This window comes from Rhinolophus ferrumequinum, chromosome 18 (genome assembly GCF_004115265.2).
Source record: "Rhinolophus ferrumequinum isolate MPI-CBG mRhiFer1 chromosome 18, mRhiFer1_v1.p, whole genome shotgun sequence".
Lineage (NCBI taxonomy): Eukaryota > Metazoa > Chordata > Mammalia > Chiroptera > Rhinolophidae > Rhinolophus > Rhinolophus ferrumequinum.
Window position 1 is genome coordinate 6,507,402 of NC_046301.1, and position 72,089 is coordinate 6,579,490.

At 38.0% G+C, this 72,089-nt stretch overlaps 1 protein-coding gene across 1 annotated transcript; it reads right to left on the reverse strand.

The window, feature by feature from the left end:
• Positions 1-8,831: 8,831 nt before the first annotated feature.
• Positions 8,832-45,540, reverse strand: ANKRD50 (ankyrin repeat domain containing 50). The gene is made up of 5 exons (XM_033134830.1): positions 45,289-45,540; positions 42,923-43,861; positions 24,451-24,680; positions 13,440-16,990; positions 8,832-11,905 (listed from the first exon to the last, which is right to left on the reverse strand). The coding sequence occupies exons 2-4, from the start codon at positions 43,498-43,500 to the stop codon at positions 13,443-13,445; spliced, it is 4,356 nt and encodes a 1,451-aa protein (XP_032990721.1). The 5' UTR covers positions 43,501-43,861; positions 45,289-45,540; the 3' UTR covers positions 8,832-11,905; positions 13,440-13,442.
• Positions 45,541-72,089: the final 26,549 nt, after the last annotated feature.

The following is a 72,089-nucleotide window of genomic DNA, read 5'->3' on the forward strand; positions in this document are numbered from 1 at the left end:
GAAGCATTTACTTTTGGGTTTACGGCATTCGTAAACCGAAATGTTTGTCAACGGAGACGTTGGAAAACTGAGGTACTACTGTAGGTATCAGATGGATGACTGGGGACAGTGCCTACACTCGCCCATCTTTCCCCATTAAGGTTCTAGGGTGTCGCTGTTGGCGCAGGTCACACACTTACAACACTTGCATCCCTGCCCTGTGGGAAGTGCCGGGACTGAAACTGACAGTTTGGCTTCTTCCAGGAAGTGCCTGTGAGCTTGGACAGAGAAGACACCTACATCATACGTAGTGAGACTCCATGGGGAACATATTTCAAAGCAGGATGGCCAGTCTTCTCCCCTTTTAGGAAACTCTGAAAGGCCCAGGTGTGACTCTGGGAATCACTAGCAAGCACTTGGTGTGACCGTTTCATCGGCAAGTCCATGGCGACATGCTCATCTCTTGGTTGAATCCCAGCCTGAGCTCTGCCTCTTCTCCACATCTTCCTGCGTCTTCCCGTGAACACATGTACAACTCCTTAAGCCCTAGCAAACGATGGAGGCACACACTGACAAAATGCCACCCTGTCATTGCTGTTGTAAGTCTGCCTGACCCATACCAGCAACAAATGACAGTCAGGGCTGGAGAACTCCTCCCGTGCCCGCTCCAGCACCTTGTTCTCTGGACATACAGAACCCAACTCTCAGCTCTATGTCCCCAATCTTATCTTATCGTCTAGTTTCTTTGAACTTGAGTTCTAATGTTTTGAACATTGACTTTCTTTTCATCTTTGATTTGAATCAGACATTCATCTATCAATGTCTTTTTGCCCCTCTCCTCTCATCTTCTGGACTTCCTGGCAGACAGTTCTCCACGGATCTCTCATGTCTCTGCCTGTGTTGTGACATCCTTTGTTCTGGACTCTCTTGTCAGAGTTTTGTGCAGCAAATAACCTTGGAAATATAGTTTCTCCTTTCAGTGCACAGGACAGATTTCTTTGCTGTCCAAAATAATAAATACAGTGGCTCTCTTCAGGGCAAAGGTTGAACACGTTGGCTCGTAGCCCCGTTATAAAACTGAGGGCTTCCCAGGTTCAAGGTTCCTTAGCTGTGATATCCACCTGCTGTGCATGTAGCACCCTTCTGGGACTGCCTCTGCGTCATCGCTGTAGAGTCTGGGGACACGGAGAACTAATGCAAACATGAAGCTCATGATGCCTGCGGTGCTTCGAGTAATAAAGTCCTTTGTCTCTGACCCAAGTCATGCGTCGTCTGCTGGCATCTGTGAAACTGGCAGGCTGACTTGTGAGCTTGTAAGTGGGGTAAAATCAGAGCCCTCACAATTCTTACTATGCCTCCGTTGACATAAGCAGTAAAGCTGACGTGTTCTAGCTGAGGTTTCCTAGCATTTACTTCCCTCTCCAAATTACATCCTGAGTCCCCCATGAGGATTCTGTATTCCCTGTTGGATACTATCTCAGGAACATAATTCAGTGTTCTGTCTTCTCCTACTTTAAAGATGGGGGCATGATTGAAGCTAACCTCACTGGAACGTAAATAGAATGACACAAAGACAATGAAAACAGTTGGCATTCATTCTTCCCAGCTCCCTTAAATAAATATTTCCTGCTATTTTTGCACATCCTTTTTCTAGAATCTATAGATGAGTTGAACTCTGCCTGTGTCCAGGCCACATTTCCTCTCATTTCCTATGGATTTTGTGAGATTCTAATATCCTGAAAACACACTTCCTGTAGCTTGCGTTGATTTCTTTATCAACCAAAGAATTCTAACATAATCAACCAGTCTAGGTATGTCACCTCACAAATCATAATTTTTCCTTTGAGTTGTGTGGATTCCATGTTTGGACAACATGGTTGTTCTTCTCTACAGTTTTGGGGATTATAAACAAGACACTATAAGACACATAAATAAAAACCATAAAACATCGTAAATTTCTAGATTTTGTAGATCTTCTCTCTGGTCACAAACCTATTCCAAAGCATTCATTCATTAATTTAACTAATATTTATTCCTCCTTTATACCAAGAACTGCTGGGACTATGTATGGCGGTGAACAAAAGAGAAAATGCTTCTTCTCTCTTATTTTGTTTTATTCTCACATTCGTATTTAACTCATAGCAGATTTCTACTCTTTAGTTAAAAGGAGTTCTTAAGCTACAAATCTTTCATGGGCAGAAACCTTGCTTTTCTTTTCAGTTTCTATGATGGTGACTAGTTGATATTAAGTATTCAGTAAATATTGACTGACTTAAGAAACGAATCTTACTTTCAGTGGGAAGTTGTTGCTACTGAACATCTGTCTGCATTATTGGTCACAAGCAATTGTCCACGGCAGAGATTAAAAGCATTAGAACCCAAGGGGGTGAGGAGATAAGCCAAGTTCTCTGTGTATTTAAGTGAGGCCAATCTAATCATTGTCATTAGTATCAATGTGACAGAATACATTCTCAATGTCCAGTGGACACTAAAAATCGTTCCTTGTTAAATAACAATTTAAGTAGAAGGTACATATTCCAATTAAATAGGAAAAGTAATAAATGTGAAAAATACAAATAAAAAATAAATGTAGGAATAGAATTTAATTTACAGTTTAATGAAAGTATTTTTTGCACAAATCAAATGAGATATAATCCATAACTTTAAAATAAGGCGAAATCATAGTCCTCATTGATTGATTTCTGTCATCTCATCTTGCTTTCTCTTTTAGAGTCCCTATTTTTGTTTTAAGATCACATTTTCTTTTATTTTTCATCCTGGTACAGTTTTCTTCTTTTACATCATCAATTTTGTTCTATCTGTTTTTGCCATGGATCCAACTGTTTCCGTTTCAGCTTCTATTAAAGTGTACATCCCATGAGTTATTACCAGGTCTCAGACCAAATGCTTACTGTTATTGCACCTGAAGGACTCATGGTGGAATCTCAGAGAAAGGGTAGGTGAGACGGGGAGTGATGTGTCTGTGACATGGAATGGGACTGACAGCTCACACTTACTCTTTTTGCTTCCCTAAAAACTGCTGGCTTTCCATGCTTGCTGGACAATTGAAGGACCAATGGGTATGTTTTCTTGACGTTAGTGACAGCTACTAAGTTCTTAAAACAATCAACTGAATTCAACTTAATTGTCTCTAATACAAAGAAGTTAGGTCAGATTATCAGCTAAAAGCAATCAAGCAGTCAACTACATATGTTCAAACTAATAAGCGATGAATAATTGGCCTGTTTTTCTGTTATATTCAGTACAAACTGAGTGAATAGAACAGATGGGAAATCAGTGATGAGAAAATACATACTATTTAGTATTGAGTTTAATCCCTCTCTGAGCTTTGGTAAGCCAAGAGTATGTTTTAACAAGTGGCCTAAAATAGCAGAATTTAAATGTTTCTCACCACGCAGCTGTTTCTGAATGAAAAGAAAGTGCAATAAAAAGAGCAGTCATTGAATGCTTACTATGCACAAGACTATGCAAAAGATACAAACATGAGTGAGACTCCGTTCCTGTCTAACAGATTACAGTGGGAGAAGAGGAGACAATGTGTCTGCTTAGTGCAGAGGAAAACCTAAAACTCAGTATGAAATACCACAGTAATGAAAAAGAAGTGCTCTTTGGCTTGGAGATGGGAACATAGATCCACGTGAGAAGAGAAACATAGCTGTGAAGGAGCATAGAATGTTCTAGCAATAGCGAATATGCCGATGGGAATTGGGAGCAGAGGTTTTGGTGCATATCCAGTAGGGCGGAAGGGCGAGAGGAAATGGAAGAAGTAGCAGCTGGAAAGATAAGTGAAAGGCTGTCTGTGAAGGGCTTTTTGAGCCATGCAGTGGCTGTGCCATTCTGTAAGAGATGAGACATATAACAGGGTTAGAGGTAGGAGTATACCATAATCAGAGTGATGTTCTGAAAAGATAGCTGGTGGCTACAGGTTAAGACTGCACAGGGCCGTCTAAAGGCCAGCCGAAGAGTCTGTGCTGTGATCAGAGCCATGCTTGAAGAGAACTGATCTGCCATCAATGTGTAGGCACAGAGGAGAGAGTGCTGGTGAAGAAGTGTTCCTAGGAGAATACCACACACTTAGCAGAATGGCTAAAATAAAAAAAGTGACAATATCAAATGCTAGCAAGCATGTGAAGAAATCAGAGTACTCATATTGCTGATGAAAATGTAAAATGATATTAATACACATACAATTACTCTGGAAAAGTTTGGCTGTTTCTTATAACACTAAACACATAATTACCATGTGACCTAACAATTGCACTTCTGGGCATTTATCCTGGAGAACTGACACTTTACGTTCATACAGAAACCTACACACAGATATTGATAGCAATTTTATTCATAATAGCTCAAAACTGGAAAGAGTCAGCATTCCATCAATGGGTGAACAATTAAACTGTCGTACATACATACCAAGGAATACTATTCAGCATGAAAAGAAACACAACACAACTTGGATAAATCTCAAGGGAATTCTGCTGAGTGAAAAAAAAAAAAAAAGCCAATCCAAAAAGAATACATTCTCTATGATTTCATTTATATAACAATTTTGAAATTACAAATAGAAATGGAGATTTGATTATTTGCAGGAGCTGGGAATGGAGGGGCTGGGTAGGAAGTGGCCAAGTGTGGTAATAAAAGGGCAACACAAAGGTCCTTGTAGTTATGGAACTGTTTTGTATTCGACTCTTGTGGTGGATCCGGGAACCTACTATACATGCAATTAAATTGAATGAAACTAAATACATGTGTGTGCGTGCTCACAAACATGAGTACAAGTAAAACTAGAGAAATCTAAGATCGGTGGATTGTGTCAACATTAGTATCCTGCCTGTGATACTATTCTGTTGTTTCACAAGATTTTGCCCAAGGAGGAAAATGGAGAAAGGTATATAGGATCTCTCAGTATCATTTCTTACAACTGTATTTGAGTCTACAGTCATCTCAATAAACATTTCAGTTCAAAGGACTGACAATACCAAGTGTGGGCAAAAATGTGGAGAAAGTGGAAATCCCATCTATTGTTAGTGAGAATGCAAAATGGTACAGCAAACTTTTAAAGTGTTTCATCTTTTTCTTATAAATGTAAATATACATTTATCTCACAACCCAGCAATCCCACCCCTGGACAGATGAAATCATATCCTGACACAAATATCTAAACACAAATGCTCATAAAAGCATTGCTCATAATAGCCAACAACTGGAAACAGTTCAAATGTCTATCAGCTTGTGAATGGATAGACATATTGTGGTACATACAACATGAGAATACTGAATACTACTCGCATTAAAAGCTGTGCTACTCACACGGGCTACAGTGCACCATGGGTGAATCTCAAAACCATTATGCTAGGTGAAATTAGGCAGGCACAATATTGCCTAGATGATTTTTTTTATATGACATTTTTAAACAGGCAAAACTATTAAGAAATCAGACCAGTAATTTGCCAGAGGCTGGGGTGTGAGGAGGGAATTGATTTTAAAGGGGCATACACAAAGACACTTTTTGAGGAAACGGAAATGTTCTATATCTCAATTGTGGTGGTGTTTATGTTTTATAAACTTGTCAAAACTTATCAAACTATCATTTACAAATGTGATTTTTATTGTTTGTAAGTTATACCTCATTTAAAAAAATAAATTTAGGAAGACTTCTGAATAAATGGTCAATATACTGAGATCAAGTATTTCTCTATATAGCAACACATAGAAAGTGAAATAAAAGTACCATTTACAACAGCATTGATAAGAAACAAATTACCTAGGAATATATCTGATAGATATACATACTTCTACACAGAAAACTAAGAAATACTACTGAAAATAAAGATCTCAATAATGAAAGATATAATAGGTTCATTGATTAGATGACAATGTATAAACAAATCAATTCTTCCAATTCCAAATTGATCTGTAGATTCAGTGTAATCTCAATCAAAATCTTGGCAAGTTTTTTTTTTTTAATGAAATTGAGAAGCCCATTTTAAAAGTTCTATGGAAATACAGAATGCTAAGAAGAGCCAAGACAATCTTGAAGAAAAAAATGGGAGGATTCACACTACCAAATATTAGAACTTAATATAAAGCCACAATAATTAAATGGGTCTGATATTGGCTCAAGGATGGAAAAAAATGAGGTCTTTTTATCACCTGGTTTATGACAAAGGTGATACTAAAACATACTAGGAAATAGACAATGTTGGATTAAATTGATAATTAAGGTAAAACAATAAAGCTATTAGAGGAAAACACAGACGACTACCATCATGACCTGGGATAGGCAAATATTTATACAACAGGACACGAGAAAGCATAACTACTGAAAAAGAATAGATTTCATTAAATAAGAACCACTATGAAAACATGCCCTTGAGAGTGAAAGGTAAAAGCACAGAATCTCAGAAGGTCTTCGCTCTGTATATATTATAAAAAGCACTCAGATCCAAAACAAAAGAATTTCTACAAACCAAGAAACCCAAGGAGATAAAAGGGCAAATTTCTTTACAAGACAGGGTATACAAATAGACAAAAACCCTATGTAAAAGTGCCTAATTTCATTAGTCATCTCAAAAATGCAAATTCAAACCTCAATACAATACTAATACACAGCAAAAAAAGAAAAAAATTAAACAGTACAAAGTGACGAAATATTGGCAAAGATGTAGAACAATAAGACTCTTGCACTGACTGGTGTGAATAAAACTAACATAACCACTTGGAAAAAATTTTAAAATTATCTATTAAAACTAATCATACTCATAACCAGTAATTTCATTCATATTATTAAAGTGTGTACATACAGGCACCAGAAACATGTATAAAATGTTATTGCCTGCAGTACTCTTAAGAGCCAAAAGCTGGAAACAATCCTGATGCACACTAGGAGTAAAATGGATTTTCAAAATATGCTATGTTCACACGATGGAGTATTATACATTTTAAAAAGAACAGAAATATATAGCAAGGAAAAAGGACAAATCACTGTTATGCAACATAATGTTAAGGGAAACTAGCATAAAAGGGATATATTGTTTGATTCCATTTCTATGAAGTTAAAAAAAAATAGTCAATACTAATCTGTGGTGATAAAGTCAGAATAAGGGTTTTCTATGTCGGGGGCACTGCCCGGGGAGAGGCCAGGGAGGTTTCTGCGAGTGTGGTTAAGGTCTGTATCTTCATTGGGATGATGGTCAAACAGGTATGTTCAATTTGGGAAAAACTACAGGACAGCAGCTTAGGACTTGTGTATTTTCCTGTCTCTGTGTTATAGTTCACCTTAAGTTTATTTAAAAAATGGGAGTCAGACACATTGAAAATGTAGCCTGTTCTTTTGGGACATACCATTACATTGCTTTTCACACAGGTAGACCAAGAATAAGTAAAAGCTATAAATACATAGGGAGCTGCTTCTAAATGATAGAAACGTATTCTTTTAAGAATATGGTTCTCAGGGGCGGCCAGATGGCTCTGTTGGTTAGAGTACGAGCTCTGAAGAGGGTTGCTGGTTCAATTCCCAGGTGGGCCAGTGAGCTGTGCCCTCCACAACTAGATTGAAGGCAACGAGTTTCTGGAGGGGCGCAGGGTGGCTCAGTTGTTTAGAGTGTGAGCTCTCAACAAAGTTGCTGATTCAATTACCGCATGGGATTGAAACCGGCCAACTGGACTTGCAGCTGAGCTGCGCCCTCCACCACTAGATTGAAGGACAATGACTTGGAGCTGATGGGCCCTGGAGAACACACTGTTCCCCAATATTCCCAATAAAAAAAATAATATGGTTCTCAGAATTTAGCTGAATTTTGCCAGTGTGGTAATGATAGTGTGTATTTAAGAGTATAAATCTAACCATGCAGTACATTTCAAATGACTTCATTTTAATATTGGATAATTTTAATTTTCCTCTAATAGCAAGATAGGCAAGCAGAGGCTTTGCCTATCTTGAAACTAAGATTAGTGCATATATTTGCGTGATGACTGAAAATTTCCCAGGAATTCAGGCATCTAAGTGTTCAGTGTGTATCTCACGACTTAGTTGGAATCCTCCCAACTGCGAGGGCAAAGGAGTGAGGACATTAGTTATCGCCAAGTTCTGAGTGTATTTCCTTAGTCCACCACCTGGAAAGCTCCATTTAAGTTTATTTGGTCAACTGGTCTATTTTAAAATTCTTCTATGTACACGACCTATTTGTGTTTAAACATTATTAAAATTTTTTTTCGAATGTGTTACTCCAACAAACTTATAAAGAATATAATTACTGTAGAACCATGTAATTATTATAAAATTACCTAACAGAAAATACCTTGCTGGCCTTTTTAGAAACCACTGTTTGGAGTAATAGAAAATACATCACACACACATGCACACAAACACAACATTGTGTTCTGTTGGGGGAAGCAGGTCCTGAAGAAGTGACTCAAGTTTACTGAGTGAAGAATGCATAGAAATTTATTTAGAAAATGACCACGTTTGCAATAAAACCCCAAAATATCAAATGTACGATGGCTATAAAACTCTGACCATCAGGGAGCATACATGCACACAATTTATTGGATTACTGCAATTTCAGAGTCATGAAAGTATGACTTGGTGAGATATAGTATGTTAGCAGTAAGGAGAAACAACAAACATTAAGTCCTTATGGAAGCTTTAGGAAGATTTATAGGCTAGATCTTTTTGTTTTTCTATCTTCCTTTGAAAAATATTCATATCCTATTTTTTCATGAATGTGCATGTTTCCAAATCCATTTGCTCAGTATTTAAAATAATAATGTAAAACAATTTACAGTTGTTTTACCGTAAGCATGTCATGCATCCTCTATTGACTCGAGAATAAAGTTAAAACAAGATATCCTCTGTAAAGCAAATATATTTATTATGCACTTTCATATACATAGGGATTTTTGCTTAATATAATACAAGGAATAAAATAAAACTTTTACAATGTGAAGTTCAATGTACATTTTAGGCTATTTACATATACCCCAAACAAATGGAAGAATAAAAAGAAAGCATTTGTGTGTAACTACATTTGCTGCGACGTGTAAATGGAGGACAGTGAGCAGAACAAATAGTTGCATAGCTAGACAATATTGAGAAAAAGTATTTACTCCTGTGTTTGAAGGAGTGAACGCTTTTTGGTGGGGATTCCAGTAGGGGTGGAGGTGAGGGTGAGGGACAAAAGATACCACCCATACTTTGCAGTACGCACCGAGTTCTGGTCAGTTTTACCTTCCAAAACCTTTCCTACAAGCATTCAGGTTTTTATTTTTCATTGCTGCATTTTTTTGTCACTTCCCTTAGTATCAACTTGTGACTTTTAGAAAGGGATGGTGGACACAGATGGAATATTATCAAAATGTCATAAGCACATGGCATCATAGGTGTGTAGTGGCATCAGGTGATTTACAAAATTTAAACATTTTAATTTTTAAAATAGCTATTTAGGAGTTTTATATTTGGGGGCATATTTTTACTATTCTTAATGGGGCAAAAGCCCTTTTCAGTCATTATACTAAATCCCCCACAGAAAGAAATTGGCAAAGCCGGTCACCTCAACACCCTACCGTCCTTAGCCTAACTAAAAGGCATTTTTGTCCTATGCCAAAACATAACATACAAACATCAAGAGGAACACTTACTTTTGAAAATCATATTTATCTCTTCCTACCAACTGTTTCAAGCGTATACAATATGGATATGCAAACATTTAGCTCTTTGAAAAACATAAATCCCTTCTGTAATGCGTCACATCTTTGCCCTTTGGCCACAAGGTGCATTTTTGTAAAAACAAAACAAAACAAAAAAAACAATAAAATTAAATAAATACAATTCCAATAATTCAAGGTTAATAGAAAAACTGGCAGCTTCCAGGGTTCTTTCTTAAAAAAAAAAAAAAATACACCTAATAAGAAATTAGAGCTTTATCTTCTACAGTAATGTAAATGTACTGTACTTGAGATATGTGTAAGATTGGTTCTAATAATAGTATGTGTTCATATTTATTAATAGAATCATTAACACTTTTAAGGCTACTTTGCAAGAGTCCTATTAAGTGTATTTATTAAATGTCCCATAGGGACAAAAATTCAATACTTGAAACATTCACATTCGAGTTATCAATATTGCCATGTCACCTATCGAATGAACTTATCTTCTATTCCTGATGATGATCTATTGATGACATAAACAAAATGAGTTCTGCTGACTTTAAGAAAAACAAAAGCCTTACACAAAGATTCAAGTGGAACACTTATCACAACCAATGACACGTTTCCATGTCTGTGAAGAATGCATCACATGTGTCCTTCATATATGAAGATGACGCTACTGACCTTGGTTACTAAGACGTTCCCTAACGGTTCTTTTCCAGTAGTAGCAATGATCTTGTGCTGAATCTCCAAATTCTCTTTCCTCATTCCTCCTCCTCAACAGTCCATGGAAAGAAGAGAATTTCTGTGGTTTTTAAGATTCTTGGGGCTTACTCAAAGATTAAACCCACAACCTTGGCTTCTAAGTGTACTTTAACCTTTGCAGACATACGCACACCTACCTAAGCTGGCTCCCCTGGCTAGAGTCCATCCACGAGGCCAAGTCTTGGGCCATGTGCTCATTTGAGCCAGTCGACTCTCTTGTCCTTGGTCACAGACTTCACCCTTAACCATGGCGTCCAGTCACCCTGCAAGTCATTGTCCAAAGAAGAATACAGGAAAGAGTACGTGGCCAGAAAAATTATTGTTATCAAATACCAATAAAAGATCCACATGTGCTGTGCCTGACAGTGGTGTCATCTGTCAAGGACAGCACATATTACATTCGAGAATATTCATCCAACTGGCCACTGAAATTGAACCAACTGATTTTGAGTGGGGGCTATTTTCCTCAGGCCGTGATTTACAAAATGGAAAGCACTGGCAGAAAGAAGCCAGCATTAAAACTTAACGCTAGTAAATTGTATTTTGTTTAACTGGATGGAGAGATAAGGGTAGTCAGTGAATTGTTCAGGGATCAAAAATCTACCTTCAGACAGACAGGTGTAGCTCCCTCTACATACACATGCCACTGAGGACATGGCTTTGTCCCTGAGAATTGTCACACCTCAGGAATGATAGTCTGTCTGTCTCCATGGAGGTGGAATGACAAGTGAGTGGAAGGTGAAATTGCACCCCAGTGAATTAAACAGAACTCTGTTCTATCACAGTCTTTTTTTTTTTTTTTTGACACTTTTAGCCAGAGATTGGAAGGATTCTACTGGGAAACCCCAATTTAAACTACTTAGAGCAGCTCCCTAAAATACTAGAAATTATTTTTTTTTAATCTGTCACGAAACCATTTTTTCACCTCAATGTGGCATTAAATAGAAACTCATTTTTAACCAATGCTGAAGGTGTAATGAATATAAATAGTTACATGATTTATTTTATTGAGAGACATTTTTAAAGATACAAGAAACAAGCCATACACTACAGCAATGTAAATGTGACTGAAACAGTAGACTTAAGTTTCATTTGCCACAAAAAGAAAAAAATAAATACAAGGAACACTGCCTTTTCATATATATTTGATCATGGCACATGCACATTTATCAAATCTTAACTTAAAATACTTTACTAAAATTTTTTTCAGCTTTTATCAGGGAACTGCAGTATACATCTGCATTTTTTTAAAAAAGTGCTTATTCTTGTGTAGTGAATACAAAGCACACAAAATGAAAAAAATTTAAGCACACAGGGTTACACTGAGAAGGCAGCCTTACTATTCAGGCACATTACAGTAATTAAGGTAACTGTACTGCAGATATCACATTCTTCTTTTTTTTTTTCAGCAATCAACAGGCATTTAATGTTTTCATCCAGTAGGTGAAGAACCACTCCAATCACAATGTCTTCTGTTTCACAGAATAGGAAACTAATGCAAAAGTTAAAAAATATATATTAATTTCTACATTATACTTACATAACTACATGTAGTTTTAAGACCCTCTATAAGAATATAGTTGCTAGTATGTAAAACTCAAAGTAGGCTTATCTATGAGAGATTCATTATTTAACTTATAAATCACTTTTAAAGATTCCACAAAATGTTTATCTTAATTCATGTCTTTTGCTGTTTAATATACATATTTACACTTTGCCTTTACAAAAGATATTATGAGAGTTAGAAGGTTACACCATCAGAACTAAATATTATTAAAATAAATCACATTGGAGAATGAATTAACTACTTGACACAAATCATTTTTGAATGAGATTTGACCAATTATTCTTAGATTTACATTGAAAGATGTTTATTATTAGAAAGTATAGGAAATTTATTTACAACTATGTTTCACCTATAATACCCCTAAAATATATCTCCAAAGACAAAGGAAGCAAATGAAAGATTTCAATTAAATACAAAGAAAGAGTAAAGTTTTGTTAGAGGAGATAAATGATTAAATGATAAAGGAGATAAATGATTAAATGATAAAGGAGATAAATGATAAAGGATAAATATACTTGCAATAAAAGTTAGGAAGGATTCCCAATGAAATCTTTGATTCATCTCCAATATGAGAAATGTGCTCCTAAAAAAGTACTCAAAATATAAAATCATGTGTCTATTTCCCCATTAACTTCCCCTAATAATTAATGAAGCATCTATTGAGGAGGAAAGAAGAAAAATGTCTGTGTTTACGTATCAATATGACTTTGAGCCTTAACCGTTTAATCCTTAAGTCTAAATACAGTGAACCCTAAAAATCCTCTTGCCAATATGTCAGTTTATCATCTTTCCACACCTCTTCTTGGCGTGTGCAGACTTTACTTGGGAAAGTCTTAAGAGATCTGTGATAATAAAAATTATCTTTTCCTGACTTCTTCCAGAGTGAAAAGGAAATTAACATTTACTGAATGCTAAGCACTACCTACACTATTGTATTCTAACTAAGAAGTGACTGTTACAGAAATAGCCCCTCCCTCTGTTACCACCCAAGAACTTGTAAGAGCGAAAATGACTGCATAGGAAGGAATTAATATGAGATCCAAAAATAGTATATCCGTTTCTTCATTCAGTCGCTTATTCAACACATTTTTGCTGAGAAACTACTATTGGTACAAGCAGTATCCCAAATACACAGAATAGAGCAGTGAATGAAACAGATAAAAATCCCTACCCTCACAAAGCGTACATTAAGGTGGGGAGGAGACAAAAATAAACACAGTAATAAAATATAAAGTATGTTAAATAGTAAGTACTTTGAATAACAAAAAGCAGGAAAGGAGAAAGGGAGTGCTGGAGGCGGGAGAATTCAAATTCAAAACAGCAGCAGTAGAAGGTCTTGCTAAGATGGCACTGGCAGTGATTAGGTGAGGGAACTGACTATGTGAATATTAGAGAAGAGTATCCTACCGGAGGGAACTAGACTTTTGGCGTTTTATTCTGTAAGTTGAGGAAGCGTTACCTTTTACAATGGTGTTTCCTTTTTATAGTTGAAGCTCGGGTCAGCACCCTCCATCTGAAGCTTCAGGGCTTGTTTAAGGCTTAATTCCGTCTCTGAGGAAGGGTATCCTTCCAACACTTCCTGATGCCCTCTATCTTGTATTGTTCGTGGGACTGAAACCCTACCCAGAAAAACCTGGTTGCTCTGAAGATGGTAGTTTGGATTTGTCATTATTCCATTTCTCTTCTTCTGTTCTCCACTTTGTTGGTGAATCAGGAACTGTTGCTGAGACCGACCAATTTCTTGCTGAGTTGAAGGTATCATAATTTTGCACTGAGATTCTGCTGGCGTTTGTTTAGGTGGCGCACTAGTCCCAGATTTGGCTGCAGGCCCTCTTGTATCAAACTGAGTCATTTCATATTCTAAAACCTTTGGCTGTGAGGAATTATTTTGTTTAGCTTTTTTCCCAGCTGACCCAGATTTGCTGGAATTTTCTGACTTCCCCCCTTTATTTGTTTTAGTTGACTTCAAACTGGGCTTTACTTGACTCCACTCAAATTCACTGCTCGGTGAATTATGGCTCTGTCCCAAGGACTGTGTTGTGGAAGACGGGGAAACAATTGACTGTCGGCTTCTACTGCGTGGCAAGGAATGCTGCTGGATTTGTTCTGTAAATGACAAGTTATGAAAGCTATCGATGGGCACCGTTTGAGCCGTTGCTGTAGATGAAGTAGTTCTCAAAGATGAATTTTTTGAGCTTTTCAGGGAATTATTTGACAGTGATGACTTCTGACGATCAACTGTCGAGTCTGGAGATTCGGAAGGAGAACTGAACGCATGCGCTGGCCCGTTGGGGAAACCACGCAGTGAAGGCTGTGTGTCCCCTCCCCCGGTACTGCCTGAGCTGTTGGACTTCACTGTTAGTGACTGCATTTTTGAAGACGCTGACTGTAGAGGTTTTTGCTCCATTGTGTGAACAGGAGAGGGGGAGCAGCCATTCAGACTGGATGCACCGTATTTTTCTAATAATTTAATTATTTGAGAGTGTCCGTTTTTGGCTGCAACACGCATAGCAGTGCGTCCAAATTGATCTGCGTGGTTCGGATCAGCACCGTGCTCCAGTAAAACCTGCACAACATCGATGTGCCCTTCCTGGGCTGCGATGCAGAGAGCAGTCGCACCTTGATTACAGGTGTGGTCGACGACGGCACCATGCTCAATCAGAAGCTGAACCACTTTGACGTGGCCCTGCCAGGCTGCAGACTGCAGAGCAGATCGCTTTTCATTGTCTGCAGCATTGATGTCAGCATGGTAGGTTGTCAGAACCTGCACCATCTCCAGATGGCCTTGCCAGCAGGAAACATGAAGTGCTGTCCTTCCTTCGGCATCACTTGCTTCTACATTGGCACCGTTTTCTAAAAAATACTCAGCCATTGCAAGCTGGTTTTCCAAGGCCAAGATGTAAAGTGTAGGCCTCCCATCGGCATCTTTGTAGTTAACGTCAGCCCCGTGGCTGAACAGCAGTTCCACAATGTCCCTGTGTCCTTCTAGTGCAGCGACCCGCAGTGCGTTTCTACCATCGTAACCCCTTTGATCAATGTTGGACTTATTTTCCAGTAATGTCTGAACACAATCATAATGACCCTCTTGTGAAGCTAATATGAAAGGTATTCGTCCATCGTTATCAATCTCATTTGTTCTAGCGCCTTGTTCAATAAGTGCTTCACATATTAACCGGTGACCTTCAAAAGCTGCCATGTGCAAAGGTGTCCATCCGGCATCATCTCTGTGGTTTTCGTCTAACCCGCGATCTAGCAGAGTACGTACGACCTCAACATTGCCCTGGGCTGAGGCTATGCTGAGCACCGTCCTGCCTTCACTGTCGATGCTATCCACGGCTGCACCCCAAAACAAAAGCGTGTTAACCACGGAAGCATGGCCCATAGAAGCTGCTGCCAAGAGGGGTGTCCGGCCATTGTTATCTGTGTGGTCTACATCTGCTCCCCCCTCTAGAAGCAAGTCAACCACATCGACGTGGCCTTCGTAGGCAGCTACCAGCAGTGGGGTCATGCCATCTTTATCACAATGATCGACTTCAGCACCTCGGTCGATTAAGAGGCTAACGACTGACGCGTGCCCTTTGCTTGCGGGCACACAAAGTGCAGCGACAGAGAGCGCAGTCCTGCCATCAGCATCCTCGTGATTCACTTCCGCCCCGTGGTCCAGTAGGTGTTCCACAATCTCTCTGTGTCCCATGTATGCAGCTGCTATCAAGGCAGTCCTACCTTCATTATCGGCTTTGTTGACTTCAGCGCCGTGTTGTAGCAGATTCAGTACAATGTCCTCGTGTCCTCCCCAGGCCGCCGCTCGCAGAGCTGTTCGGCTGTCAGCGTCTGCACAGTCCACTTTCACACCAGCGTACAGGAGCGCAGAAACCACCTCGGTGTGACCGCCCCAGGCGGCGGACCTTAGCGCCGTCCAGCCATCTTGATCAGTATGATTAATGTTTGCTCCACAGCCAATCAAACAATTAACCACCTTGGTATGGCCTTGTCTAGCAGCCAAGGTAAGCGGTGTGTGTCCATGCGCGTCCTCGATCTCTAAATCTGCTCCCCTGGAGACAAGTAAATTCACCACATCAAGATTGCCACTGTATGCAGCATTAGCCAGTAGTGTTCTCCCGTTGGAATCACACTGATTGACTGACGCGCCGTTATCTAATAAGGTCCGGATGGAATCCTCTCTTTCTAAGGCCTGACGGACTATGCACGATGTGCGGTCGTCTTCACTGTTGACGTGCGCACCGGCTTTAACCAACAGCTGGAGCACTTCTTGTTCCTTGGGAATTAAAGTCGACAGGGAATCTCTAACAGGTGTCCCATTCCATATCATCCACAGAGCTAACTCAGCTGTCTCCAACTGTAAGTTTGAATTAATTAAGTGCAATGCAAATTCTTGGGCTTCCAATGGTGTTAGATTCTTGGCTTGACAGGTATAACTCATAGCCAACATTCTGTGTCCTTCTGCTGCATTACACAGATACTTCTGGGTGCAGTGTTTCACGTCCAGAAGCCACTCTGCAAAACTGTAGTGAAACAATATCTTAGTATTTCCCAGTCCATCAACAAGAAGTTTGGAAAGGACGTCTAGCTTGCGTTGGAAGTCTTCCAAGGTTAATGACATATTTTTAGTCCATACTGCATGATATAATTCCGTTATGGTCAAAGGTCGGCAGGCTGCTAGAATCACATTCAAAATGGGCTGAACCTTTGCAAACTGTTTTCTCACAAAAAGTCTTTGACACAGCCAGAGGTATAGACCATTGAGAGTTCCTGGGATGTCACGAATCTCTCTTAACATAATAAAATTTTCTACAACTCCATCTAGAACGCGTTCTAGATAAAGAAAGCACCCACTGCTTTTAATGTGCAGTTGATTTAACATCTCTGCAGTTTCTTTTGTGAGGTGTTGTCGCAAAGCTTCTTCTTGATCTAAACGATGAAGAATGTACTGCTGAACATCCTTAACAATATATGCTTTCCGAAGGTCATCTAAACTTATTTTTCGAAAACCTAGAGAAAAAACAAAAAGTAGATGTCATTAGTTGGAAACGATTAGAGAAATTGCCAAATACTCCAAGAGAATGTCTTCACTATATAATAAACTAATAAGCAAATACATCAATAATAAATCAACTAATATTAGTAAATTAATTAATATTTACTAGTATGTAAATCTGTTTTCATTCTGTAAAAACACATTGATGGCAGATAAATGATTTCATTTTCTGATCTACAAATGGAACTATTTCTTATTCTTTTAGTGGCTCGGTGCTCCTCTCAACTTCAGTGATAGGTATTAGGTAGTCTTACATATGTATCCATAAAAGCATGTCAAGATTTTCTGAACTCTCAGATGATTAGGAAAAAAAGTTTCAGGAAACATAACAAATAAGGTTTTTTTTGTTTTCACAAGCTGAACTTTTTCATACGAAAAATTTAAATATTTCCATCCATATAACTAAATGTACACTAGCTTTAATTAGGGTATTGAATATTTATATCTAATTAGAATATCACCTTCAGTGCCTTTAAATAACATTATTTTACATGTTAGCAAATTAATATAATTAAATGTAAGACTATCAATAAATAGTTTGAACCTTAAGATTCAACTTGGTCAAATTATGCTAACAAAACTTCAGCACTGTAAAAATAAAGCAACTTAGTAAATTTCAAACCAACAGAAAAACGTATTAGTTATAGCTATATGAAATTCACTTTCAGGTTTTTTAAAGGGAACCATAATTTCATTTTCTGAAGGGTGATGATATCCTGATTTATAGACACAAATTTATTACACAAGTGTGTATTCATCTTACAGAAGAAAAAACTGCTGAGTGAATGAACTTTCATAGGAGACATAAATCTAGAAATTCAGCAAAGATTAGTGATGGTTAATTAAGACTGAGTAAAATACTCTTTTATGTCACCTACCTACTACATGTCAGGTAGATAAGACTTTTGTGATGAAAAGTCAGTGAGGAATGTTGACCAGATTTGCATTTTGAAAGACTACTTATTCTAAAATCACAAAAGAGGGAGAGTTGGAGTGAGTCAAAACTAGAAGCTACCTTTTAAAGAGGCTGTGAACAAGTCCAGATAAGAATTACTAAAGGGCCTGAATGACCACAGCAACAAAGATAAAAATAAAATACGAATTTGGGAATTATTAGTAAGAGCCAGATTGCATACGGCTTAGCAAGTAAGGAAAAGGAAAGAGAGGAGGAGACAAAGTTCACAATAATTTCTGGCTTGATCGAACAGGATGGAAAAAGAGATCACTGAAGGATAAATAACAGGTTTGGAGAGAAAGCTGATAAATTCAGTTTTGTGATACTAAGCGTGAAGTGCTTACATGAAATAGATAAATTTACTGAAAACACAACCTACCGATAATGACACATGAAGAAATAACAGAAAAGAGTTGAAAAACTCTAAATCTATAGAAAAAAATGGAATCTGTAATTATATATATGTAAATATATGTATGTGTATATATATATGTATATATATACACATACATACATACAATTGATTAATTATACATAATTATTTTCAACAGAAATAATTTCAAAAGATAAATTTTAATTATGAAAAAAGACACTCTTGATCTAAAGAGTTTAAAACATGCCTAGAAATTTAGAACAAACTACATTTACCAATGCCATGAGGTTGCCTGCCTCCAAATCATTTTTTGTGGATTCATTTGCTCTTGGCTTTATAAATTCATTAAAATAATTGGCAGGCTGCTAGTAAGCATTTTAAAAAATAATAACTATCTTACATTATACAGGATTCTAAAGTTTCCAAAGTGATCTTGTAGAGACTGATTAATTTACATGAAAGACCATATTACCTATTATGAATAAATATCTATAATTTAAACCCACTTAAGATACCACGATTGAAATGAGAAATTAAGTTGGTGCAAAAGTAATTGCGGTTTAAAAGGTTAAAAATTGCAAAAACCGCAATTACTTTTGCACCAACTTAATAATTAGGCTAGAGTCTAAGTTACACATCCACAGTAAGAAACTCAGTTCCTGAGAAAAAAAATAAAAGAGATCAACAATTTTTTAGAGTCAACTAGTTTTAAAGCAGCACTTCAAGTACGTATCATACCAACTCCTTTTGATGTCAAGCCTATGAGGTAAGTTTCCCTACTTATAAAAATGAAGAAGCCAAAGCTCAGAAAGGTCTTTGGGTGAATTGCCCAAAGAAGTGCAGCTGGTAAATCACAGATACAGGATTCTGATTGTTTTGACTTTGAAGTTTGCTCTTTTCATTAAGATAGAAATGGGCATAAAAAGTTGTGAAAGAAAATGCAAGTGCTTCATAGCGGAGTGAGGGTTAGAGAGTAGAAATGGGATTGATTCTAAAAGAAAGCAGAGAAATTTCATAAAGTATAGATATAAAATGTTTGCAATTAAAAAATAAAACTCTCCCAAATCTAAAGATACTTAGTAATATGAATTTAGAATCAGTTAACTTAGTGTTCATCATTAATGATAGTTATCTGTTCATTCATATAGAACCAAGAATATCTGTTAATCAACAATTTGAGTATCTTGAGTTAAAGTTACTGAAAATAACTTTTTTTATATTGCAACTTCTGACCATCATATATGTCCCTTGTTATGAACATGCACAATTTAATGCACTGCCATCAAAACGCTTTTTAAAAAATTGTAAGTCTGACAAATGCCCCCAAATTTTAGGGGAATAAAGACATGATTTACAAAAATGTCAGACTACTTCTCTGTTGCAGCATTTTTTGTATTCTTACTTAAGACATTTCTCAGAATATGAGACTACTCAGTGCTGGTGACAGTAGAATGATAGAATGATAGAACCTGTGCCGTATTTATAAACTGATGCTCACTGCAATTATTTATTATCCTGAAGAACCTGTGGGGATGGAGAATAGAAAAATGAAACCTAAAAGCCCAAGAATAAGAAAGATAAATGAATCCTGGCATATTGATATACTAATAAACTATGTATCCATTAAAATAGTTATATTTAAAAGACAATACAATGACACTGAACAGCTTATAAATTTTAAATTAACAAAGCAGGAATTTGAATGGATATAAAGTATGATCTCAACGAGGTAGGATAACATATACTAAATTTAACCCAAAGTGTGAAATTATTACTTTATCTCTGAATGATGTACTATTTGAGTATGTTGTCATTTAAAACATTATTTATATGGAGCATGTACTATTTTATAATCAGATTAAATAAATATGTATAAAAATCTTCAAAAATCTTTAAAACGGGCTGTTCTTTCAGTCCCGTAACAAGTGTTGATAGCTATTAGCTTATGATAATACCTGCATTTATAGTATAAAAAATTCTGCTTAAAGTGCCAAATAGATTTTCATTAAAATAATCTCAAACCGTTAATAAAAGTGCTACTCTTCAGTATAGTATATAAATGAGGAAAGAGAAATTCTCTTTCCAAAATGTTACATGCTCTAATATGAGTAGGTGAACTCATTTAGACAGTAAAAATCTTAATGTTACTGCCCTGTGGTCATGCACCTGCCAGTTTTAATTTTGAATGCATAGGTCTTAATTCAAAACCCATATATTTCAACTGAAAACATTATTAAAAAATAGGAAGGGATGTGCAGGACATTTATAAGAAAAACTGAAAAATCTAAGTAAAAAGCTGAATAAATGAAAAAAATAAGTTATGTTCATAGATGGAAAGAAAGCATATTTTAAATGTCAAATTCTTCCTAAGTTAAAATAAAAATTTAAACCAAATTAAATTATTTTTCTTTGGTTTATATAACTGATAATTATAATTTAAAAAAATATGCTATTAAACTCAATCGAGAGGAATAAAGTAAAAATATATCATTTAGAATAATGACATTGATGGCAAAGAGATCTAAGAAGTAACTGTACCAGAAAATTAAAAATATTAAACCAATATGGCATTTGTACAAAAATGCCGACTGTTTAGAAATACATCAATAACACACTGACATCTGCACCCATACCTAAACATAATGTACGATAAAAGAGGCATCACCAACTAATGGTAAAAGGAGTCAATAAACAGTGCTGAAAGTAGATTTGTGGTTTGGTAAATTATCCTGGTAAAGACGATACATTAGATTACATGTAACAGGCTTCAAAAGAATTACAATACCTCTCCCCTTATCCACAGGGGATAAGTTCCAAGACCCCCAGTAGATGCCCGAAACCACGGATAGTACTGAACCCTATATACGACATTTTTTCCTACACATACATACCTATGATAAACTTTAATTTATAAATTAGGCATAGAAAGATTATCAACATAACTAATAAAATAGAACAATCATATCAACATAATAAGTTATGTGAATGTGGTCTCTCTCAAAATGTCTCACTGTACTGCACTCACCTTTCTTCCTGTGATGATGTGAGATGATACAGTGCCTACTTGTAAGATGAAGTGAGGTGAATGACGTAGGCATTGTGACGTAGCGTTAGGCTACTGTAAGGGTTACTTGAATGCAAACAATCCAATACGACGACAGTCGCTCTGATACCCAAGAAGTTACTAAGTGCCTAATGGGCAGGTAGTGGATACAGCATGGATAAGCTGGACAAAGGGATGATTCACATCCTGGGCAGGATGGAGTGCGATGGTGGGAGAGTGCATCCCGCTACTTAGAACGGCTCACAACTTAAAACTCATGAATTGTTTATTTCTAAAATTTTTCACTTAATATTTTTGGACCACAGTTTACCGTGGGTAACTGAAACTGCAGAAAGTGAAATTGGTGGGACTACTTTATTACAATTTTTAAAAGCTTAAGGAAATAGTTGTAAAAAATAAAAGACTATGAAATAAAAGCCCTGTTAATAATCAATACGAATACCACTAACTTCCTGAAGGAAACATATGTAAAGGTGAGAAAATAAAAAATCATAGAAAAAAACCCAGACAAACTGATAAAATAAGCATGGAGGGAAAGAATTCAATAGTAAAGAAGTGTAAATAGTGATACCATATTTTTACATACCAAATTTGCAAATAGTTTTTAAAAAGATATAATTCAATACTGTGGAGGTTCAGAGAACCCAACACTCTCAAGTAGAAATATAATGCAATATATACCTTTCTAGAAAGCAATTTGGTAATATGTATTAACAACTTTAGTAATATTCTTCAATGTTTACCCCCAAATTCCAAATCTATCGTATGGTCAAATGCTTTTATATAGCCCAGAATTTTTAATAATTAGCAAGATTTCAGGAGAAGGAATAGAGTAAGAGAATCTGACCATACAGTTCCTTCTGATTCCTTCTTAGTTCACTGCTTTTTTTGCTAAGACATGGTTCAAAGAAACTGCAAATGCATTTATTTGCACGTAACTAAATGACAGCTTTGTTCCAAGCTGTTCTAGATGCTGGGAAGATAGAGCAGTGGACAAGACAAGGAAACTTCCTATTCTTACCGAGACTATACCCTAGTGGAGGAGGCAGACAAATAAGTAAACAAATATAAAAATATAAACAAATTTTAAGTAGTCATTAGACATATGAAGAAAATAACACAAGATATAAAGAATGACAGCATGTGATTAAGTAGCTGAGGAGGCAAAGACAGAAATAGAAAAACATCGAAGACGCCAGTGTGAAACTGACATTTGAGCAGAGATGTAAGACCATAGGAAGTTCAGGGGATCAGTGGTCCAGCCAGAGGGGGCATCAAGCACAAGACCCTAAAGCTGAAAAAAGCAGATTTGAAAATCACGAACTGATGAAGAGTGCAGAGAAAAGTAAAATCTTGTATGTTGGTAAGAGTACAAATTATTTCAAGCACAGTGGATACCAATTAGGCAAAATGAACTGAATTTCAAAATGTACACACTCCATAACCCAGCAACCCCGTGTCCAGGTTTATAATGTAAACCTTTAGCACGTGTGTACGTGAAGCTGTGCACAAGCTGTTCACGGGACATTTTTACAAGTATATCCATGAATAGGACGATGGAAAATAAGCTAGAGATTTCTTCATGGAAAGGAGTAGTATACAGCAGTGAAAAAAGCCAATAAGCTGTGTTTATAAGCAGTCATAGGCATAGGGCTCCAAAGTAATGTTTTTAAGAAAAGGGGGTATGATAAAAATAACAGCAGCGATACATTTATGAAGCACTGACAATGTATTAGGCGTATTCTAAGTGCTACACATGTAATTTGTCATTTAACTTCACAAAAATCCTATAAGGAAAGTGAATAAGAAAGTACAACCCCCATTTTATGAGGAAACTGAGGTACCGACAGTATATGTAGTTGCTTAAGGTCACACAGGCGATGAATGGAAAGAGCTCAGATGGGATGTGCAGTGTTTCATTAATTTAAACTATAAAAATACACAGAATGTAAATATTACTTGAAAGGATATGAAATAAACTAATGATACTGGTTGCCTCTACTGAAGGTCAGAAAGGAATCGAGATGACAGACCAAAAGGGGCTTCAACTTTATCTGTGCCTGACATACTAATATGTACTACATAAGTATTAGCTATTGTTATTTTAATCCCCAAACTTTCATTAACTAAATTTTTATCAAAAACAAAAATGGATACTATACATGGAAACTCAAAGTGCTGCCATCAGTAGCAAGGAAATCTAAAAGAGACAGCCTGACAGAGGGCGTAAAGATGGTTATAGGAAATCATTTTATCAAATTAACAAGGTTTCAGCATACTGTCAATTGTATAGAACTGAATGTATAGAACTCCTTAAAAGTGACATGGCTACTTAACCAATAACTTAATTATTTTCTCTCTAATTACGCTAGAAAGTCTGTGAATGGTCCTTGTTTTACACTCCTTTTATTTCCCAAAGCACAAAGAATGCTTTACCTAATCTATCAGGAGTAACCACAACTTTATTGTGATAGTAAGAAAGTAAAACAGTCAAGTCAGAAACAAAAAGTAAAAATAGAAAAAAAATAACTGATCATGTAGTCTTTCACATCATATAGATTGTTTTCTCACACATCAGACAAGGTTTTAAAAAAAGGATATATGAGTATTTCCAGCGGTATCCCAAAAGGCCATTGACCCTGTCTCTCCTTTCACACCAGGAAAAACGTCGTGGTAACTGCTAGTGACTTTTCAAAAGGCACATTCACTGCTCTCAAGATGCTCAGTCTAGTTAGAAGAAATACCGCACGGCATAATGGGTGCATCCCTACAGATACACAGCTGCTGACGTGGCATGAAATGCTCCTAACCTTTAGTCAGGAAGTAGGAAAAGGTAATGTTAAAGGATCTTAAAACATTCTATGGCTTATTTTTAATACAACTTTAAAAAGGTATAGTTGAGAATAGCTGCTAGAAGGAGCAGAAGCAAAACCAGATTCTCAATGGCATACCCTCGTCTAAGAAATAAAGACACTTATTCAAGGAAAACCATTTGAGGATGGCAGGAAGTAGTTATGCTTACCGGTAAACATTTTAGTAACAGCCTTGCTCTGTTTTCGGGCAGAACAGAGAAGCAGTAGCCACGGGGGAAAGAACTCATGGTGACCAGCTAACAGCTCTGCCACAGTCCCAGATAAGCTGGTGGATGTCTGTTCACCGTCTGTGATGCTGCAGCCTTCATCAACCGAGTCCACAAGCAGGTACAGGCTTTGCTGGGGAGGCTTCATTCCCAAAAGAGGCAGCAGGACACACCTGGAAAACACACCCATACAAGCGGTGGGAGTGTTGTTGGCTGTGATGTTAACATTTATTGGCCAGACATTAGTATTACTAGTTATAAATCTGTTCTAGGACATGAATTAAGTGTTTAGAATAAAAATATTGGACGGGTTTCAATTCCTTACTTTAAGGAGAATACGGCTCCAAAATAGTTCACAGTTCCAATAACATTTACCACAATAAAGTGTATGAGTGTGTGTGTATTAGCAGTTCAATATAATTAGGGAGAAGGGCAGTAGGAACTTGAGGAAACTAGATTTCAATATTCTCTTCCTAATTTTTTGAATTGATAAAAAGCTTGCATTGTGTATAAAAATGCTAAACTGTGTTTCAAAGGGGGAAACACAAATTTGAGGACCACTTTAGTAAGACGAAAAATATCAAAGATTCTATAGAAGTGTTTTATCATCATGTCTCTCACAAAATGACTACTGTATACCAGCTTGTCACACAAATTTTATTTGGAAAGATTGCACAAAGATAAACTATAGTCTAGGGCCCATTAGATGTATCTTCAAATTTCAATGTAAAGAATAAATTACTGGGTTTAATTCCACTGAATATACTTCCTACTCACATAATTTATATTACAGTTGAATATAACTTTTTCATAACTAAAACAATGCTTATTCATTTTCAACAAATATTTCCTTAATGTGTGCCATGTGCTGAGTAAGGTGCTGAAACATACAATAACGAAGAGGACATAATCCATGCAGTTAAGAATGCCAGAAATTTAGAGATAATTCTTCTACAACTCTCTTCTTAATCTTTTAACCTCACAGCAACCAAGATCCAATTTATTTTGTCCTATCAAATTTCTTTATAAAAAGAAATTTCTCCAGCCCACCGCAGTCTGTAACAGCATCACCCTAATCCCAACTAACATCATCTCTTTCACCTGGGCCACCATAATAACTCCATGCCTCCCAGCACTCCCTTCCAGAGTTCGTACAGCAGCAAGGGTACCCTTTTCAAAATGTTACTCCAGCCACAGTATTCTTCTTTATTAGATACAATCATACAAGGACCTTTTCCTTTACAGTTTCCTCTGCCTGGTATGTGCTTCCCTTCTCTCATCATGTAATTAACTCATTAGGGAAATGCAAATTAAAACCACAGGAAGATACCACTAGACACCTATTAGAACTGCTGAAGTAAATGAAACCCTGAAAATACCAAGTGCTGGCACTGATGCAGAGCAACGATACAGCCATTTCCAAATGGTACAGCCACTTTGGAAAAGTTTTGCACTCTCCTAAAAAGTGAAATTGACCCAAAATCTATGGGATGCAGCAAAAGCAGTCCTAAGAGGGAAATTCATAGAAGTGGAGGCCTACCTAAAGAAACAAGGAAAATCTCAATGCAACAGTCTATCTTTACGCTAAGGGAACTAGAAAAAGAACAGCAAAATAAGTCCAAAGGGAGTACAAGAAAGGGAATAATAAAGATCAGAGAGGAAATAAATGAAATAGAGACCAAAAAAACAAAAGATCAATGAAACCAAGAGCTGGTTCTTTGAAAAGATAAACATAATTGACAAACCTTTAGCCAGATTCATCAGGAAAAAGAGAGAGTGAGGACCCAAATTAATAAAATAGAAATGAAAGAGGAGAAGTGACACCATATACCACAGAAATACTAAAAATTTTAAGAAAATACTGTGAGCAACTATATGCCAACAAATTAGACAATCTGGAAGAAATGGATAAATTCCTAGAAGCATACAATCTTCCAAGGCTGAATCAAGAAGAAACAGAAAATCTGAACAGACCGATTACTACCAACGAAATTGAATCAGTAATCAACAAGCTCCAAACAAACAAAAGTCCTGGAACAGATGGCTTCACAAGTGAGTTTTACCAAATATTCAAAAAAGAATTGTCACCTATTCTCCTCAAACTATTCCAAAAAGTCCAAAAGGAGGGAAGGCTCCCAAGCTCATTTTACGAGGCCACTATTACCCTGATTCCCAAACCAGAAAAAGACATTACAAAAAAAAGAAAACTATAGTCTGATATCCCTAATGAACATAGAAGCAAAAATCCTCAACAAAATATTAGCAAACCAAATCCAGCAATACATTAAAAAAATCATACACCACAATCAAGTGGGATTCATTCCCGGTATGCAAGGTTGATTCACTATCCGCAAATCAATTAATGTGATACACCATATTAACAATGAAATGTTAAAATGTTTAAAATGTTCATATTAAAAATGAAAAATAAAAATCATATGGTCATATCAACAGATGCAGAAAAAAGATTGGACAAAATTCAACATCCCTTTATGAAAAAAACTCTTAGCAAAGTGGGAATAGAGGGATCATACCTCAACATTATAAAGGCCATATATGATAAACCCACAGCTAACATCATACTCTATGGGGAAAAGCTAAAAGCATTCCCCTTAAGATCAGGAACAAGATAAAGATGCCCACTGTCACCACTTTCATTCAACATAGTACTGGAAGTTTTAGCCACAGCAATCAGACAAGAAAAAGGCATACAAATTGGAAAGGAGGAAGTAAAATTGTCATTATATGCATGATGCTACATACAGAGAACCCTAAAGATTCCACCATAGAACTATTAGAACTGATAAGTGAATTTAGTAAAGTAGCAGGGTATGAAATTAATATTCAGAAATCAGTTGCATTTGTATACACCAATAATAAACTATCAGAAGGAGAAATTAAGAAAACAATCCCATTTACAATTGCTTCAAAAACAATGAAATACTTAGGAATAAATTTCACCAAGGAAGTAAAAGACCTGTACTCAGAAAAGTATAAGACATTGAAGAGAGAAATTAAAGTAGATACAAATAAATGGAAACATATACCATGGATAGGAAGAATTAATATAGTTAAAATGTCCATACTACCTAAGGCAATACATAGATTCAGTGCAATCCCTATCAAACTACCAATGACATTTTTCACAGAACTAGAACAAATACTCCTAAAATTTATATGGAACCATAAAAGACACCGAATTGCCACGGTAAATCTTGAGAAATAAGAACAAAGGGGAGCTATCACATTACCTAACATCAAATCATACAAGGCAACAGTAATCAAAACAGTGTGGTTATTGGCATAAAAACAGACACACAGATCAGTGGAATAGAATAGAGAGCCCAGAAATACAACCATGCCTGTATGGTCATTTAATCTATGACAATGGAAGCAAGAATTTACACTGGGGTAAAGACAGTCTATTTAATAAATGGTGCTGGGAAAACTGGACAGATACATGCAAAAAAAAAAAAAAAGAAAAGAAACTGGACCACCTTTTTATGCCACATACAAGAACAAATTCAAACTGGACTTAAATATAAGACCCAAAACCATAAAACTCCTAGAAGAAAATATAGGAAGTGAATTCGCAGACATTACCCTTAGTAATATTTTTACTGATATATACCCCCCTGGGCAAGGGAAGCAAAAGAAAAAATAAACGTGTGGGACTACATCAAACTAAAAAGTTTTTTCACAGCAAAGGAAACCATCAATGAAACGAAAAGGCAGCCTACTGAATGGGAGAAGATATTTGTCAATGATACATCTGATAAGGGGTTAATAGCCAAAATTTATTTTAAAAAAACTCATACAACTCAACACCAAAAAAACAAACAACCCAATTAAAAAATGGGCAGAGGACATGAAGAGACATTTCTCTAAAGAAGACATACAGATGTCTAAATGACATGAAAAAATGCTCAACATCAGTAATCATTAGAGAAATGCAAATAAAAACCACAATGAGATACCACCTCACTCCTGTCAGAATGGCTATCATCAATAAATCAACAAACAACAAGTGCTGGCGAGGATGTGGAGAAAAGGGAACCTCCGTACACTGTTCGTGGGATTGCAGATTGGTGCAGCCACTATGGAAAATAGTATGGAAATAACTCAAAAAATTGAAAACGGAACTACCTTATGACCCAGCAGGTCCACGTCTGAGTATTTATCCAAAGGAATCCAAAACACTAATTCGAAAAAATATATACACGCCTATGTTTATTGCAGTGCTATTCACAATAGCCAAGATATGAAAACAACTGAAATGCCCATTGATAGACAATTGGATAAAGAAACTGTGGTACATTTATACAATGGAGTATTACTCGGCCATAAAAAAAGAATGAAATCTTACCATTTGCAACAACATGGATGAACCTAGAGAATATTATGCAAAGTGAAATAGACTGAAAAAGACAAATACCATATGATCTCACTTATATATGGAATGTAAAGAACAGAATAAATGAGCAAACTAAACAGAAAGACTCAGAGCTACAGAGAAGAAACTGATGGTTCCTGTTAGGTTGGTGCAAAAGTTACTGTGGTTTTTGCAGTTATTTTTAACCTTTTAAACCGCAGTTATTTTTGCACCAACCTATTAGATGGGAAGGGGGTGGGAATGGGGGAGAAGGTTGAAGGGATTAGAAAGTACAAATTAGTAGTCATGATATAGTCACGGGGATATGAAATACAGTATGAGGAATATAATCAATAATGTTGTAAAGATTATGTAGGGTGCCAGATGGGCACTGGACTTAACGGGGATCACTTCATAGACTGTGTAGATGCCTGACCACTGTGCTATACATCTGAAGCTGAAATAGAATAATATTGAATGTCAACTATACACACGAACATACAGCAATGGGATGTGGAATAGAGCATAGTGAAGATAGTGGTATTGTAGCAGCTATATACGATGTTAGAGGGGGTAGAAGACGGCGGGGGGGTTACCACTTTGTGAGGGGTGTAAATGTCTATTACATTGTTTTGTATACCTGAAACTAATTAAAAAATAAATATAAATTAAAAAGTTAAATGTACTATATGACAAGCAATCCCACTTCTAGGTGTTTACCTAAGTGAACTGAAAATGTATGGCTATGCAAAAATCTGTACATGAATGTTTACAGCAATTTTATGCATAAACCTTCAAAGCAAGAGCAATCAAAATTACTGATTCCCATCTACTTGAAAATAGTATATTAATTCAAGTTGCTTTGCTTCCAGAAGATAGTAACAAGCCAAAATTCTGAAGTACAAAATACTCAAAAATCAGACACCAAAATACAGGTCTGAAAATGAATGAACTGTTAGATACGTTAAAGCAGTTTGGCTTTCTGATGGTAGAGGATTAGTTAGCAAACTATAATGCATTTGTCTTCTAAATCAAATATATGTATAATGTAAGCTAATTTATTTTCTCTTTAGGAAACCAAGCATTTAAAATATAAAATTGGTAAATAAACACAATTCTAACATTTCCTGAGTGCTTACTACATATGAAGCACTATGCTAAGTGATCTCTATGGACTTACCTGTTTATCCCTCACAACAATCCTCTAACATAGATACCATTATTTCCATTTCACAGATTAAGCAGCTTGCAAAGTGAAGCAAGAAGTAAGTGGCAGAAGTGGGAATAGAATTTGATATGTTTCAGAGTTCTTCTTAATTATTATGCTAAACTGCTTCTGAAAATATAAAAAAGTGACATATAAGATATATTTAAACAAGAAAAGTTCTTAGCATAACCTGACTAAATCAGGCAAGTGGCTAATTTTTTAGCATTTAAGTTATCTGAAAACATTTTCATAGAAGAAACAAAATGATATATTTTAGGGTCTTCTAAGTGAATATGCTACTTTTCAAATTTTACTTTCCTGAGAGTATTAAACATTTATATTTGTTTGCTACATATTCTGTACTAAAAGTCCCTTGTCTCAAAACTGAAATTCTGGAAAATTAGTAGATGGTAGGTGTTCCTAATAATTTTGCTGAAATTATCATATGATTAATGTCATGGGTTAAATTATTTAGCTCCTGAATTCACTAAATTGGGATCTGTAGTTTATTTTTTGTGATATATCAGTGTTCCTTTTCAATATGTAAAGATTGCTCCCATGTGTTTCATTCTTTTCAGTTACGACATTATACACCATGCAGAATTATGAATGGTTATTGACACCCCAAAAATATCCTTAGAATTAAGGCTTTTCAATTTAGTATCAATTATTTTTTAATTCATTATCTTCCTAGATATTTAAGGAACTTTTATAATTAAATTATACGTAACATTAACAGATTACCCACTTTGAATTCTAGAGTCTGAAATCTCACCACTATCTGGTTGAAATTTAACATCAAAGCAACCATAAACCTAATCTCTGTTTCTATGTGTTTATTTCAGATTCCACATATGCATGAGATTAAACGATATTTGTCTTTTTTTGTCTAAATTATTTCACTTAGCATAATACCCTCTAGGTCCATATATGTCACAAATGGCAGGATTTCCTTCTTTTTGTGGGTGAGTAGTATTCCATTGTATACATATATCTCAATTTCTTTATCCATTCAACTCTCTATGGATACTTAGGTTGTTTCCCTATTTTTCTTTCCTTAGGAACAAAATTACCCATCTAATACATTAAAGTGTATGAAACGGAGTAAAGAAAAAAATCACTATCTCCAATCAGGAATCAAATATTATGTATTAATTTTTTTTTATAATCTAGTAAGTATGATTTATAATTAAATAAGGTCAGAAGTTTGGCCAAAATGGAGGTGAGAATTTCTGAACTTTTGACCAAGATGTTGTAGTACCATGCTTTCATGAACTGTCTTCCCCATTCTGAAATATTGCAGAGAAATATGGAATAAGTAAACAAAAAGAAAAATATAACCAGTCAAAATGGAAATATAACCATTTTAAAGTATAAGAAACAGAAATGAAGCATGATACTGTCACTGAGCCTAAAACCGTAATTCGTCAAAAAACCCCAGTAGGCGACAGCAGCCTGGGGAAGTAAAAGGGACTGCAAGTTCTCCGGCCTCCAGCAACAGGACTCACTGTCTCCAACTAGGGGCTGGAGCGGGGGCTCTCCCTATGAAATACTGAAAGAAAGGACAAAAAGTGCTGTAGACGATGGATTTTAAGAAGCATCAAGAAGGACACAAAGCCAGCCTCAAGGGAGACAGGAATTGAACCAAAAAAGATCATGACTCGGTGACTTAATCTACAAAATTGATAGTATCACTTTGGAGTAAGAACTGCGTATCTTAATTATTAGCCGCCATTGGAGACCACACTGAGGGTGAAGAGTGTGGAGGTAATAGTAGCAATTAGAGCAGGGAGAACAAAAAGGTACAAAAGGTGATGGGCATCCAAAAAGGCGAGTGGATAAAAAAGATAAACTCATAATGCTCACAAAGAAAGCAGCAAACTCAACAATCAGAATATGTATTCATATTCAAATGACAGTAATTTATAAAACTACCCAAAGAATTTAAAGGAAATGTATTAGTGATGTTCAGAGAAATAAAAGAAGGCATAAAATTGATTTAAAAAGAAGTTATTTAATAAGCAAAGGTAGAAATCAAATAAAACAGTACAGAACAAGAGAAATCGTCTTCATTGGGACTTCCACTGCCAGATAAAATGTAGTAGGTGGCAGCAGCCCAAAACTCCCACTGCAACAACTAGAAAAAATGGATAAATTACAAAATTTATATTTTTAAAGACATGAGAGGGCTGCTGAAGCAAGAGAACAAGATGAATTAGAATTCCAGAGGGTGGGTGTTCTTCCAAAATAAGCAAAAAAAAAAGCACCTGCTGCTTTCTTCTCAGAAGTCATTTGCTGATTTGAGAGGCACATACTGATTTTAGGTATGGACTGAGAATCAGGCTTGGCCCATCCTGGGTGGGTGGGTGTGTGTGTGTGTGTGTGTGTGTGTCCCAAACTAGAGGTTGCTTTTCCATAAGGTACATTTGCTAAATTCCAGCTGTGTTTTTAAATGTTGGGGAACTAGGCCAAGTGAGTCTAAAATCCAGCATGAAGTCTCCCATCTGTAAGTTGGAGACAAAATTCTGCTAAAGAAAGGGTGCTTGCTTCAAACACAAAAGCCATCACCTTCAAGAGATTGGTTAGAGAATTTGAAGCTACAAAGGGCAGGAAGTAAAGAGCTAAATATAAATATTTGTCGGGGAAGAAACAAATTATCAACAGTGTTTTTGGAACTGTCCATTAAAAGCTTAGAAGAACTACACCAAAGTAACAGAAATAAACCGACAGTCTTACCAAGACTACAAAGGAGCCACTGGCCCAGCTTGATCCCTGCTTGCCTCAGCTCCTCACCATCGCTGCCCAACTGAGGAAAGGAAAAACCTTCTCTGATGAAAGACATTATCTGGAACTCTGCAATTATTTACACACTGTCTGACATACAGTCAAAAATTATTAGACAGAAAAAGGGCAGGAAAAAAATCAGGTAACAACACTTCTCACTACCTCCATCCACCACTTCACCCGGGTCCAAGCACCAAGTCTCTCACCTGGATTGCTGCACTAGCCACTTCCTGGTTTCCTTGCTTCCACCTTCACCATTACAGGTCTCAACACAAGCCTTGAAAATTGTAAGTCAGGTGGTGCTACTATTTAAAAGACAATGGCTTCCAGTGTTCTCAAAGTAAAAATGAAAATGCATGTCCTTAACAGCCTCCAAGTCCACACATTGTACGGCTCCTCATTACTTCCCGACCTGACTCCTACTACTCACCCCCTTGCTCACTGTTAAAGCCACACAGGCTCCCCCTTGTTTTGCGTGGATCATACTGTCCACTTCCACTGCAGGACTGGAATGCTCGTTGGAGACTTCCTTCGGAGCACCCTAATGTCCCCTGTATAAATAGCAACCCCTCTGCCCTGACCTACCCAGCACCGCACACCTGTCCTCCTTACTCTGCGTTGATTTTCCACATAGCACTTACTGCCAGGTGATATGCTACATAGTGTCTTCCTAACTGAGTTTTTCTACCAACCACCCAACCCAACCCTCACAATGTAAGCTCAATAAACACAGATGACATCTGCCACTTTTCTTTACTGATATATCCCAGTATTAGCAATGACACCTGCTGCACTCCTTGTATCCAATGTATACGAATATTTAATAAGTCAATGAATGAGTGAATAAACCAGAGTGGGAGAGAGAACTCAGAAATAATGCGTGTATGTGTACGTGTGTGTATGTGCGTGCGTCTCTCACTGTGGTCGTATTACTAATCAATAGTGAAAGATGAGCCATTCAACTAATGGTGCTAGAACAATCAGGTAGAAAACACGTTTTTAAATATTAATACCCAAAAAGGCCAAATCATAAAGGAAATCATACAGAATATTGATGTGTTTGACTGTATTCACTTTTTACATTTCAAAACAAATTCACAAGCAAAATGACAAGTCAAAGAATCAGAGAAATTTAAAATAAGAAGATACCATTTTGCATTCATTTTACAAAACAGTAGAGCAGGTGTGTTGGTGACCTGGTAGTCATGGAAATCCAAGCACATGCTACTACTACAAGAGTATAAGCTGATAGAATTTTAAAGGGTAGTTTGGTTCTGTTTCAGAGTTGAAGATGAATATGCATACCCCGTGATCCAAAATTTCACTTCTAAGTATGCAACTTGAAATTACTCTTCATTACACCTAGAATATGACTAGAGGGTACCAAAACAGGTTCTTAGCAACACTGTTGTGAAGTTAAAATGCTGAATATATCTTAAATGAGTATCAACATAACAACAACAAATGAATTATAGCATAAAGAATGACTGTGTACTGTATAGTAAAGAGAATCACGTAGATCCACAAATAACATGGATAAACATAAAAAAAAATGTTAACTCAGAAAATGTTGCAGGATAGCGCTAGCCATATAGTAATACCATTCATACAGAGCGGTGGTTTTCAAAGTGTGTTCCGGGGATCCCTGGGAGTGTCCAACACTCTGGACCCTTTCAGGGTCACAATAAAACTAAGAGGTTATTTGTCTTTTTCACTCTTCTTTTCTCTCAAGATTATAGTGTAGTTTTCCAGGGCTGCATGCAGAAGCAGATGCCATAATCCATCTGTCTTTTATTAAGGCTAATATTAAAAAGGTTTGCAGAAAATGTAAAACAATGCCACTTTTAAGTGTTTCATTGTTGTTGTTTTGGACAATATAGTTACTCTTTCATTAAAATTTTATTTATGCTAACATATAATAGATTTATTAAATATATTAATACATATTTTTTAAATTTATCAGTTTGAATTTCAAGTAAGCAAATATTGATAGATACAACTCACATAAACAAAAGTTCTTTGAGGTCCTAAATAATTTTTTTAAAAGTGCAAATAAGACTTAGAATAAAAAAGTTTGAGAACCCCAGATAGGGAATTAAAAAATGTACAAAACTGGAGCACATCACAATTATGTGTGGTAAACATACGTGTCTCCCTATGTAGTCAAACGGCATACACCAAACAACATAGATATAAATTCATAGGAGGGGTCACCTATGGGATGTGAGTAGGTCAGAATTAGGAAGGAATACCTAGGGGCTTCCAATGTGGATTCTTCTTCTTTAAAACAAAACAGAAAAGCCAGATTTAAAGCAAATGTGGCAAAATGAGTAGGTACGTGTGCGATTGTTTTCCTACTTTATTTCCTTTCCTGTATAACTGAAACACTTTGGGGGTAGGACAGATCTAATCTATCATATCCTCCACAAATTTTCTTTTCTGCAACCATCTCTTCCCCTTTGGTGCCATTGGTTTTTCCATTTCAAATCCTGTGAAGTCCATGGGTTTGCAAACTGCTTCTGTCTCCAAAGTAGCAATTTAACAAACATATTAAAGGAGATTTAAGCTACAAAAGTATTTTCTCGTTTGGAAGTGAATATGAATTTTAACTAATAAAACACAAATTGTCAATCTGACAAATTATGTTTTAAATTAAAATACAATCATAGATTAATTCAAGAAATAGTTACTGAGTCTCTACTATACTCGAAGCCCTAGAGATACAAAGCACTGTGCTCAGTTCAGTAAGCAGGCAGGAAGGCAAAAACAAATGCAAAACATGATTCCAGGTCATGAAAGACACTGAAAATTAAGAAATAAAGAAAACAAAATGAGATGATGTGATTTAAGAAAATGACCGGGTGGGGAGACTTCTGAAGACTCAGTGGAGTCTGAGGAGGTGACAGTAAAGCTGCTACACCTAAGTGATACTAGAGCCAAGTAGCCATACAAAAACCTGCTGGCCAGAACTTGACCTATTTCAGAATATAATAAGGGCAGTGAAGGTGGAGAGCAGTGACAAGGATGAAAGCAGTACAAGCTGAGATCAAAGGCTAGGCAGGTGCGTGCGGGACAACGCAAGCTTCGATTTTAGGCAAAGGTAGTGGGAAGCCATGGGCAGGTTCCAAGCTTGGGAACTAACATGAGCTGGTACCTCAGCTGCTTTGGGACGAGGCACAACGGTCCTGACAAGACCAGGGAGACGGCCACTGGAGGAGTCTAGGCACGAAGTACCGGGAGTAGTGGCAATGGAGATGGAGAAAAGTGGAGGTACAGCAGCTGATGGATTGAGTGGAAGGGATGAGTGGATCTGAGGAATCAATGCGGGTTCCTAGAGTTTTGATGAACATTAATGATTTTCTATTTGAAATATCATTTCCTTAGTTTTTGTATTATTAGCTATTTCCCTGAAACCCATTGTCTTAAAATAATCCTTGATGCTTTCTCCTGTGTCTGTGTTTGTTGACCTGCTCTAGCCTTGGCGTCACGCTGCTGCAGGTTGGGTCTGGTCTGCTGCCCTTGTCTGTCCTCCTCCTTGGACCAACAAGCTACAGAACAAACACGTCCTTCTCAGGGTGATGGCAGACACAGAGATGACAAAGCCCGACCTTTCATGGGCATTTTACGCCTCTGTTTGGATCACGTCTGCTAGCATCCCACTGGCCAAAGCAAATCACGTGGCTGAGCCAAAACCAGAAGGCAGAGCAATAGAAGGACCAGCAATATCAGATGGCAGAGACCAAGGATGTCGGGAGAGATGAAGAACAAAAGCAAGTACTTCAACCCACCAGCTTCGATGTATTCAAATCATGAGTCATAACTGTAAAAGGTCACCGGTTTCTGGAAAGCTCCGAATCGTTTTTCAAGATAACCACAGGTAAGACATACTTAGTTTTCTTAATTAATACTTACTTTTATTAAGCAATTACATGAACATGTTCAAATTCTATTTTATTACCAAAGACTGTATTTAGCTGTACGTGTGTATAGTAGGAAAAAAATTAACATTATGGAGAATTTCTGAGATAGGATAATATGAAAGAGAGAAATTGGTGTGAAACTTAAGAATTATACACGGTATGATCAAAGACATCACAAGGTCAACTAGAGATACCTAACGATAGGCCACCAATCAGAACGCACTTCAAACAGAGTTTTAAGGGCAGAAAAATAAGTACTTACTTTACTTCGTAAAATAAAATCATTTTACTGCATAGAAACCATTTTACTTCATAAAAGCAAACCTTGCTTCTATTGTGTTTAGTTCTTTTTCTGGAGTTTCTCCTGCTCTTTCATGTGGGACACATTTCTTTGTTTCCTTATTGTGGCTGCTGCCCTGTACTTGTTTCTGTGTTATTAGGTAGATCTGCTATGTCTCCTAGTCTTGGCAGGGTGGCCTTAGGTAGTGGATGCCCTGTGGAGCCCTGGCAGTTTTCTCTAGCCACCTGTTCCAGGTGCTCCAGGACTGTCCCTTGTGTCCGTTTTATGTGCGCTCCTTTTATAGTTGAGCCTTGACTGCTACTGGCATGTCAGTAGGTGGGACTGACCATCAGGCTGAGTGGCTGTGGGGTTTGGCCACATCCACAGCTTATAGGCTGCTGTGCAGGGGCTTACCCCACTGAGTGGGATTTGCCCCAGTGGGCTCTGGTGCTTATTGAGACTGCCCTCTGTGTATGCTGCTTGAGGGGCTAATTGGGCAGTCTTCTGCTGTGGTCTGAAGCCAACCTCCAGGCATATTGGTTCTGGGGTCTCTTGGGAGGGGCTCCAGTGCCAGCCCAGGTCACCCACTGCCTGTGACCAGCTGGGGACTACGTAGTAGGAGCTACAAAGCAATCTGCAGTTGTTCGCTGCCTGTGCTAAACCTAGAGGCATGCTGTGAACCGAGGATGTCTGCCACCAGTACGAGGCCTGGGGTAGCTCTGCAAAAAGCCAGGACACCCTGAGTCCTGCTGCCACATGTCAGCTCCCTTAAGGCTCAGCCACTGACAAAGCCTCATGTGGTATGCAAGTGGGGTGAGGCAGGGTCTCAGGGAATCACTAGAGTGGGAAGAGTTGTGGTCACCAGGTCAATGTAGATTCTGCTTTGGTGCCAGTGCTGAGCCTGGATTGACTCAGCAAAAGTCTCAGAGCACACGGAAGCCAGTCTTTGCCTGCCTGGGGCCCATGGACTCGGATAGTTTTTCCGGAAAGAGTGTAAGGCGCGTGAGGCTGGCTGCTCATGGATGAAGTGTCTTTGGCATTGGGGGAGTTGGGTGGAACCGGGTCCCAGTGAGTCAGCATGGTGGAACAAATGGAGATTCAGATTTAGCCCTAAATGTAGGGGGAGGGCTCAACATATTAAAAATGGTAGCCGCCTGCCAGCTGCATGGGAAAAAGACCCCTTACAAGGAAAATGGTGACTGTCCTCGAGGCCCCCGCCAGAGGCCACACACCTCGTTGTTCCCTGTATGCCTCTGATGGCCCCCTCACCCCGAGACACCGTTCCTCTGCCCAAGGTGAGTGCCTGTGAGTGAGTCTGTGTGCCAACCGTTTAAAGAGGACGTCTGGGTTTCTCGCTGCTTCTCGTCCCGCCGGGATGGTTGGAACCTCCACTGTTTTTCACAGCCAGATGTTGTGGGGGATCCTCTTCCTGGCACCGCCTGCAGTACAGCTGGGGCCCTTTGCTCCTCTGGGGGGAACCTGTGTAGTCAAGGTATCCCTCCAAAATTTTATCTGCCACACGGAGGTTTCGGACCAGCCCGTTTCGTGTTTCTGCCTCTGTCCCTGCCCGTCTCAACATGGCTTCTTCTTTACATCCTTAGTTGTAAAACTTCTGTTCAGCCAGACTTCAGATGGTTTTCCAGGTTTCTTGTTCTATAATTTAGTTGTAATTTTAATGTGTTCATGGAAGGAAGCATGTATAGTGTTTATCTACTCTGCCATCTTGGTCTCCCTATTAGACCTCCTAAAGACACTTTCACAAGATCTTTAATCTGACAACATTTAATGGATAGTAAGTTATCTTAAATAGTATGTTATACAAGACAGATTAACGGAAAGGGAATATTTTGCCTTGAAAATACCCCATAACTGAGGGTTAGAAGGAAGCACCATTCCCTGACCCCTTCTGTTTCTCGTCCCTTTGTTGAGTTTGCCAAAAAGATGTGGGAGTCAGCTGAGACAGAAGATAGGCATCTGGCCACTTAAAACTATCTGGACCAATGCCATATTCATACATGCTAAGAAGCAGACAGCAGGTTAATAAATTAATAATCACTACACCAGTTTGGTCTGCATTTAAAACTGACCTAAATGATATAACATTTCAATTTCCTTTCTTATGCAAGAGCTTCAGCTGTCCTTCAGTTAGATGCAAAAATATTCTAGACAGATAAGTAGCATTATTCAGTTATTCAAATGTAATCATTAAGCACTTACTATATGAAAAGTGCTGTTCAAGGCACAATGATTAATACAAAAAATTAATCAAGAATCATGTCATGAAGAAACATATTTTTAAGGGCAGAAAAATCAGTATTTACTTAATAAGTATTTACCTAATAGCAGAGATAACAGGAGATATATGCATCACTACAAAAGAAGCAAAAAATCTAAAGAGATACAAGTGAAGAACTATAAATGTTCAAGGAGAAGGAGCTAAATAGAAGATACGACCATTCAGATTCCTATTTAACATAATAATCAAATGTCAGAGTTTGGACATTCACTTTCCAAACCTAACGAGCCACTGTTACCTTTCACCATTAATACAACTTTTTGTTAAATTCTAAAAGTTTAGAATCTTTCATCCTTAATTCTTCATCAAAATTTTATTCCATTTACACTTAATTTGTGGTGCCCCAGAAGATGTTTAATGAACTATCAACATTAAATAGAACAGAATCTTTTTACTCAACATGGGGAAAACTGACATCATATATAGAAAACTCACACCTGGTCTTGCAGATTGTTAAACAGAAATAAAAGTTAGGAATGATATCTACCAGGAACACAAGTGTGTATTTCCCAGTTCCACATGCAAAGGTTTCAAGAGCCATGATAGTAAGGTTCAGAAAGAAGTTTGGGGTGGAATGAAATAATCATCTTTAGTTGTGCTTCTCAACCAGTCACAAGACCCAAAACAACTCCCCTCCCTCATCCCCTAGCTTAAGTGCCTTGATCCTTCTGTTATTATTATCTACTTGATCTCTGTCTCCCTCAAAATATTAGTTCTTTGAAAACAATCATCTTCTGCTCATGGTCCACCTGTTAAATCACATCTGTCCTGCCTGAAAAATTACAGTCTGATTAAAATTCTCAAAGGGACATATTTAACAAGCTGGTCACTAATAGAACCAACAATAAAACTCAACTATCTGTCCAAACTTAGAGATCTAGATCATCTAATGCCACAGGCTGCAAAAACATTTCTTTTTAATTTTAAATTGTGTTCAGGTTTATATATGACCATGGTTATATTACAGCTTCATAGTCACAGAGGAAGTGTATATCTAACGAATTATCAGAAACAATTGATCCAATATCAAAATCATCTAATTTTTTAATGATTAATTACTTTAATGATAAAGAAAAAAAGTGACCCAGGCTTTTGAAATATTCTGTAGGCGATTAAGTAAGAACACCACAAAGGTCCAAGCAGAAAGACAGTTTTCTCTACAAAGTTTAGATTGGGAATACAGAGTGATTAGCTCTTCTGTCAATCAGAAAATAAGTATCAGTGTGGTTTTTACACACAGCTCAAGTTGCGTATTTCCTTTCAATGAGTTAATAACTAAAATTCACACAGGAAAAATATAATAAGAGAACCATCTGAGTAAAAGGATCTTTTTCAGAAAAATCTATGATACTATAGAGAAAGATCTACTCAGGACCAGAATACATCAAAAATATACAGTTATCAGACGTGATTTTAAATATTTAAAAATATTTGAAATTTACATATGAATTCTAATAAAATAAATTATAATATTACATAATTTCGTTAGACTAAGTTTAACTAGTTAGACTAAGCTCTTTGTAACTAATTTTCTAAAGGGTCAATACTTCCAAATCCCTTCTGAAATGACTTAAAAGAAATGAAAATTGAACTCTTCAACTAGTGATAGTATATTCAGAAAAAGCAGAAAGTCAAGAGGAAGAGTTGTTGATGCAGAGAGACTTGAAATCTCTTTAAAAAGTCAAGTTTTATATTAAAGACTGCATGACTGATTTCATACACAGCGATTCCATGTTGAACACTGTCTTTCAAACCTGACATCTCATGTTTGTGCCACTGGTATTGCCTAGCAGATTTCCTCACCGATGTAGGAATGATACAATCATTTTAACCCAGATTTTGATGGCTAACAACAGCAAAAGACAATAATATAGATTTGCCCTGAGTTTTATTGGGTGACACTTACACATGAAAACATCTGCAAGACTCTCACACCTCTCAAAGACATATCCCTTTGGCTGACTTTAATAAACCCCTCCCATGTTTGAATTCTATACCACTATTCATAATGATCATTCCAGACCACCACTCATCACATATATGGGTCATATGAAAAGCACACTCAAACCACAACTGTGACACCACATCCCCACTCCACCACCCCAGCCTTCCAAGAACTTCTAAAGTACGCTTCTTCCCTTCAAGTCCTCCAAAGAATTTCAATGATTACAAACCTGTATACGTACACATGTATTTCAAATCCCAGCTCTGCCACTTACTAGCATGTAACCTTGGACAAGTTACTTAGGCTGTCTGTGCCTCAATTTCCTCATCTATAAAATGGGACTAATAACAGTACCTCCTTCAAAGGATTGTTATGTAGATTAAATGATTTAATATAGGTAAAGAACTCAGAACAGTGACTGACACAAAGTACTTGCTAATATTAATATTTTCAATATCACATCAAAGTTCATACCATTGTATATGAGGACAATGGTTCATACCATTGTATATGAGGACATCATAAGAACAAACAACTCTTCATAGCAATTCAAATCCTGTTAAATGATTCCTAGAAACACTCATAGAGACAGATACACACACACACACACACACAAACACACAAACACATACACACATACACATACACACACCTTCAGTGCAGATTACACCTGCATCTTTAGGAAACAAACTCCTGCCAGCTAAGAAGTACTTATTGTATAGAGGGAAAAAGTATATGGCAGGCTGATTAATTAAAGCAGCAGTTAGAGGCCAGCAGAAAATAACAGTTTGCCTCTTCCTCTTACAATGGGCAGAGGGGTGATATGCAAAAAATTATTTTCAAGGAATCATGCTTTTTGTTTTAATACATTTTGAATCTGGAACCACTCTGAAAAGCAACTTAATCACTTCTTAGACCAATCCATTTACCATGGAAAAATGCTTAATGGAGGTTAGGAAAATCTTTTTTTGTATCACCCATTAAAAGTATTAAAATGATGCCCAATTTTCATTATTTTATAAATATCCTATATTTCAAAACATCACTCAAATTTTCATTTATTTGATAGGGGAATAAATCCCAAAACACATTAGCAGATTTTCCTTACATTTTCAATGGCCAGTGGTCTCTTTCAAAGAGAACTTATCTAAAGAAATTATAATAGTAAAAACAAAAAAGATAGTAGATTTTATGCTGAGAGTTCCTCTCATTTCGGAACCATGTATAGTTCGCCCTTTCTGAAAATGCAGCTCAGTTTCCAGAGAGCTAATGTTCCTCTCTACCATAAGAACAAATATCCCTTACCGATTATAGGTAATATTAGAAAAGTATGTAATTAATTGGCATAAATTTGAAAAATAATTTGTTTTTGCTGTGCTTCAAGTTGTTATTAAAGAAGTAAAAGACATACTTTTAACCCATATCCTGTACACTACAAAGCTTAAATTTTGTTCCTTCAGTATTCAAATAAACAGGTTCACTCACAACCACAGATTATCGCCAACTTTACAGCAGTAGTATATACAGGTAACCCACAAAGTTGAAAAACAAAACTAAAAAAAACGTAATCTTTTGCATGGAAACTGGAACACCATACATTCTTATCGTTACCTTTTAAACGCTTCAGCTGGGTTCCTCTCACATTCCCCAGGCTGTAAGAGGCTTTGGATTGCTGGATCCCTTAGCTTGTCCTCATATCCTTGGAGTAGTCCACTGTGGCATATCTGGGCAACGAGACCTCTGATAAACCCTCCAACACACAAAGTATCAGAGTCCTGGGCTTTGCAGAAATGAAAGGCCAGAGCCTGGCGATGTAAACCTCTCTGCAAGCTTGTAGGTGAACTTGGCCACAAGAGCTCTGTACACAGGGCTGTCTTGCCACTGCCAGGCCCTCCTACCAACAACACACCCCAGGCAGCTCCTTTACCAGAGACAACACTAGCATTATTCCCAGAGTTCATTAAAAGGGGTGGTGTGCTGACAGCACTATTGCAGCAGTTAGTTTTCTCCTGGAGGCAATGCTGAAGCTTGTGGAAAACCCACTCCCTACAGTAAAACTGCTTCCCCTGCAGTAAACTTGTTTGAGCCATTTTGCAGACTTTCTCTTCCCAAGGATTAGTCATGATAGGCTTGTTATCTTCAACATTTGCTAGAATCCGGGATACATCAACACAGGTCTTTACATCCATTAGGACGTAACTTGCATTTGAATGACAGAGTAACTAGTTATAGTAAAATTCAACAGCCGCAGAGTCCCTTTGTCAGTAGAATGTGCATGACTTTATTTGACTCTTTATTCTTGATGATCAGCAGAGAATGTATTATTAGTTTAATTGTTGAACTGGTAGAAAATTGCCTGGTACCAAAGCTCAGTAATACTTTTCCTGTATCTTGATGGGTCACATAACTCCATGGTTACAACCCGAGTTTATGTGATTGTTGATGTTTCAAGTATGCAGATGAGATAATACATCTGGAAAACTAAAAAGAAAGCCCAGTTTTTCAATTTGTACAAAATGCTTCTCCAGATTCCAAGTGTTGATTCAGTATCTGAAAATCAGATGCAGAAAAGGTGTCCATTATTCTAAATGCCATCAAAGAGATTACATTTATACAGTAGGTAGGTTGAAGGTCAGCCACTCAAACTACTAGACCCTGCCAGTTTCAGGCATACTGGCAACTGCCAGGGAGGGAACTGTTTCAGGTGGCAGAAATGACAGACCACTGTCAACACTTCTTAATTCAAAGCATTCATACAATGCATTTTTCAGAAGCTAGATTCTTAATGAACCTGTTCACAGGTTTTTCTTTGCAAGATGTCCCGGTAATCAACAATTTTCCCAAGTAACTAAAATCGAACAAAAATACCTTAGTGCAAAATACCGTAGGTTAAAAGCTTACTCATCAAAGGATACAATATACCAGTTAATCTCAAAAATCCATATACTTCATCTTTGGCACTTTCAAAAAGTTGGACAATTACCCCAAAATCATGATTACATTTTCCTTTCTGTGTTTTCCTCCTCTATAGTTATACTTCCCAAACAGCTACGTTTTAATCAAGTTACCCTAGATTTTAACATCCTAACTGTTGAAGGGGTGAAAAGACTAGGTGCACATACAGTGACATCCTTGAGTCAAGCCAAACAGGTCTTTCCACTAGCTTGGGAGGTAGAATAGCGTCAGCTAAGGGAGCTCTAATTCACTCGCACAGTCCAGCCAGTCAAGACCGTGTTTCCTCAACTGGCCACACTTCTTTGTTGACAGTTCGCAAAACCTAGGGGATGTTTACCAGGGGGAGAGACTGGATGGCAATGGGTTAAAACCAAAAGAGGGGAAGGGGAATGATCTCGACGAATGATAACTCCAATCACAAGTACCACGCGAATCCTGTCTTGCTCTACTCAGAAGATAAAGGTGAGGAGTGCAATCTACTACTGTGGACTGAGAAAAGGCTGCCGGGGAGAATTCCTTCCGAGGCAGAAAAGGGATAAGGAGTCCAGTGCTTCAGCGCTGGAGGGTGTTTGCCTCAGTTCCGGCCTCTGGTTTCAGCTGATAGACAAAAGGAACTCCGGGATTCCCAGCCACAGAACCACCTCCGTTTGTGCAGCCCCAAGGAGCCACAGGGGGGCCACCTCGGAGAGGCCACGGACGGAGGTGCAGCCTCCACACCGAGGTCTTCCCCAGCAGAGGCTGCGAACCCCTCGACACCCCGCCCCGCCCCGAGACTGGGGTGTGTCTTCGGAAGGGGGAGGGGTGCCCGACGTCCTTGCCAATCCCTGCTGAGGGGTCGCCTCCGGATCAGTGTCCGGCTCTGCGCCCCCAGCCCACGCGCCTCATCCGCCCCCGCCCGGGCCTCGGCGGAGCAAGCTGAGAAGTGGGGTCTGGGCTCCGAGCCTGGGAAGGGTTTGTGCGTGGGTCAGGTCCGCGCAACGGCCGCAGCCCCCGAGCTTCCACCACCGCCGCCCCTCGGTTACCTCAGCCCCAATCGCCGCGGTGGCTGCCGCGGACTCACAGCCTCAGACACTTGCTTCACTGGGACGCCACCGTCGCCAGCGCTGCGGGGACTCCAGTTGCAGTCGCCTCCTCCTCCCGGCCTAGGGCGCGATCCCAGCTCCAGATCCTCCGCTGGGCTCCTGGCAACTGCCAGTTCCAGCTGCCCCAGCAGCCTGGGTCGTGCTCCTCCCAACCCCCACGGGCCAACTGCCGCCGCCGCCGCCGCCGCCTGGGCAGTGACTGTCTCAGGCAGCCTGGGACCAGCCGGCTCCGCCCCGCCCCACTCCGCAGCCCCGCCCCACTCGCGGCCCCGCCCGCTTACCCAGGCCCCGCCCCCGCCAGGACGGCGGGCTTTCTTTGCTGCCGGCTCCGCCCCCTTCCCGGCCCTCCCCCACGGCGCGGGCAGGCAGCGCCCGTGCCTGGGCGTGTGCCCTTGCTTGGGACCCGCTGCTCGCTCTGCGGGGAGACCTTTCTGCAGGCGGCCTTGGGGCCCCTCCTTTCTCCGGGTGGGGGGGTAGGAGGGGGCGGAGGCTGCGTTCTCGCGTCCCCGAGCTCACGCGAGTGGCTGCTCCCACCCACCCCGTCACCGCTCGGCCCTGAGCCTTCCTTTGTCTTCCAGGCCGAAAAGACTCGCTGGCTTTTGGGGCCATATCCGCTCGTAGGAGGGCAGCTTGGCAGAGAGAGTTACCCCTTGCCTCTCTCTTAACCCCTTTGACCCAAAGGGCCACTCCACACCCGTCCTTCTCAGTCGCCTGGGTCCCCTTTTAATCCATTAAATTCCGGTAATGCTTTTACTTTCTCAGCCTGGGACTAAGAGAAGCAAGGAAAGGACTGGGAAGAATGTTGTAAAAATAAAAATAGAAGGGGTATAGGGTGAGGTTCCCACCTGCCTCATAAAAAGGACAGAGACTCCACCAGATGGAGGTTGAAAGCAGTCCTGACTGGGGTCTCTGACCCCTGCCCTTCTGGACAGTTTGATGACCTGCAGGGGGCACAATGGGGGGAAAAGTCCTTGGTGGAGGTCAGAATGTAAAGTCAGATGAACTGCCCTGAAGGGTCTGACCACAGGCAATTACTGTTGAATTAGGCCAATTGTTTGCACTCATTTATTTATCTCATTCCTGGATTATTTAGATTTCAAATTTCTGCTCAGAAAGTAAATGTACTGTCAACTGATAGAGTAGAAAATGGACTATCTTTGTTATTTATGCTAAAACCGTGAGTTCTCCATTAATCTGAATGTATTTCCCAAATAGTAAGCCAATTTCCCATCTAGTTTTAGGAATTTCCAAGTATAGCTATCACACTTCACTAGAAAAATAGATAACCAAGTAGATTGTGCATGAGCTGACTTTTCCATTCTTTTATTCCCATCCTGTCCATGGCATTTGAGGCTTGTTGATTTTAATATTTAACTTTCACTTTAATTCATTTACTGTGAATTCTGAGGTTCTTTTCTAAACCACGAGCAAAACGGGCAGCAGGGCATAAATTCTCCAGAATTAGGGAGATGAAAAGTGATTTTTAAAAAAACTAGTTTCAATTTACATTTGCTTACGCCATTTTAATTACTACATAGTTTATTTATAAAGCAAGCTTGCATGCAGCTTTATAGTCATTGAATCCTTCAGTTTCATAGTTGTAAAATTATGTGTTTAGAGAAAAATTTAAAATAAGAAATATGCCATTATATTGTTTCTGTTAAGTTATTTGCTAATATGTTAATTAAAATAATTTCTGCCCAATAGAGAGAAAAGTTACAGAAACTTTTGGTTTAGTGGGTCTATTTTTTTATGATAATTAACCATCATGGAATGCTGTTTTAAATAACGTCAGTATAACTAAGCTGTAATTAATCTTCAGACTCATTTAGAATTTTTCTTTTTTGCTTTAAAGTTTCATTTCATGTTTCTTTTCTATGGGTTTTTGTTTTCTTTAATTCCTTGTCTGTAAGGTGGAATTATCATTGAAACATTAGGAGGTTCATGCTTTAGGAAAGTATGGTTTTGGTCAGAGTCACCACATATAACTTCATAGGCTGTGTTACTGTACAACTGCAAGTGACAACATTCAAATGGACTGTGATGCACTTCACAGAGACTAGAGAGCATCAAAGTAGTGGGTGCAGTTCATGTTTGAGCACCTGTAACAAAACCCACTTCCAATGGTTTGACACATTGGGGCTTGTTTCTCTTGTGTAATAAACAGCCTAGATGTCATGGCTTATGTAGGAGCGCTACAGGGCCATTAGGCATTTCCCTGCTGACTTTCCCTTCTACCATGCTATGTCGCCTCATGGAAGGGTGACCAACGTGTTCCAGTTTTAAAGCTGAAAGTCACATATCTAAGAAACCTCCTCAGTCCTCAGTAAACCAGGACAGTTGGTCACCCTACATGGTCTCCAGATGGCGTTCTACCTCCAGCTTCTCACTCATGTATCTCCTGTCCTTTGCTTATCTTAGAGACAGGAAGAAGATGAGGGAAGAAGTAGAGAATAAAGGGTGAGTGGCACCTACATTAGGAAATTGAAACTTTTCAAGTAATTCTCAGCACACATGTAGTTGACCAGAACTACACAAAGTAAGCTGGAAAATGGATTGCAGTAGCCAGGCACACTGCTGCCCCCAAAAACTCAGGGTTCTATTGATAGAAAAAATGAAGTTCATTAGGAAGACAGCAGTATCCGCATAATTTTGTGACTTTCTCTTACAAATGTTCAGCATCTCTGGGGCAGGAATGGAGAAAGCAGACAAGGAGGGCAAACTAGGGCTGGTGATTGTCAAAGAGAGTATCACAAAGCTAAGGAAAGGCGTTATGGTGAGATGTGCATAGGACTATTGAAATGGCTCATCAGGCAATGTATTCTGGGGAAGAAATTCAATAAAGCTAAGAAGAGTGTCACCTACTAAGAAAAAAGATAGATGGACGAGACATTTAGAATAAAATACCAAGATTCCTCTTAAATCCCAAAGGAAATACCTATATGAGAAAGACAATTCTTTTTTATGTTAACGGCATCAGATTATTTGCCTTCAATTTAGTATTCACCAAGTAGTTCTGTTTTGTTTAACATTCTGAACTTTACGGAATAAATTTTATTTAAATGTGTCTTAAAATTATAATATTTCTGTTGCACTGATAGTAAATCAATAAAGACATTGACAATGGAAATTTAATACAAGAACAGGTCCCAAGTTGATAACTGAAGGATATTTTAAAATTTATTTTAATAAAAATGTGTGTGCAAAGCTAAGCTAAGGAGTTTAATGTCATATAACAATTGAATGAATCATAGATTGAAAAGCAATGCCATTTATTCGTTAGTGACAACTGAATTCAGATCACCTTCTATTTAAATTAGACCATATTTAAACTCATATTAGATACATTTGTTCAGGCTGGAAATAAATAGGGCAACGAAGATACAGAATAGATGATACAGATATGTATTATTTTTGAGTCAAGACACAGTGAACATAAAATGATCAGTTTCTCAGGAAAAATCCTCCCCCATGAGAACTTTGAAAGTTCAAATTGGAGATGCTATATATTTGTATAAAGAAGGTTGAGAAATTCCATTGACAATTTTGCAAGAATTTTTGGAAGAAGAAAAATAACAAGATAAGCTCACTAGGTAGCTAAAGAAAGCGGTCAGTCCCCAGTCGGTGTGCAGTAGTCGCCACATCAGGTTTGCAATCTGCTGAGGCAGGTGACTTGCCTCTCAAGTCTAGAGCCAAAGAGTTTCCAGATTGGCACTCTATTTCCTGCACTGGTGTAAGTCAGTGTCACCTCCAAAGGATTTCTTACTTCTGTAAGCCAAGGAGGGAAAAATCAAGAAAATGGAGACATCAGATAGGAATAGAGCCAAGTAAATATTACCTGCACAAACGGCTGCCTAACCTGAAGAAACTGAATATGGATTTAGGCCTGTGGGCTTTTGTATTGATAAAATGAGCCTGGAAATTTTAACTTCTTCAAAGATAAAACCATATATCATTTTGATTTAATAAAAATAATTCAAAAATATTTTTTAAAAATTACAAACATATTGTAAAATAACTTTTTTTTTGAGAATCAATATTACCTCCTTTTGACTTAGTAGTAGGAGAAAAATATCATTAAAATGTTGACGGAAGTCTTCTTTTTTAGCATATTTGTCAAAAAGCTCTGTACTAAAGAAGGTAAACTTGCTTTTTACCTCTAAATCAGCTTTTTGTGGGGTTTTAGAGTTTTGGTGTACCAGTTATCTGTTGCTACATTGTGTACCATAACCTAAAGCTTGGTGGCTTAAAACAACATGGACAGAGTAATTTCTCACAGCTATGTGTACAGACTGATGCTTCTGCTGGTCCCCACCGGGCTCTCTCATGCAGTTGCATTCAGCTGGCTTCACTCCTGTGTCACAGAACTCCAGATTAAGAAACCCTGACTTACGAGTAAACAGCTTCCCTTAAATTCAATGCGACACAGGAATAAACAGGAATAAATTCAGTGCGACACAGGAATAAACAGGAATACAGACACACACACATTCATCTCCACTGGCATTTTTCTCAGTATTAGGTTTTGTGTTTATCAAAAACTATGTTTTTACTCAACGTTATTGGACTTTGAAGAGTTAAGTCTCAGAAAACTTGAACATCGTGGTTGAGCAGATTGATAATTTTATTTTGAATGAAATATTACTTTATAAATTAATATATAACAAGACAGTATTCTCTTTTCTAGTTCTATAAAAAGGTTCTGATTTTAATCAACCTGTCACTCTATCTCTGATTAAATTCTTTTAAATTAAGGAGGTTAAAAACAAGTTTTTATCTTCCTCAGTCATTGGTGATTGAAGGAACTTCCCTCAAACAGGCAAGTGAAGTAGAATCTTTGCTTAGTGTTAGTTTTTGCTTAGTTTTAGTTAATTATTAAGGAATTAACTAGGGTGTGTTAAGATGTACATCAGCATGACCGTTTTTCAAAAATAATTTCATACTTAATAATTGACATCAGTACTATCTTCTCAAAATATATTTCTTATTTAATGTAATCTTTGTAATGTGAACAAGTATTATAATACACGGTTGTTTAATTTGGCTAAATTCCAGTTAAAATGAAAGAAGTCTATTTTATTTTATCACTTGTATTTGTTTACATACGTTTACTATTTACTTCCAGAAGAATTTAGAAATGTCACATAAGTAAGTGCCAGGCATTTCAGCCTATAATCTGTAATTGATAAGATAAAAGCAAGACTTTCAGATACGTACACAGGTTACATAAAGGAAACCCTCACACGGTTCCTGAAATGTGAAAGGAACAAGGTGCTGCCTTTTGATGACAAAAGACAGAAGCTGGAGAGAGGAAATTACCTTAATCAAGGTTTCCGTAGAAATAACTTTTGAGACATTCATTGTAGGGAGTTTAGATCAGAATCAAAGTCCACAAATTATACACTAGATGTAGATGAAAAATCCCAGTTTGGAGGATTTGATGCACCTTTGATGACATTGAAGATGGAGACAGGACCGCTGGCACGGATTGGAGAGTGGCAGCAAGGCTGAGAGGGACCCCAGGCCAACTGCCAACACGAATTTAGGTCTTAGTCCTTTAACTGGAAAGAACTAAGTTCTGCCAATGACAAGAATAAGCCTGGAGGAGGACCTTGAGTTCCAACCGAAAACAGTCAGTAGACGCCTTGATTTCAGCCTTGAATACCTTGAACCCTCCTGCGCCTGCCTGGGCTTCTGCTGTGCAGAAACTGTGAGATAAGAAGTGGGTGTTGTTTTATACGCCAATGTTTGTGATAATGTATGTTGTAGCAATAGAAAACTAATACACATTTTGGTACCAAAGCTATTAATTTAACAAGTACCCCAAAATGTGGAAATGGTTTTAGAATCAGGTGGTGAATTAAGGTTGTTAGAATTTTGAGGATCATGATGGAAACAGCCTAGATTGCTTCGAAAAGACTGTTAGAAATATTGACACTAAAAGTGCTGCTGGTGAGGGCTCAGAAGGAAGTGAAGACATATTACTGGGAACTGGGGGAAGGGAGAACCTTGCTAGGTAGCAGCAGGAAGTTGGGGAAAATCGTTTCCTAAAGTTGTGTAGTAAGCAGAACTTATACATGATGAACTTGGATATTGAGTTGAGGAGATTTCTAAGCAAAGTGTTGAAAATGAGGCCTGGTTTTTTCTCTCTGCTTAGAGTAAAATGTGAGAAGAGAGAAAGAAATCGAAGAAAGAACTGTTACACAAAAAGAACCAGGACTTGATTTGGGAAATTCTCACCCTACAATTGGCAAAAGATGCTAAAATTAAAAGATGGCTCCTAAAAGTGTGGCACAGAGTGAAAGCTGTGGGGTCACTGGATAGCCTTTTGCTGCAAACCTGGACAGATCAGAAAGTCAGGTTATCCAATCACAAGAGATTCAAGGTGTGCTTCATTGTCCCAATCAAAGCAGACAGCCTCAGAGAAGCTCCTTTTATTGGCAGTGTCCCTCCACCACCTTAGCTGAAGCCAAAAATAGAAAAGGAATTATATCCAAAAAAAAATAAATCTGGGGATGAGCCTTTTGTCTAACGGAGTGAACCCCCTGAAATCCACATAAAGCCACAAAGTACTTGGTAATATTTTATCAGCAGGAACACTGCCAGCTGAGACTGAAAGGGACAGAAACATGTGAAATAAAAGGAGACTCATGGCATCCCAGAATCTTCTGGCAGGAAGCAGGGGCCAAGAACACTACTCAGCTACAAATAGGATCTACCTTTCATGAAGAATGATTACCTGGATTCTCATAGCGTTTTGGGCATCTCATGAAACAAACTGATTCGGTGTGGAGTTTACACGTTCTCCCACTCAGTTAGAGCCTCCTGAAAGGCAAGGACCATGCATTCTCCTTATTGTACTGTCCACCCTCACCCAGTACCTTGCTTTGGCACTGTTATTCCTCAGCAAGAATGTTGAATAAATAAATGTACCATGACTAATGCAGAGGACCACAGAGCTACTTTTATAAAAAGCAACCTCATTTAACACACCTAGAACATGATATTTTCGTTCTAATTCAAATGAACCTATCTTCCCATCCCACACAAATGTGTTCCTCCTCCTGAATTTGCTCTTGCTGTTTGGCTACATCATCCACTTGGTTGCCCAAGGCAGAAGCCTAGGAATCACCCTACATATTTTCCTTTTCTTCACTCTCCCTCCTAAACTCTGTTTGCTCTCCTAACTATTTCTCATATCCAACCTTACTTCTCCTTTTCATCAGTACTATTTAGCTCAGATTCTCACCTCTCTTTTGTCTTCCTACTTCCAGTCTCAATCTTACGCATTCCATCTTTCACACTCTTGCAAAAGTGATCTGTTGAATACAAAAACCTAATATCATGCTCCTTTGTTAATTGTTTTTTCCTGTGGCTGCCCCTAAGCTGTGTAAGAGCTAAGCAACTTTATATAGCTCTTTGTGATAGGGCAGCTAACCTTGGCTTTTTTCCCATGTGCACTCCGTGCACACTCACTTACTTGAGCTCTTAATCCTTCCATTCCTTTGGAAGCATTCTCTGTAGAATACTTCCTTCTCACATTTTCAGTTCACCAGGAAAACTCTTACATAGACTTCAGCCTTTGGTCTCTTTGTGAAACCTTCCCTGATTCCTCCAGCAGTCGTAGCTATTCCTTCTTCTGTGTTCACACTGTGTGTGAACAGCCCCTTCCATTAAAGCTGTCATGGTGTGTTAGTCTACTTTGCCATTGGACTCCTTGGGGACACCGATTGTTTTTAACCTATACAAGTATACCTTTAGAATGTCGTGGAATGTATTTCACAGAGCCATTCAATAGGCACATGATAAATTATTGTGAAAAAGAATTGAGGAACAAATTAATATGAATGATTGGAAATGAAACGTCTATATTTCTTAAATTTTAACTAATCTATTCCGTTGTCAAATCATCTCTTAGGATGTAAAAGGGGCATTTAGCATTATCTTTGTTCATTGTAAATAAATAGCCATGAACTAAAATTATGACGTAAATCAATAATAATATAGCCAGAATTTTTATTTCTTTTAGTAATAAAGAGTAAAATTAGTAATCAACACTAAACATAGAATGCTAAATTATGCCTAAATTTACTGTTTCATGAAATTGAAAAAAAATCACAAAATTTTGTAGTTCTAAATGTGAGACCTTAAAACACATTTATGTTCGTTTTCAAAGATGAGAATAATTGAGTTGGATTTTTTTCGATATAATCATTATCATTTTTGTCATCCCAGTGCCCTTATAATCTATATCTGTTAAAGAGAAAGGATGAAGACGTGTCTGTCCCTGGGATGATATGTAAATTTTATGCCCTGAACAAAAAGTACATCATAGTAGTAAGAATATTATACTTCAATAAAAAGTAAATATATTTTATACCACGACAGTTGAATTAGGCAATATCCTGTCTGTGGTTCCCAACTTATAGACCAGAAATACTCTTAAATCATTTTGAGAGTATGAATAAGCCCCATAAATCTTATTATTATGAAGCTGTAAGCTTTATTTCTCCACGGTAGCTTACTTTATGTTCATGTCACGTTCTCCTTTTCTTTGGTGATACTTACTGTTGGATCTCTGATTACTACTTTGTAATATCACTGCATAACGTTTTCATCCCACTTGGCTGTACTCTGCAGGGCATGGTGGCACACGTGGTCAGGACTGGCCTGCTCAGGGCAGACCTCTTGAGCACATCACTGTGCTAATTCCTACGAGGGAACATTTTTAAATTAAGGACTGTCATTCTATTCCCAAAAGTTCCACTTAGGTAATAAAAGCTTCTGGGGTCAGTGAACTGTGTTGACTGAGGAAAAATGAAAACCTAGTCATTCCAGTGGACTGCAGACGGCAGGGGCAATCTGCAGGACCTGTGCCAGTGACCTGTTTCATAGGGTGCAGCGCGTTGTTGTGACAGCTTTGCACAGAGTCCATGCCCAGAATGTGTTGTTATATATTTTCTTAAGAAATGTGTGTTTCTGTTGTGCAAAAAGAAGAAAAGATAATTTCTCAGTAAGACTTTAGAAGATGAATAACCCAGATGTAGTTTTTTTTCATAAATTCACTATGTGAGGGAAATGGTAAATACACTTGATGAACAACTGGCGTTTTCTGCATTATGGGTAGTTATACTTTTGAAGTTCCCTTTAGCTTGGCAGATGCATTTAATTCAATTGGTACATTAGAAAATAGAACAATGAAAGTTGCATTTCACAGGAAAGCCTCTGGATAAGAAAATGTATGCAAGGCCCAGTTTGCTTTCAGTTTCAACCACTTTTACAAACATTGTGCTAAACCCATGTTACCTTTTCTTGACTCTTTGGAAGTTTTCTGACTGTTGTTTTCTTAATAGGAGAATAAGAACCCAGTAATTTTTTTTTTAGTCTTGCATTTGAACTCTCTTTCCTATGTAGTCAATAAGCATGGCTTTGTTTCCTAAAGAAAGAAACATGTTAAATATGGTCTATACTGTAAACACAACTAAAATTCAGAAGCACATTTAAAGTGATGTCACCATAAACAACTCAGCCACTCAAAGATAAAGATATGACGTATTCCCATTTGGTCTTCATGACTCGCCTTCCTCTTGGCCCAAGTAACTTTGGAGGGTGCTCTGATGTCTCTAATCTTATCTCCCTGTTCTAGGCCAGACACACTTTGCAGCTAGTGTTCTAAACAATTTGCTTTATAATTAATTTCTCTAAGGTCTGATGTCTAAAGTAAGAATAACATTTAAACAGTTGCTTCCCATGCACTAACAACCGAGGGCCATGCAATATCTCTAGGGTTACCATACTACCTCTCTCTTTCTCTCTCTCTCTCCACCGCAGTAAAATGTGTCCATGTGTGTAGTGTTTTTTTGGAAACAAAAGGAGAAAATGAAACATTTATTTTGAGGTTCTGTGCCAAGCATTCTTCAAATACATCAATGTTAGCAACCCAACACCAGGTCCTTACAGTCGTCTCAGTTCTTCGTTCTTCGGGAGAACCGGGAAACATAATAGCGAGAGAGTCTGAGGTCAGTGGGAGCTGTCAGCGCTACGCTGTGGATCGCCATCCACTGTGCCGAGAGAACGAGCAGTTTATTTCACAGTTTAGTAGTAAATGCTCTAGACGCAGACGTACAATCAATTCTTTTTTGAGGCAAGTTGTTTTCAGATGATTCAGCGTAGTTTAGCATTTTATTTTCAAGGTCTGTGTTACAAAACATCATCAGTTCACATCTTAAACTTCTCAATGCTCAGTTCCTGGTTTCCAGTAGCCTATTTTACCTGTTTAAAGACATAGGCCGTTGAGACTACTTTTCACTCCTTTTTCAGTTGACTTGAACACATAGTAAAGGCCAGAGACACCAAAACAGTGGTTTGTGTCTTCTTATTTTCTCTAGCTCCCATTTCACTGCACACAGTTTCCATGTTGTCAGAGAAATGTCTTCCCGCAGGGATGGGCCGGCTGTGTGAATAGCGCTCACGTTTATCTTGCCATATTTTAGACCTTCATTGGACGTATTTCAGTTACATCATTCTTAAAGGCTTTTCATTCTCTAGATTACAAAAGAGGAACTCAAAGTCCTTTGTGCATTGCATCCAGAAAACACTTTAAATAGGATTACTAATGGTGTTAAATGAGTGATGCAATGTGTTTGGGTAAGAAAAAAGGAAATCACAAACTAGTTCCCGTTGATTTCTCCTTTTAATTCCTAGGCTACACTACTGCAAATTTGATTGAGCAAATGTTTCCTTTCTTCCTCCTTTTAACTCCAATTTTGTTTGCAAATAAAATTAAACTTAAAGTCATTATTCGAAATTATCCTCACTGTTTAGCAAACTAATAAACTGAACTAGGCAGATTCTATTAAATTAACTTTCACAATATATAACTTTTTCGGATTTTTATTTCAATTTATGAGAAATGTAAATACCAGGCGGCTTTAACACGAAGCTTATGAACCCTAAGCTTCAGGCTCCTCACTTGTACAATCCACTTCTAAGGCGCACCCCTATTTATTCTCGAGTAGTATTGACTATTTCTATGCAAGCTATTTTATTATACTGACAATATGGTTTATACCAGGGGAAAGCGGCATTTTTTTCCCCACTAGTCCCTATAATTTAAAATTTCCTGTCTATTTTATACTACTTATTCAAAGAGCATCTACCTCTTTTATCTCATAGAGGCTATTAATTTTTTTCTTGATTTGGCAATTACGTAGTTTTTTTACTTTGAGAAATCAACTTTAATGAAGTATGAGTTGTAGATGATAAAATGCACAAATCTGAATCGCACCACTCTGACAAATGTATATACATACCCATGTAACCACCACCACAATTAAAATCTAGAGCAAACATTTCCATCTGGGATAGAACTTGGACTGTTCTAGCATGCCCTTCTCCATGCAATGGTTCCCCTGCCTCAGGCAAACAGTTGGATTTATTATTTTAATTTATCTTTAAAAGATTATTTTTAGAGCAGTTTTAGGTTCACAGGAAATTTAAAAGGAAGGTAGAAAGATTTTACTTCCTCTCCCCGAGTATGCATAGTCTCCCCGTTTTCCACGTTCCCCACCACAGTGGGGAACAATTGAGAGAATCTACCCCGACACACCACAATCTCCCTAAGTCCATAGTTTACTCTAGGGGTCATTCTTGGTGTGGTACATTCTATGAGTCTGGACAAATGTATAATAACATTTATTCATCATAATAGCATGCAGAGTAGTTTCACTGGCCTAAGAAATCTCTCTGATCTGTATATTCATCACCTCCATTCTACCTCCTTGGCAATCACTAGTCTTTTTACTGGCTCCACAGTTTTGCCTTTTAGAGAATCATATAGTCTTTTCATATTGGCTTCTCTCATGTAGTAATATGCACTTAAGTTTCCTCCATATCTTTCCATGGCTTGATAGCTCATTTCTTTTTAGTGACAAATAATATGCCATTGTCTCGAGGTACCACCGTTTATTTATCCATTCACCTACTGAAGGACATCTCAGTTGCTTCCAAGTTTTGGCAATTATGAATAAAGATGCAATGAGCATCTGTGTGCAGGTTTTTATGTGGCTATAAATTTTCAAGTACTTTGAGTAAATGCCAAGAAGTGTGATTGCTGGTAAGAGTGTGCTTAGTTTTGTAAGAAACCTCTAAACTGTCTTCCATAATGGCTGTATCATTTTGCATTCCCCCCAGCCATGGATTAGAGTTCCTGTTGGACCACATCTAGCATTTGGTGTTGTCAGTGTTTCAGATTTTGGCTGTGCTAGTAAGTGTGTAGTAGTATCTCATTGTTGTTTTAATTTACATTTCCCTGATGACATGTGATATGGAGCATCTTTTTCTATATTTACTTGCCATGATTTTTCTAGGCTTTGATCTGATAAAGTGAGGGGTTAGATTGAAGAATCTTTAAGGCTCTTCCTACTGGCATGTTTCTGCCTTTTGGATGGTGACTGTGGTGGGCAGTCACTTGTCCCTAGGGGAGCTGTCTGGTCCCACTGCTCAGCCCTCTTTCCTAGGAGAAGTGGAGTTGCCCAGGATGGTAAGCAGAAGAAGACTTCTCCATTTGATCTGGAAGAAGTCCTGATAGACCCGATAGACTCTCCTTTCTATAGCTATTTTGTAAAAGTTTTTCTCTCTGCAAGAGGTGACACTTCACTCTCCCTTTCTGACCTTTCCCTTTAGGCTAGAATTTGCCTGAAGTGAATCTGATTTCTGTCTTTCCTTCTTTGAGCATGGTTTCACTCACATCAAAATGTTGCCTCTTCACTCCCCTGCACTGCTGGAAGGAGATCACGTAAAATGACCCGGCTCTTTTGGAAAACATTTTGGCATGAAGGATCAAAATGCTTAAAAATATCCATAGTCTTTTCTCTTATAATCATATGTTCAGAAATCTGTCTTAAGGAAGTAATTCTAAATGTTGACGATACAGGCATAAAGATTTTCATCATCAAGCTGTATAATTTATAATTGCAAAAAATTGGAAGTAACCTAAATGTTCAGAATAGGGGAATGGTTAAGGCCTAGTCCACTGAGACGATGAAATACTGTGGTAACAAATGGTATTTAAGAGTTTGAAATAAAAACTTGGGGACTGCTTAATTTGCAAAATGGTAAATGGAGAAAGTGAGATACCTAATTGGTATGATTTCAACTCAGTAAACAAAAAAACGAATAGAAAAATATTTGAAAAGACATATATCAAAATGTTAACAATGGTATTACTGGATGCTGGGATTCCTTCTTGCACATATTCATCCATCTATTTTGTATTGATAAACTTTTAGTATTATCAGACTAAAAATATGATAGAAATCTAAAAAAATTATAAAAATGAAGATCTTTTTCACCTCAGTATTCACAGGGTTGTTTCGGCAGCAGCTGCTCATGGTCATGGTTTGTTGAGCTGCACTAATATGCTTTTCAAGTCTCCTGCCAAAGATTTCTCAAGATTCATCAGCTTCCTTCTCCTCATGACGTTGGAGCTAACTACAGCTTTCCCCGTTGCAACTCTCAGCTCTTGAAATTTTAATTCATTTTTAACGCATTGCAGCTATTACATGCAGCTCTTTCAAGCATCAGAGTATCTAGTAACTCCAGAGTAAACGCTGGGAAAAATTGTGACTTGGGTGGTTTGTCCTCTTCAACACCCTAACTGTTTCTCGTGACTCTTAACCAGTCTTTACTTCTTTCTCAGTTTATTCCTCTGCCTGTCTAGCTACTGTTGGCTTCTTTCTGGACTCCTCGGGATCCTGCCCTTCTCTAAGAACTATTCCTGTTTTCCAGCTCTTCTATAGTCGCTGCTCAAATTCACTTTCCACTAAAAGTGACTTATTGCTTTCATTTGTTCAGTATCTTAATCTTTGCTAAAGTAAAATATTACATATAATATTTTACATATATATTTATGTTCGCAAAGATTAAGACACATACACACGCATGTGTGTGTGTGTGTGTATCACATTTTTATCCATGCATCTGTCAGTGCACACTTAGGTTGTTTCCATATCTTAGCTACTGTGAATAATACTTCAATGAACATGGGAGTGCAGATCTCTCTTAAAGGTAGTGATTTCATTTTCTTTGGATAAATACTCAAAAGTGAAATTGCTGGATCATATGGTAGTTCTATTTTTAATTTTTTGAGGAACCCCCATACTGTTTCCCATAGTGGCTGCACCAGTTTACAATCCCACCAACAATGTACAAAAGTTTTTATTTATTTTTTTTCATATTCTCACCTGCACTTGTTATCGCTTGTCTTTTTGATCATAGCCCTCCTGACAGGTGTGAGGCGATATCTCACTGTGGTTTTGATTTGCATTTTTCTGATGACTAGCCTCCTCGCCACTCCCTGAACCCCAGTCATGCGGATCTCCTCAGTGTTCTGGATGGAGCGAGGACAAAGTCGTCCTCTTCTCAGCATTGCTCACAGCTGGGGACACTCCCACCCCCCCACCCCATGGGAGAAATTGCAGGCCAGGGGATCTCTGGGCACTGAGTGGTGCTGCCCTGGGGGAGGGGTGGCATGAGTAAAGTGAAACTCTTCATTCCACCCTCCAATGCACCTAGTCTCACATCTTTCTCCTCTGGTGGTGTGCAGGGACTTCTGAGCTGGACTCTGGACTCCTGAAAGGTATTTCTCTCCGTGAGTGATGGTCACACTGGTGTTCTTTGGGGGGAAGAGAGTAGAAAATTATTTCATCACCTCACTGATGTCACTCCGCAGCTATTCAGGGACAGAGGAACTAACTTTCAGATTACACAAAGTCAAAAGAATAGACAGTGTATCAGTGACAAAAATCTCAAACTGTCATGGATTAGTAAAAACTTTCTGAAAAAGTCTATTATTTTGAACTATAATGAGCAAAAGACGCTATGTTGTAGCTAATACAGAGTAGGAAAGCTACTCTCTCTTGCCCATCTGACATAAAGCTTAATAATTAAAATGGTTGATTCAGTAAAAAATATCTGGTGTTTTAAATTTGGAAAAAAATATGTAATAATTTAGAATAATTATGAAAAGAACCGACTACCGAACAACTTGAACTAAAATATGAATTAGGGGTTGCACGGTTTATTCTTTACTTGAAAATGGTACAAATCTATTTCATTTGCATTTTTGTCCACTTTTGTAAACAGTTTGAAGAGATGGAACATCATGGAACATTACATAACATCTCTAACATAGCTTCCGGCAGACTAATTGATGAAAATATCATTAAGGGATGATTCTTATGTGCATGAATCACCTTGCGGAAGTTGAGACTAACTGTTATCAACATAATTAATTGATTTTGTAAATCCTGATAATAGCACCAAACAATAATATAGTGTTAGGCTCTATTCTAAATACTTACCATATTAACTCATTTAAATCCTCAAATAACCCCACTGACAGTTGAGGCACAGAAAGTTTACGTAGCCCAAGATGAACACAGGTCCCCAGAAGCAGAGCCCAGACACACACTGACAGAGTCTGGCTCCAGAGTCTGCGCTCTCAGTAGCATGTGTCCTTCTTCACGGGGGTTACATGGGACGGCTGACTCACGCATGCTGTATGCACACAGGAGGTCATTTCAATTAAATGTATCAAATCAGTGTTGGCCTCGCTGAAATCTCTTCCAGCCCTCATTCTCCGTTGACAAATTAATTGAAAGTTAACGCTCTATAATGTTATTTTGTAGTTTTTGGTAGTTCAGCCCTATCTGTCTGTCTATCTATCTATCTATCTATCTATCTATCTATCTATCTATCTATCTATCTATCTATCTATTTATGAGAATCAGATTCAGTGGACGTTCTCATTCAAGTTCTAAGTCTTTTGTTATTCAAAGCTTTTGCACAGTGCCTGTAATTTAGTAGACATTCAATAGAATGCTTGTTGAATAGATAAATGATAAAATGCAAGGCATAATATTAAGGTGTTAGAGAGGGCTCAGTACCTAGTCACACTCTCCTGCTCAACTTCTGCAGTAATGACAATAAAGACAAAGATTCGGTGTTGGGAACTTAAAATTTCACCTCTGATTCTTCCAGCGGACATCAGAGAATGTCGTAGATGTCTGCTAACAGATGTAATATTTAAGAGGACGTAATCTCTTATATTAATTATCTATTGCTGTGCAAACATTATGTCAAGACTTAACAGGTTAACCAACAATAAGCCCGTGTTGTATCCCATTTTCTGTGGGTGAGGAGTTCGGAAGTGGCTTAGCTGGATGGTTCTGGCTCTGGGTCTCCCGTGGGGTTGCTGTCAAGAGGTGGCTTGGGCTACAGTAGGAAGTTCCATTGGGGCTAGAGGATCTCCTAAGAGAGCTCGGTCAGCTCGCCGACGGGTGGATGCTGGCTGTTGGCAGGAGGCCTCAGTGTCTTTCCACTGGGATATTATTGAATGTGTTCATGGCAGTTGGCTTCCCCCAGAGGGAGTAACCCAAGAAAGAGCAGAACAGAAGTCACAGTTTCTTTTATGGCTTTGCCTCAGAAGTTACACACTGTCATTCTGCGTTATTTTATAGGTTTTACAAGTCAGACAGATTCAGTGTGGGAGGATATAATACAACGGCAAGAATACTAAGAGGCCTGAATCGTTGGTGACCTTGTTGGATGCTGCCGAACCAAACGTCCTGTCACTAGCAATTTTTACTGGGGTAGGCCTCCTCCATAAGTCTCGGAACTTGCCACTTGTTGAACTTGTTGTTTCTCTGAACACATCAGAGAAAATGCATGACTTTCTACAGGACTCACTACCAAAAGAGAGAGGGAGTTGGGGCTCAATTATTGGGCCAAGTTTCTCTCTCCAAATTCAATAGTCTGATTAGTGGTCCCAGTTCTCTCAAGCACAGAGTGAGAGAGTAGCAAGAGGCTTGGAGTGTCATAATCGGGGACATATTAAAAGTGGGAAATAATAGTCCCACCACTAATGCATGATACAAATTTATGAGCATAAATCCTTAGATGTAGTGTCTTCATTCATAACGTTTTGATGAAAATCAAATAGTTGCCTATCTTTGAAAAGTTCTTTGCAGTTGAAAAGCTCTTTATGTTAATTTCCTCATTTCTCTTTAACAATATATTATCCTCATTTTTTAGATGGGTAAAAAAGAATACAATTAAAGTAATAGATTTAGTTTATAAGATGTCATAATACTAAGGGTAAAATTCATGCCAATTAAGCTCAGTACTTTTACTGTTATATCTAGATGTCTCAGAATCTTTTGAACATCTAGATGTTTCTCTCAGTGCAAGTAACACAGGCTGTCTGAGATAAATTTGAAAAAAAGTAGCCTTGATTTTATTGGTGGGCCTGAATAAAGTTGACTATAGAAGTTGAAAATGCATTAGGTTGAAATTTTAGAATAGAATAGGGGGATAAAACACAGACTGTTTTGTGAAGCCCACACTGGTTATAATCAGTGCCAGAAACCCCTCTCTTCTCCTGCTTCTTAGATCAGTTCTGTGTTCCGAGGCTAAACAGCCCAAGATAATTAGGTTAATTTTCTCAAGATATTGACTTAATCAGTGCAGTTAATTTTCCATGTTTCTCTTTATAAGAATTTTGAGATTTTTGAGTTTTTGGCCTTCAAAGATGAATCTGATCCACTACTGTTTCTTCGTCTATACTTCTTTCAGAACAGCTCCCACATGAAAAAGATTAAAGTTAGACATTAATAAGGGTGGCATTATGTGAATTATCAACAGACATTATTTTATTTTCTCCTGTGTTCTGTGTGAGAATGCAGATCATGACCACATTAATTTGTTCACTGAAGATTCAACCAGAGCGTATTGTGCAGGTGCTGTGCTGAGTGCTGGACAGTCAGTGGTGCCCAAGGCAATGGGTCCCTGCTCCCTACAGCTTATGACTGAATTGGGGAGGAAGCCATCCAATAAGTCAGTTAGATGCTGAAAAAATTCTGAGGAATACTTACTATGAACAGAATTTGTGCTATGAATGCCCCCATCCCCCCCTTCGTATGTTGAAGCCCTAGCTCTCTTAGCCCTGTTGGAGAGAAAGCCTTTCAGGAGGTGATTAGGGTTCAATGAGGCCCTAGGGGTGGAGCCCTGACCTGACAGAACCAGTACACTTATTAGCAGAGAGAGACACCGGAACAGTTTCACCACCATGTGAGGACATAGCGGGAATTCTGCCATCTCGGGCCAAGAGGAGAACCTTCACCAGACCTAGATCACAATGGCACCCCAATTTCAGACTTTCAGCCTCTAGGACTGTGAGAAAATAAATTTCTGTTGTTTAAATCATCCAGGCTATGGTAACTTGTTATGGTAGCCTGAGCTAACTAATCCAGTACGTACAAGTGTAGATTGATTTGAGAGAATAAAATGGGCCTGCTTTAGGCGTGGTGGTCAGGGAGAGCCTCTCTGAAGGGATTTTAAGGCTGGGTCTGAAGAATGCATAATAATCAGCTATAAGCAGTACAGACTGAGGTCACAGCTTAAAGATTTTCCTCCATTAGGTTTCACTCGATATTTGTGCACGTATAGTTAGACAGAATAACATGTTTGTTATCTCTGTGTTGAAAGCCTTTCTAGTTCTTACCATGACATCACAACAGTATTCCTGTTTTAGAGATGTTGTTACACGGAGGGTAATGTGGGAGTTTTAAATAGGCACAAAAATCAAAACATAAATCTATCAGAAACATCCAAAAAATGTATTGTTTTCAAATATCAGGCCTAAAATTAGATGATTTCCCATAGGATTTTCGTTTGAATAAATTGTCCAAATGCGTTAACTTGGTTAGTGGAATTGTTTTCAAAGTGTCTTTAACCTGACCTTGGCAAACAATCTAATTCTGTAAGTCCTTTTATGTTCATTCAAACAAGACCTCTAACAACATCTGTATGTATACTTCCTTAATTAAATTATAATAAATTCTTCTGGTCATGTTATTATTAAAAATGTAAATTAAGTTCTGCATCTTGTGCTTTTAATACAAGTAAACTCTTAACAACAAAAAATAAGCCTGGGTTTATCTTTATGGGTTTCTAGAATGTATACCAGGTTTTTTTTGTTTGCTTGTTTCTGTTTTCTATAGACATATTTTCAAAGGCTGGGTATTACTTTATTCACATTGGCTTTCCCAGTCCCTGGCGTGGTAATTCGCACATGGTGAGTGTTTCATAAAGGTTTATTGACATGTCTTTGTCAACTTAAAAAGGTAAGTGGTATGTGATTGTCTTTTTAAGTTAAATATGTCATCTTGATGGTGGAACGGTGACTTTTAGGTTTTTATACCAAATAACTGAATGACAAACGTGTAAGCTTTGGTGCCATGATTGTTATGTTAGACTTGGGTCCGTGTTCTCTTAGATGAAATTTGAAGTGCTTTTGATTTATAATATATTTTCCTGTTACATTGTGGTATTTTTAGTTCAAAGTGATTGGGTGACAGTAACAATTAAGAAGACAGGCAGGGAAGTGAGAGGTATGGGGGTTTGTCCTATTTGTTCTGTAGCACTACAGTCCATGGAACACATTTGGGAGATGGTTGGAATAAAACTTTATTAGGAGAGTGAAGAAATCCACATCCTATGATCTGGATTTCATGGGGTAGGATTTCTGTTCCTTTTCACAGAGTAAGCTTTTCCTGTTACACAATAATAATAGTCCTGTGTCATTTGACTGAAAATTAGGAAGATTATGTTGTGTTTTGGGACCTTTAGTTAGAAACATGTCAGGACCATTGATGTGTAGCTAGATTGTCAGGGTTAGAATCCGGGCTTCGGCATTGACAAGCTGTGCAGACTTGGAGAAGTTAGTTACCCTCTCTGGACCTTCCTTTCTTCACTTGTAAAGTAGAGATGACTATTGCCTGCTAACAGAGTTTATTGAGGTTGCAAGCACTTTGTTTACGTAAAATACTAGGAAGTATCTTGCACAAAGTTAGCTCTATAAGAAGTGTGTGTTCGGTAAATAATAAACAGTCATATTAAAATACAAGTATATTACTATAAATTATAGACAAGAGAAATGAAGAACTGTAATCAAGTGCCCCAAATCATTTGGCATTCAGGAGAGAGTAGCTCAAACCCAAAGCTCCTGCTTTTCAAGCCTGTCAGCCACATGTGTTCCTGCTTTTTCTAATCAAGCCACACAGATTTAGAAATTTTAGGCCACACAGGGCTCGAGTGTAAGAAGATTTCTGTATAGCTCGTAAAGGATAAAATCAAAGGTCTCTGAGAAAAGCTGGTCTGTGTGTGTAACATAAGGGATACCCCCACGGCTGTGGTGGGCTCCCTTGTTGTGAACCACTGGGTGCCACACACAAATTCATGTGACCTTTTCTCCAAGAAGGAACAAAAAGCATTAAGACAAAAATGTCCAGCTCACAGGAAAAGGACATAAAATTCGATATGCCACTGAAATAAAAAGTGATAAACTATTTGCCACTTTAAATTCCTTTTGGAATGAGCAAGATATGAATCAATGACAAACAGATTAAATTATTTATTACCAAGTACTTCAAAGAATGCTTTCTGAATGTATAAATTAATGAAGACTTTGAAAAGGTCAGAACAAAGCAAACAACAGATTCCTTGGGCATCTCGACATCTGTGGGTTCATAGGCTGTGCTGATGTTTAGACACCGTGTCATGATGCTCGGAGAACCAGAGCAGGCGCCTGGAACCTTCTGAGCCAGATGCAGTTGCCGAGGCTGAAGCTGCAGGCTCAGAGGCTCAGCTCCCTACCCGCTTACTCGGGCTCCTGTTTCCCATTTATTGTGCTGTGAAAAGCATAACTCTGCGTTTCAGAGATGTTTTAGAATTAGTGAGATACCTAAAGGACCTTGAGGTCATGTCACCAAAAGAGTGACATATGTAAAAAAATATTGATCATGATTCTTGACCCAAGGCATGAATATGTTGCCTTCTGCTATGTGAACATGAGCCTGGAATTGGAATTGGGCCACATCTGTGTCACCGTAGCCCATTACTGGTTGAATGGATTTGGGTAATAGTCTCTCCTCCTTTACTCTTACCCTTGCATTCTTGAAATCTCTATTCTTTCAATATGTTTTGTGACTTTGTGTTTTAATGGCCTCTACAATTTTACAGGCTATAGTACAAGTGAAACAGGCAAATAGACACAATTCAGTATAAGTGTTGAAGAGTTCTTTCAGTAAAGGTATCTCACACATTCTTAGACTGGAAACATTAGAAAGCTGAATGCTGCCAAGTACTGGCAGAGATGTGAGGGTATGGGGACCCTCAGCCATTCTGGAGAACGGTCTGCGGTGTTTGGAAAAATGAAGTGTAAACATGTGGCTTCTAGCTTAGCGGTTGCACTCCAGGGTCCATGAACAAAGTTCTCACATGTTCACGATGAGTCATTTAGGAGCATTGTCATTGCATCTTGTGTGCATGTGAGGTGAGTGTATATGTGTGACCGTGCGTGTGAAAGTGTTTGTGTATGTGCATGTGTGACTTTACATGGGTGTGAGTGCGTGCGAGTCCCAGTGTGTGTGCGTGTGCACGCCCATGCACACGTGCCTGCATGTGATGGCAGGTTCGTCTAGGCAAGCCAGACGGCCAGTACGGGGAGAGTGGACCCACCACGGATTATACACTCCAATTAGGTATAATGGGTCACACAGAGTCAGAGCAACGGAGACGGAACTGAAATACACAGTATTCAGTGAAAAGTAAGAAGGAATGAGATCTTTCAACAACACATTGTTACATTTGAAAATACATGTGCTCCAACTGATATATACATTTTGTAAAAGCAAACAAATAAAAATGATTCTCATTAAGCAAAATGAATAGTTTCACCCGTTGCATATGGTAGAGGAAGGGACAGGAGTGGGTGAAGAGCTAAAAGGTAATAAATAAAAACTTACAGTAAGAGGCAAACTTTGTCTGGACCATGGTGATAACGTGGCATGCAGTGAGCACACAAACCACCTAGAAGGCCACAGAAGTACAATAACTGGCGCCCCAGAGGAAGTGGGGTACATAAATAAAATGAATGGTGGTAAATCATTCCTTGCCATTTCAACCACAAACTTCAGCAATAAAGATGAATGTCACGTGAGATTTTCCCAGAAGATGTTCTTAGTGCAATAGTAATTCCCAAATTATTTGGCAACAGACCCATGAAAATGTTGATTAGTTATCAGCCCATGTTCCACAGTTCCCACCATCTCTTCCTGCCCCCCTCTTTCTCCTCTAAACCTACTTATCAGCTAGGAATCCTCATGAGTTCTCAGTGGCTTTCTTTTGAAAATATTTATTAAAACTTCTGTGTAGTTATACTGCTGTAAGCGTTTTCAAAAATGTGCATTTGGTCATCTATTCTTGGCAGTGATGTGCTTTATACAAGTATTTGTCCCTTTTCACTATACCGACTCCACTTGCCATACAAAGACAGCCTTTGCAGATTTAGTTCCAGCACAGTGGAGCGCTGCCCAAGTGTTTGCTTCATTTGGAATATTCTAGTAGTCAAATATTTACATGGAGCCCCCAAATCCTCTGGCTTGAATCTTTTGTATTATTTCCAACTCACTGTCTATTTACAAAACCATTAGTTTGGATGGTGGTGTAGACCTAGTTACTGAGAGGAAGCAGTGAAAGTACCATTATTGGTCACTGTTAAAACAAGATTAGCTAACACACTGGGAGTTGTACAAACAGAAGGACTCCTACTCATTCTAAAGTGTTCTTATTTCTTCACAAATTTATCTTTGAAATACACCAAAAGGCACTGCTTTTTTGAATTAATTCTTGGAATGTTATTCTGAAAGTTTCCTTTAGTTGTGACTGATAAGGGCTATTTGGAACTGTATTGAATAATTCTAACAGAAAGACAAAAATTATCTGTATAGGAATCTATGACAGAGATGTTAAAATATTTGAAAACGTGCACGAATGTTGAGGATCATATTTTAATTAAAGAACTATTGCTTCGATTGTAATTATCTCAGCAAAGCCAATACTCATAGGCATTCTACAGACAAGGATTTATTACGTGGGAGAAAGAACAGTGTATTTTATATAACGTGTTCTTTCATGTTCTGGGTTAACATGACTGACAGGTATGTTATGGGCCAACTAAAAACATAATTCACACACATGAACTACAAGTGTTTAGGTTCATGAACTGGTTTAAGTAGTGTTGGTACATGAGATTTACAGACCAAGGAAACTTCTACTTTGAGGACAAAAGATCATGTCTTCTTAGAGATACTTAATAACACATTTTAGAGCAGCAGTGAGCACACCAACATATATGTACAAGTATTAAATTATACAGTGTCCACATTATATTGCATTCTGGTTCTGTTTCCTTTATATTGCCAACAAGTGTGGCTAACCAAGTAGTTTAATTGCTGATTGCTCAAAACAAAGTGTCACTAAGAGATAATATCTCCCTAATGGAGAGCCATTTGTCTGCATAAGGAAAATAACAACCTTTATATGGCTTTAGGATCTTATATGTTTTTTATAAATGCTGTTCCAATATGCTAATAGACTGACTGAATTTGCAAATTATTAGTTTTTAATATGCATTTAAATTTTTAAATGAAAGTGTACTTCACTTTATCTTGAACAATCTTCTCAGTGCAATCATTTGATCTTCTTTGATTTAGACCCTCAATATCCCTACAGTGCTTTGCATATGTTCCCACTGCAGTGTATTCTAATCTTATACTAAAATTTTAACTAAATCTGCTCCCAGATCACATAGCTGAGTTCTCTGTTGTAGGAAACTATACGCTCACCTCTTTATTTTTAGTTTAGTACAGGATCTGGTACCTTGTAGAAATCTGATACATGTCTCCTAAATGTTAAATACATATTACCTGGGAAAGCACAGCTGCTTCCTGCTCAGATATATATATATATAGTGAGAAAAACTTCAATCACTTCACTGATTTCAACTGGATGTTCTCTCATCCATTAATTTGTGTCAAAGAAAGTAAAATAAAGGAAATCTGATACCACTTCAACCTGCTTTTTCTTGAATTTTCTAATAAATTTCACTCTCAACGTTTAGACAAAGCAGGTCTTGAAGCAACAGTTTTGCAAAGTCGTAAGTATTAGACCCGGGAAACCTGACATTTTCTGTAGAACAGTAAACTTGCTTCACTGATATGCGTAAGACAGCACATAAATATTATTCTTGCTGCTTTGATAGCAGTGGAGTACACAGTCCAGGCAGATATTTTCAGGGATGTATTGGGCTCTTTCCTCTGCTGCCTTCTAAAAGGAAAAACTTGGCACTCCTTAAAAACAAAAGTTTCCTGTGCCCTCCCTTAAAGATTGTGTTTAGAGGCCCAGAAACTTGGACTTTTACATGCCCCCTAGGTTGAATTTATTCTTATTTTCGTCAAATTTAATAAACCCTGGAAGAATTCATTTAAAACTTTCTCTTGCTGTTCAAATGTATCTACATAGCAGGTAATTGGCGTGTGTTTGTGGGGAAGCGAGAGGAAGAGAATGGGGACGGACGAGAGAGAGAGTCAGTGACATTGAGCATATACCCACCACTATGAGAGTGAAGGAAAGCATTGCCATAGCTGGTGATCTGCAGCCTGCTGTGAATCTGGTGCAATCGTTCTGGAGATGTATGAATACCGACTAGAAGCCTTAACATGGTACAGATATTTTGATCCCTCCATTTCTCTTCTAAAAATTTATTCTATAACATGAAATTATGCGAAGATTTCTCGATCAGGGTACACATTGGAGTAAGTTTTTTAAATAATGGTGAATACCCAAGAATTTGATGAAAGGAAATATGTTACAACACTAGACCTCTCTTCCCTGACCCTAGAAAGGATAATAAACAGGTAATTCTTGAACTGTAAGAATCTAAATAGTAATTATAGAAATAGTAAATATAATAAGGAAATATGTCAACAGCATTGAAAAAAGAAGTAGGCATGTATGGTAGACAAGGGCTAAATGGCGTCCTAAGATTTCCAGCTCCTGTTGTTTACACACTTTCCCCTAGTTATTCAATTAAACACTAAGTAAGTTCTACTGTGAATTGATTTTGTAGATGTAATTAAGGTCCCAAATCAGTTGATTTTATTATAGGGAGATTATCCATGTGGTGTGATCTAATCACATGAGGTCTTTCAAAGCGAGGTTTTCTCTAGCTGGTTGCCAGGAAAAGTCAGTGAGGCACATTTTAGCTGGCCTGGAAGAAAACAAACTTTCCTGTTGTGACAGGCTATGGCAGCCAATGGCAAGACACCGCAGGAGACGTTCAGGAGAAGAGAGTGGTTGATGGTCAAGAGCCGAAAGGAAAATAGGGACCTCAGTGCTACACCCACAGGAAATGAATTCTGCCGTAACACAGAGCTTGGAAGGGGTCCTGGCGCCTCAGAGAACAGAAACCCTATCCAACACCTTGCTTTTAGTCTGGTGAGACCCTGAGCAGAGACTCTCTGTGCGGCCTTAGATTCTGACCTCCAGAAACTGCGAGGTAATCCACTGTGCTGATTTATGGTAAGTTTGCGCTGATTTGTTACACAGCATGCATTGTAATACAAATTAATGGAACGTGTATTTAATTAATCTAAAATAGAATCAAATTATTAGATATATCAGCTGTTTTACATTTTAGAATTTGTGCCCAAATTTGATAATTTTAGCTCTACCCATAGTAATTCAATTCCATGTGAGGAAATGCATAGAGACGGAAAAACATGGAACATATCTAGAGTATAAGCAAACAGTCTCATTCATTTATTATGTGAGACATTTGAAAACAAGTATTTGTGAACAATAGTGAAATAAAAACAATAGTTTGAGGTCACGTCAAGGAGGACAGACAGCAGAGTTTGTACCTTAGTGACAGTGTGAGCTGTGGAAGCTGATGAGAGTTGTGCAGCAGGAGGAGTGTGTGTTTGTCAGTGGGAGGCTTCGACCGGGAGTGGACCATGAACCTTTGTAATGCACTATATTTCATTTTGTATTGTGAGCCTTCAGGAAGGTAATAGAGTAGGTATGTGGTTTTGCGATCTCACATTGTAGTTTTTTAAGCCTGACTGTGATAATGGTGGTTGTAGTGCTATTAACAAAAGTATGTAAGTCAGAAAGTAATAAGTTTAAGGGTGAAGATGATGAATTCAGACTGGATAAAATCAAATTTGAGATGCTGGGAAATGATCCAAGTGGTGGGATGGACAAGCAGTGGGAAATGGACAAAACTTCCAAAGGGAAATTGTTTCTGCAGAAATAAATGGAAGCTATCAGGACATAAGGTTATGGCAGGTGTGCCCTTCAAGGGAAAGAAAGTAAGAAGTGAAGGTGATAAAAACACATGAGTGAGAAGTATTCTGTTCAGAAGACAGGAAGCTAAGTGAAAAGGTTGGAAAGGCTATAAATTGTATAAGACAATGTGAGAACAGATATCATGGTTGAGGGACAAGAGATTTTTTTAAAGAAGATAATGGTAAACTATTCCTGGTATTCTGGAAACACTGTGTGGTGAGTAATGATAAAACAAAACAAAAAAAAAACTTTGAATTTACTAACTGGAATGTGGATCAAACAGTTACAATAAAATGATGAGCGAAGCATTTACTGCATACAAACTTTCTCCAAATATGAAGGTAAAGAGATTAAGATGGTAACTAGGGGCGGTCATTTATTCATTCATCTGTTTTTCTGCTAATAAATCTCAAGAATAATGCTGGACGTAAGTCTCAGATAAGAATAAAACCAATTTACATATATGTAATTATTAAGTTGGTATTTCTGGT

Coding starts and splice junctions, on each gene's coding strand:
- ANKRD50 (XM_033134830.1), bottom strand. CDS start 43,500: ATGGATGTAAAGACCTGTGTTGATGTATCCCGGATTCTAGCAAATGTT. Junction 24,681..42,922: donor CCAGCTGAAGCGTTTAAAAG/GTAACGATAAGA, acceptor TGTGTTTTCCAG/GTGTGTCCTGCTGCCTCTTT. Junction 16,991..24,450: donor TGTTACTAAAATGTTTACCG/GTAAGCATAACT, acceptor TTTTTTCTCTAG/GTTTTCGAAAAATAAGTTTA.